General features: G+C 43.7%; 1 protein-coding gene across 1 annotated transcript; it reads left to right on the top strand.

Moving 5' to 3' along the window:
- The first annotated feature begins 30,498 nt into the window (after nt 1-30,498).
- Nucleotides 30,499-62,351, top strand: TMEM30A (transmembrane protein 30A). The gene is made up of 7 exons (XM_063442999.1): nt 30,499-30,840; nt 47,139-47,252; nt 52,990-53,097; nt 57,629-57,716; nt 59,289-59,432; nt 60,883-61,089; nt 61,460-62,351. Exons 1-7 carry the CDS (start codon nt 30,601-30,603, stop codon nt 61,651-61,653), a joined length of 1,095 nt encoding a protein of 364 aa, XP_063299069.1. The 5' UTR covers nt 30,499-30,600; the 3' UTR covers nt 61,654-62,351.
- The last annotated feature ends 9,738 nt before the right edge of the window (nt 62,352-72,089 follow it).

Below are 72,089 nucleotides of genomic sequence, written 5' to 3'. Positions count from 1 at the left end.
TTTTAAAACAGCCTGCTGTCGTTTTCCCCTGGCTGTGCTGAAGTTGGTGGTGAAGGTGTTATGCTGACCGGATGAGGAGGTGCTAGAGGAGGAGGAAGCGGAGTAGAAGGAGGAGGCATCAGGAGGAAAAGAGAAATGCCATGCAATCCTCGGTGGCGGAAGGACATGCGCCAAACTGCTATCCGCCTCAGGCCCAGCCACCACTATATTTGCCCAGTGTGCAGTTAGGGAGATATAGCGTCCCTGCCCGTGCTTACTGGTCCACATATCAGTGGTTATGTGGACTTTGCCACAGATGGCGTTGCAATGTAACAGTAGTATTTAACGAGTTTATTGGACTGCAAGAAATGCACCGCAGGCCGCAAATGTACTATTTAGCACAAAAAACTGTGATTTTGTAAACCAACAATGTAACAGTAGTATTTAAGGGTTTTATTGGACTGCAAGAAATGCACCGCAGGCCGCAAATGTTCTATTTACCTCAAAAAAGTGTGATTTTTTAAAAACAAAAATGTAACAGTAGTATTTAAGGGTTTTATTGGACTGCAAGAAATGCACCGCAGGCCGCAAATGTACTATTTAGCACCCAAAAAAATTGAATTTTTCAAAGTGCGATGTAACCACAGTATTTGACGGTTCTATTTCACTCTCAGAGATGAAGTGCACGCCCCAAATTTACTTTTTAGCAACCAAAGAAATGTGAATTGGTCAAACTGCGATGTAACCACAGTATTTGACGGCTCTATTTGACTCTCAGATATGAAGTGCACACCCCAAATTTACTTTTTAGCACCAAAAAATGTGAATTTGTCAAACTGCAATGTCACAGCAGTATTTAAAAATGCCTAGATGTTGCCCACTAAGCTACCAGAACAGGATTAACGTAATGTGCCCGGCACACATGCAGTTGCAAGTGCACTGCACTTGCAAAAATGGCCACCGGCGCCCACCTAACAAACAGTCTGATTGCTTATTTCTCTGTGGCACTGGGCTCATGGCAGGGTACAAAAATGTAGTATAGCACCCACTAAAATAATCGCTGTAGTTTGCAGATTCAACACCAGAATTCTTTCCTAATCTGTCCCTGACAGCTGCAGCATCCTCTCCCTACACTAATAAGAGCTCATGTGACTCCAGCTTATATAGAGGCTGGGTCACATGCTGCACTGGCCAATCACAGCCATGCCATTAGTAGGCATGGCTGTGATGGCTTCTAAGGGCACACGAGTCAAACACTTGTTGATTGGCTGCCCTGCAGCTTTTCAAAACATGCCATTAAATTGCCGAACACCGAACTTGAACCCGAACTGTTACTGAAATGTCCGGGTTCGGGGTCAAAAAATCTTAATGTTCGGTACGAACCCGAACTTTACAGTTCGGGTTCGCTCAACTCTATTCATGTGTGATTCATGCGAGTAGTTTTTGATGTGTATCAGAAGTATCTATGCATTTATGTCACTAGAGTGAAGTGGTTGATTAAGTGTAATGTTCTTTATTCCAGTGAATTAGTACCACTATAGAGTGCAAGCATGTTATGCAGTGTAAGTGATGGTGGATGATGATGAAGTTTTTTTTTTTTTTTTTAATCAAACATATCAAATCACACTGGAGAGTAGGGAATGGAAAGGAGAGATCGGCACAACGTTTGTTTTCTCCAGTTTTATGAAATCAGGTAAAAAAATATATATTTTTGATTCTATTCGATATGTGCTGAAAGTCCCATAGAGAGGGGTCCATATGTACATCTTTTCAATGAATGAATGGTGCATAAAAATACAACAAATTGGAATATGATATAAGGATTTCTACAAACACATATATACAGGGAGTGCAGAATTATTAGGCAAGTTGTATTTTTGAGGATTAATTTTATTATTGAACAACAACCATGTTCTCAATGAACCCAAAAAACTCATTAATATCAAAGCTGAATATTTTTGGAAGTAGTTTTTAGTTTGTTTTTAGTTTTAGCTATTTTAGGGGGATATCTGTGTGTGCAGGTGACTATTACTGTGCATAATTATTAGGCAACTTAACAAAAAACAAATATATACCCATTTCAATTATTTATTTTTACCAGTGAAACCAATATAACATCTCAACATTCACAAATATACATTTCTGACATTCAAAAACCTGACAAAAACAAATCAGTGACCAATATAGCCACCTTTCTTTGCAAGGACACTCAAAAGCCTGCCATCCATGGATTCTGTCAGTGTTTTGATCTGTTCACCATCAACATTGCGTGCAGAAGCAACCACAGCCTCCCAGACACTGTTCAGAGAGGTGTACTGTTTTCCCTCCTTGTAAATCTCACATTTGATGATGGACCACAGGTTCTCAATGGGGTTCAGATCAGGTGAACAAGGAGGCCATGTCATTAGATTTTCTTCTTTTATACCCTTTCTTGCCAGCCACGCTGTGGAGTACTTGGACGCGTGTGATGGAGCATTGTCCTGCATGAAAATCATGTTTTTCTTGAAGGATGCAGACTTCTTCCTGTACCACTGCTTGAAGAAGGTGTCTTCCAGAAACTGGCAGTAGGACTGGGAGTTGAGCTTGACTCCATCCTCAACCCGAAAAGGCCCCACAAGCTCATCTTTGATGATACCAGCCCAAACCAGTACTCCACCTCCACCTTGCTGGCGTCTGAGTCGGACTGGAGCTCTCTGCCCTTTACCAATCCAGCCACGGGCCCATCCATCTGGCCCATCAAGACTCACTCTCATTTCAGCAGTCCATAAAACCTTAGAAAAATCAGTCTTGAGATATTTCTTGGCCCAGTCTTGATGTTTCAGCTTGTGTGTCTTGTTCAGTGGTGGTCGTCTTTCAGCCTTTCTTACCTTGGCCATGTCTCTGAGTATTGCACACCTTGTGCTTTTGGGCACTCCAGTGATGTTGCAGCTCTGAAATATGGCCAAACTGGTGGCAAGTGGCATCTTGGCAGCTGCCCGCTTGACTTTTCTCAGTTCATGGGCAGTTATTTTGCGCCTTGGTTTTTCCACACGCTTCTTGCGACCCTGTTGACTATTTTGAATGAAACGCTTGATTGTTCGATGATCACGCTTCAGAAGCTTTGCAATTTTAAGAGTGCTGCATCCCTCTGCAAGATATCTCACTATTTTTGACTTTTCTGAGCCTGTCAAGTCCTTCTTTTGACCCATTTTGCCAAAGGAAAGGAAGTTGCCTAATAATTATGCACACCTGATATAGGGTGTTGATGTCATTAGACCACACCCCTTCTCATTACAGAGATGCACATCACCTAATATGCTTAATTGGTAGTAGGCTTTCGAGCCTATACAGCTTGGAGTAAGACAACATGCATAAAGAGGATGATGTGGTCAAAATACTCATTTGCCTAATAATTCTGCACTCCCTGTATGTTGTCACCAAGGCTGTGTTATGTCAGCATACTTTGGGCCAGAGTACTATTAAGATCAAATAAAAGGGAGATATTAACATTGGAACACAATATATATAATTTAGTACTCATGTAATACCTATAGTGTTTAAAATAAATTGTTTAATTGTTATATAAAAATACAAACAAGGAAAAAATCGTTTTTCTTTTTTTTAATTATACCAATTACACTATGGAATTTGGAATATGGAATACACCTTTTTTAATATAATGTTATATTTTGGTTGTGCATGACAAGTAACAGCATATTGGCAGTCTTGACAGCATAACATAACAACTGCACAATTTTTTTTTTAGAATTCAAGTTTGATTGAAAGAGGTATTCAAAGACAGGCTTATAGTTAAGTATAATGCTTAACTATGCTTAAGTCATGCTTAACAGACATCTAAAAGGTAAACAATAGCTTAACTGTGAATGAATTATGCTAGATATGATGCCTGTAGCCAAGTAGACTGACTACACATGAGACTATACATGAGACTATACATAAGAATGCAAGAATTAAACCACCAAGCAGTGTAGAGGTTAGGTTCGAGCTGTTAAATCGGATACACAATTTTAGTGAAAGCGCACAAAACAGGCAAAGTGAAATGAAATGGAACAGGCAAAATAAAACCATGCTGCAACCAGGTTCAATGTTGGGGCATAAGACATGTCCAAGCTCACAGCCACGATCCTCTCCGACCGTATGGCCCCCGGACTGTGGGTTCTTCAACCTATGCCTGTGATGGTCAGGCTGAGTCTGGACAGGCATAGAAGGGGGTTTGCACCTTCCATGGTGCCGTGCTGTGTGGTGGCTTAACAGCCCCGGGGTGTTATACATCGAAAACCAACTCTATATATCAAAAACCAACTCTATATTCCCACCGACCTCTCCACCCTTCTCCAGGTGAGAATCGCGGGATTCTGGGCGATATTGTGATGCTCTGTAATTTTTGCCATGGACAGGTACTCAAGCACCCTTGGTTCTCCGCTTAGGAGGGGGGTGCCAAACAGGAGCTCTAACTGGAGTGGTAGCTGCAGGCATAGGTAGTGTAGATAGTTGTCGTCTTTTCTCCCAGCTTTCCCAAAATCACCGACATGTGGCATCAAATCTTTGTAGAAAGTCCGCTTCCCAGCTACTAAGAGTTGCTCGCTCAGCATGCTTGTTGGTGACGTCGGCCATCTTGGAGAGACCGTGTGTTGGCTGCCTTCAGGAGATTCACCCAGGAGCGATATGCAGGTAAGTGCTCATTTGGTGAGGGGCCGGAGTAAGCCCCGCCGGCCCAGAGGGGGGTGAATGCAGTGCTCTGAGAGACCACACGAGTGAAGACAGAGGCAACCCCGAACGAAGAGACCGGCCACTTCTCTCGCCAGGTAGTCACCAGGCCGCAGCAGACTGTAAGCCACAGTCATTGTATATCAGATGCCGATACTCTCTCCGCAGCTGCTTCCACCGTTTTTAATAAGTCAATTTTCTCTTGCACCCCATATTTAACCCCTTAAGGACCAAACTGCTGGAATAAAAGGGAATCATGACATGTCACACATGTCATGTGTCCTTAAGGGGTTAAAGGGACACTCCAGATCCCTAAAGCATTTAAGTTTGATGCAGTGCTCTGTGTGAAGAACATGTCCTCTTTTTTCATTTTATAAAAAGTAAAGATTTTTTTTTTTAAAAAGGTACTTTTTAAATAAATAAAAAATACGTGACAGAGGAGTGCCTTTTGTGTAAAATAATAAACATAAATTTTTATACCAATAATAATAGTGTGTGTTTACATTTTCTCTCCAAGTATAAATCTAAGAAAAACTAATAAAACCAAAAAATAATGTGAATATACAAATCAGCTATCAGAATAGCAATGTGATTATCAAACTCACATACAGCTGTTCTCAAAAGATTGCATACGCTTGGAGAGGGGCAGAAATGAGTATTACACCTCATGGTCAGCAAACCTCACAGAGTCAACCAAGGTTTTGGTTGAGCATCAGCTACATCCGTCAGACAGGTTATGCATAAGTTTCCCCTTTCACCTGCTATCTTATTACATCCCAAGCACCGGTTGGATTAGTCTTCATGCTTTCTTGGAGGTACTGGTTCCCATGATTTTTCCTGGCTCATACTTTTACGATATAGAGCCATACATATACTGAATTATAAACGCAACACTTTTGTTTTTGCCTTTTATTGTGGCCAGCCTAAGGCACACCTTTGCAATAATCATGCTGTCTAATCAACATCTTGATATGCCACACCTGTGAGTTGGATGGATTATCTCGGCAAAGGAGAAGTGCTCAATAACACAGATTTAGACAGATTTGTGAACAATATTTGAGAGAAATAGGCCTTTTGTGTACATAGAAAAAGTCTTAGTTCTTTGAGTTCAGCTCATGAAAAATGGGGGCAAAAACAAAAGCGTTGCTTTTATAATTTTGTTCAGTGTAATGATAACTTTCTTTTGTAGCCCCAATTTTGAGAAAAATTACAATTGGCTCACCTATGTTTTTTGGAACCCGAATGATGTCAGAGGGAGAAGCCATTTAAAAATATAAGTAATAGATAAGTAAGGAGAATTTAATTTTAAAAAATTTAAAAATATTTAAAATATAAAAATTCAAAGAAGAAGCTTAAAATTATCTTAGGCAGCGAAATATTGCTTGCAGTGCCTTGAAGAACTTTTTAGATTTTATTATTTTTTTATTCTTTATATGAAAGCAGAATTTCTGTATTTTCTCTTTAACGATTTGGGGGAATTCAGGACGCCAAACGTTTGAGCCATAATTGTATTGAATACAATATAAACACCTTAGCCGTTCTCCGACAAACTCCAAAAGACCTGAAAGCCAGGTTGTTCACTTTGTTCGCAGAAGAAAAGCACTTGAATAAATGAACAAAATAGCGAATGACCATAGAATAGAAAGGTAATAATTCCCAAATGGACACAGCAAAACACTGAATGACACGATCTTGAATCAGTGTTCAGTCGGCGATCAGGGAATTGGAGTTAATAACATTAAACTTATAACATGGTCCACACAGTAAAAAAAAAAATCAATGAACAAAAAAAATGATGAAATAAGTGCACATTTATTGGTAAGATAGCAGCGGTCATAGGCAAAAAAAATGTTATGGCAAAGTTCATAAAACTGACTACAAGTTCCGGAGGAGAAGAAATAGAGAATAAGCTAGATAGAGCCTATAGAATTCAGAGAAATGTTAAAAAAAAGGAAGTCTGCTCCCTAAAAAAGGCATCAAAGTGTGTATTAAGGAGGAGGATAATTGGGGATTATTCTAGCTTCAGTGACTAAATAATAAAAATTTTATTAAAAACAGGAGGCGAATATTTGCTTTGCTTTCTTTACTGAATCCTCCCAGCAGCAAAGAAACAGTTAAACAATTGAAAACAAAATCAACCAATCAGAAGACATCCATACAGTAATATGTGGCTATAAGACTCCTCCCAATTCCTCTTTCTTGATGCAGCCATTGAAGTCCACGTGTATACCAGGAAATAGTCAGCAAAACACAAAGCGTAGTAAACCATGTAAATGAGGCATAACGAGTCCAATGAAGAGACGAATCAAGGATGCCGTGAAGGAGAAGAAGAAATTTCACACTAGAACGAAATGAAAATTCGTGAATGTATGGTGTGATTGGTAGACTGGCAGTCATACAGAAACAAACACTAATGTGACAAGTCGTGTCAATAATTATGCAATATACATTATGAAAACTAGAGTAATCTAAACATCTTACAATAAAACCATGATCAAAAAATATACGAGGCAAGTAAAATGCATGTAAGACCTTACCTGAGTATCCACAAGTGAACAAAATAAAGGGGTGGGACATTGAAAGATTTAAAGAAGCCAATGGGTGGGAAAATATTCGCCTCCTGTCTTTAATAAAATTTAGATTATTTAGTCACTGAAGCTAGAATAATCCCTAATTTTATGGCAAGACAGGAGGCTTCGTATTTGCTGCTTTAACACCTGGAGAGTAAATGGAAATAAACGTGAGGATTCTCGTGATCAATCAGCAGAAGATAGAACGTCTGAAAGAGACCTCCTGGGGACCAAGGCAGAGGACACAGTTGCGCCACGCACCGAATGAGCACCAAAAGAAGCTTTAATGCTCGCAAGACGAAGAAGCCATCTAATAAAATTAGTAATCATGTGACAGTACACAGGGTTATGAGGACAAATATCAAATACAAACAGAGGTCCCAATGGAGCCTGAAGAGGGGAGATAAGAGTGACATATCGCTTTAAGCAACGAGCAACACAAAAAGAAGGTCTATCCGGAAAGTAAGGATAAAAAAACAGAGGTGGAAAGAACCTTTGTGCAACCAACAAAGGGAACATTAACACCCTCAGGGTGAATGCAATAGCGTGTAAGTCAAAGGCCATAAGGCTAGTTTGGTTGAGAGTTGGTGCAAGGAAAGTTCTGAGTTAGGAGGCAATGCTTCCTGGAACGACAAAACCTGAGAAACATCCCAGAATTGGGTGTATTGAGGGAGTCGAGGGTCGAGAAAGACAAATACCCTGTAACAACCTGCAAACAGAAGGATGTTTTCCAACCGGAAATGCGTCAATTGGGATATGAGCTGCCAAAAGAGCAGAACGAAGAATGTTTATGGTATGGTAAGACTTTCCTTTGTCAACAGGGGAAGATAGGAAGTTCATAATATTCACCAAAGTAGTTTGGAAATGGATCAATATCCCTTTCCAAACTCCAGCTAACCCAAAAACACCATGTGGAAAGGTATGCTCTACGAGTTCCGGGGGCCCATGAATCCCAGAGGAGTGCTCGAGACCAGTCAGAAAGTCCTGAGACATGCCAGGATCCCCTGAAATCGTCCAGGCCACGAGTCGAAGACGACAATGGATGGCGAGATGATGGAAGTCCCTTTAAGGATCTCGGAGGAGATTGTGAGGTACCAGGAGAAGCAGAAGGTAATCTGCAGACATTTCTAGGAGATTGGGATACAAAGGCTGGGCCCTCCAGAGAGGAGTTATTAAGAGGATCTTGACTCCAAGAACCCTGAGAGGATAAAGAGTTCAAGAGATCATTGAAAAAGGTGGAAAGGCATAAGCCACTGTCAATGTTTTCCACTGTCACTGTAAGAATGCGTTGACGGCTTGAGACATCAGATCTGGTAGCCAATTGAAAAACTGTGTCGGCCTGATGATTCAGTCTGGAAACTGACAAATCCAGAGTGAGAGGCCTGCAAAGTAGATGTAGATTATGGAAAATGCCTGGAACCAGGTGCCAATCGCTGGCATGTGTCCAGTGACGGGAGAACCAGTCTGCCACAAGATTGTCCAGTCCTGGAAGGTATTCTGCTCGAAGAGAGAGGTTTCTGTACAGACAGAACTGATAAAGTTCTCTCGTAAGGTCTGACAGGAGCTTTGATCGAGAAATCCCTAGGCAATTGACTGAAACGTTGTCCATTCTGACAACCAAAGGACAGTTGTAGGCGTCCTTGGTGAAGCTGCGAATCACAAGGGAAGCTGCCATCAGTTTGAGGCAATTGACATGCACCGTGCGTTCCCATTTGTGTCCAGAGTTCACCTGTGGAGAGGTCAGAACAGGCAGCCCCCCAACCCAGGAGGCTGGTGTCTGACTCCAGGATAAAATTGGGTTGCTACGTGCATATAGCTTTCCCGTTCCAAGCTTCCGTCTTGTGGAGCCACCAATCTAACTCTAGTCGGACCTTGTCGGTAAGAAAATTGGTTGGTCGTATGACCTGGATCTGTGAAGATAATATGTCTTGAGACATTGTATTGCCCTGTAGTGTAAAGGGCCTGGAAAAAAGACTGAATGGAGACTAAAAGTAGTCCTATGATTAGCGCTAAATTGCAAAGATAAACTTGTTCAGGGGAGAGCAGCTTCCGAAAAACCTTTTTGATGGATTTTATCTTTGAAGATGGGAGTAGAAGAAACAAAAGGACGGAGTAGATCCGAAGACCCAGGAAAAGAATAGTCTGAGATGGGATCAGAGAAGATTTCTTGAAATCATGACAAATCCGAGGTTCTGAAGGAGAGATTTGGTAATTTCTGTATGTTTTTGAAGGGTAAACAGATTTTGAGCCATGATTAGGATGTCGTCTAGATAGATGATAGATCTGATACCTTGGGACTGAAGAAGAGCCATAACTGGTTTCATCAACTTGGGGAAACAGCAAGGGGTGGAAGAGAAACCAAAAAGGAAGCAATTAAGTTGCCAGAGATCTTGTTGCCAGAGGAATTGTAGAAAGGGGTGGTGGGAGAATGCCACCGGAACTGTTTAAGTTAAATCGTCTCCTAAATCGAAGCGGGAGAAGGTCTCGAAGCATGTGTATGCCTTCCATTTAAAATTTTACATTTTAATATAAGTTTCTTAAATTGATGATAGGTCGAAATTCATTGGATTTCTTCTGGACTGAGAAACCTGGGTGTGAATGGAGAATGCTTGATCGCACCCTTGTCTCTGAGATTGCAGAGTTCTGAGTGTAAAATGGCTGTGATCGATCCTCTGTCTGTGAAGTTGTCTGTGATAGGGGCGGGTATCACCCGAGTTTCAAGGTTCAGTGGGATGACGCCTATAGCTTGTGAAGGCAGTCCTGCCGGTAACTCGGCCTCTATGCCAGAAAAAGGATGAGAGCAGAACACTCTGTTGCAGGGATGTTTGAACTTTATTAAGAGAGGCTGAGATCTCTCATGAATTGATCACCAAACAAATGGCCATTAGCCTCTGGACTGAGTTCTTTGGAACCTAAATTCGCCAATTATGCGTCAATCTTGGCTTTGCATTGTTCAGCTGAATTGGCTACATTAGTGTTGCCAAGTAAACATAAGGCACTCTGTGTCCATTCTCTTACCAAATGTGAATCCAAGGTACCATCTGTTAGAGCTTTATCAGTAAGCATAAAGATTTGTATAATGGGGCCAGCGATGTCAAGCAGATTGCCGTGAACTGCTTTTAGACCCTGTTCAAGGCCTTTGCGGGGTTTTTACCCGACTTTCTTAGGTAATCAGGAGAGGATAAAATTCAGGTGTGAGTGCCACCTCTAGGTATTGTGATGTGGAGATTCTGCTCTCAGCTTATTCCGAATCTTCTTTTCAAGCGACTTGTGGAGCCACATTTTCTTCAGAAATGTATATGGTCAGATGGGACCCACTCAGCCGAGCGGGGATGTTTAATGATACTGGGATCGAATAAGTGTTGGCCACTAGCATATAGTAAGGTACACTGAACCTGGGCCTTGGCGGGATTAATTGTGTTAGAGTCTTGATAAACCAGAGGCTGATTAACAAAATTGTCCTTGACATAAGAAATATTAGCGTGCTGCGCATCAGTGAGGATTTGTCATCAGAATACCCGGCGCAGTACTCATCCACGACTTGTAGGTCATAGTGGGATGTGGAACCCTCTAGGGGATCAATTATCTGTTGGCTAGAGGAGGTGTGTGACAACCTTGAATATTTAGCCTGGTGCCTTGCCTTTACTGGCTGAGGCACTGTTGCCCTTCCAGGGATGTATATGCGGAGCCCGTTCATGGTCAGATCCATTATGTGAATCCTCCATCAGATATGAAAGGGGGTCACCCTTTGTGAATAACTGGGGGTCACCCAAAGTTAAAAGGGGGTCACCTTTTGAAATAAATCTTGGGGGTTACCCAAGTAACAAAGACGCAGTGGGTAGCTAAGTAGTGGAGAAAATTACCACTATAGTAAACAGGGGTCACCTGTTACAATAAACCCTTTAGGCAGATTAATGTTTGGATTTATTTATATGATTTAGACAAAAAAATAAAAAAATAATTCCACTTTAAATTGATGAATAGATCAATAGGTAGAAACTATTTAGAATGTATTTTTAAAAAATATGATTATGGAAGAGTAGTACAAATATATTTCACAAGAAAAACTTACCTTGGAACTTGGTGACTTGATGAAAAACTGACTAAAAAACAAAATGGGTGCCAGCTCTGAAGGAGGCGGCGCCCACCCGTGTCACAGGAAAAAGGAGGGAAAAATGGCCAGATGGGCAGCGCAATACTAGCAGTAGTGAGGCCCGACTAGTAGCGTCGGGAAGATAAGAAAAAAGCCGCGATTAGATTAGATCATTAGGTAAGCAAAAAAAACCTAAACTGAAAGGGAGGGGAATAATTAGAGCTGAGGAAAACAGGATAAAATGACAACCCTCGGTCAGGCGCAATGTGAGTAAGAACAGGATCGGGCGCATTGTGCCTAATAGACCACTTTTACAAAACAAACTTTTTACTCAAATAAAAACATGTTTATTATTCCATTTGCTCAACATTGGCGAAAGCAATTTCCGAGCAGTTATTACAATAAAAAGTAGCATGTTCCATACATAATGCACGTTTACACTTGGTAGGACAAAACAACAAACATTGGCTGTGCCTTTTGGATCAGTTGTGCCTGACCGAGGGTTAAGAGTCAATGGGAGTGAAAGAAAAAAACGTGTAGGCAGACAAGAGGTCGGCCCTGAGGGGAGAATCTATATAATGAAGTATAAATAAACATGTAATAACCATAATTAAGGCCAAAAAATACAATTAAAACAATGGTATGGTAAAAAACTGAGGTAAATATACAACACTAAGGCCAGTGTAATTAGAATAGAATCACCTGTAAGGCAAGCAACAAAGAAAGAGGAATTGGGAGGAGTCTCATAGCCACGTATTACTGTATGGATGTCTTCTGATTGGTTGATTTTGTTTTCAATTGTTTAACTGTTTCTTTGCTGCTGGGAGGATTCAGTAAAGAAAGTAAAGCAAATATGAAGCCTCCTGTCTTGCCATAAAATTTCAGGCTTCTAATGAGCCACTGCCAATCCTCAGCAAATATACGATGTATAATTGTTTTGTATATTAATTCCAGGTTTAAAATATACTGCTTGTGCAGGCTGTTTAATGAGTCTGCCAGGCACAGAGAGGTTGAATTGTGACTGGTAGACCCATGGTACACATGGGAAGGTGGCCAAAAAAAACATTTTTTATGAAAAATATTCCTATCTGTCCAGTTGAGGACAATAAAAAAGACTGTTGTATGAAAGGAGTAGGAATGAGCTTTTAAGCATATAATCACTTTTTTATTGGTCAATTCCTGTCCTGATATGGTTGGAGGGTGGAGCTAGCCATAAGCGATGCTGCCATAATTAGTCAGCAAACCTATCTTGCATTTTTTTTTATTTAAAGGAACAGAAGGCAGTTATGTCCCTTTTGGAAAGAAAGGGAGCTAAGCGCAGGTCACATAAATTACTTTGTGCTCTAGGGGGTCAACGTCTCCGCTTTCTTAGTAAAAGTGCAAATTTCAAGAGAATTCTGCACTTTTATAAAGCTTTTGAGTTGCACCCTCCAGGAGCGTGTTCTTCCTGATTGCCTTGTGCAATAGCATACATTTTAGAAGGTATAAACACAGGAAAGGGTTAGGCAAATTAATGTACCGTATATACTCGAGTATAAGCCGAGTTTTTCAGCACTCGGCTTATACTCGAGTCACTGTCTGTATTATGGCAATTTACATTGCCATAATACAGACAGGGGGCTGTGGGGGCTGCAGAGAGTTTACTTACCTCTCCTGCAGCTCCTGTCAGCTCCCTTCTCCTCCGCGCCGGTCCGTTCAGCACCTCGGTCAGCTCCCAGTGTAAGTCTCGGGAGAGCCGCGGGGTCATAGTGCGGCTCTCGCGAGACTTAGTGTGAGCTGACAGAGGGAGCTGCATGGACCGGCGCGGAGGAGAAGGGAGCTGACAGGAGCTGCAGGAGAGGTAAGTAAACTCTCAGCCAGCCCCCCTCCCTCCCACTGAACTACCAATGCCACTGGACCACCAGGGAAGGAGAGCCCCCCTCCCTGCCATGTATCAAGCAGGGAGGGGGGACGAAAAAAATAAATAAATAATAAAATATTTATAATAATAAAAAAAAAAAATTAACAAAATAAAATTAAAATAATAAAAAAAAAATAATAATAATAAAAATGCCCACCCCCCACCCAGGCTCTGCAACACACACACACACACACACTGGACTCATACACACACACTGCACTCATACACACACACTGCACACATACACATACTGCACTCATATACACACACACTGCACTCATACACACACACTGCACTCATACACACACTGCACTCATACACACACACTGCACTCATACACACACACACTGCACTCATACACACACTGCACTCATACACACACACTGCACTCATACACACACACTGCATTCATTATATACACACACTGTAAATAAATATTCAATTAATATAATTTTTTTAGGATCTAATTTTATTTAGAAATTTACCAGTAGCTGCTGCATTTCCCACCCTAGTCTTATACTCGAGTCAATACGTTTTCCCAGTTTTTTGGGGTAAAATTAGGGGCCTCGGCTTATATTTGGGTCGGCTTATACTCGAGTATATACGGTAATTAATATTATTCTATATTATATAGAACAAATGTTCTGTCACTGAAGGATTTACAGCTGGGTTTTTCTTCACTAAACTCTAACTAAATGTCTTCTCCTAAACTTGTGAATAAAATATTGTGGTGGAATCTCGGTAAAGATAAATTTAGTAGGCCGAGATTACCACGTGGCATGTGTACGTGCATATGCTGACGTATCGATCAGTTGGTTGCACGAGGCAAGATACGATCAGTAGTGTACGGAGCATGTGCAAGAATACAGGATGTAGTATTCCCCTCCTCCATTGTGCTGGACAAGCCATGCGGTCAAGCAGGAAGTTAATTCTTATTTGTATTGATTGGTCAAGAGAATGTGCGGGTGGAGCTTAATATGGGAGGAGTTATGTGCCCATATAAGGAGCCTGCACTATTGTCCGGGGCTCAGAACTTGTTGTATTTTGGTGACATTAGTCCCTCTGAGTCCCGATCGGTGAACCGAATAAAGAATCTCTTCCTTCCTGAAGAAACCTGTGTCCATCTCTCTGTGCTTGGCTTCCGTCAGTTTCTCCGGTATCATTTGGTGCATTGGCCGGGAAGCTCATCGTTCAACGGTAGCTGAGAGGCAGAGGCGTGAGACGGTCTATCTTTGCCCACGTTCTCTACGGCTGCACTCCTGAACTTCTGCGTGGACCTCCCTTCGTCTCGGCGCCACTGGTCTGTTGTCCAGGAGATCATCGGCCTCTACGTAAGAAGTGCTGGGGTGTCCCCGTCGATGAGTGTGAACTCAGGTTCAGGAACGAGGAGGTAAGACGACTGCTGTTTTAGACGGCGGACCCACTAGGGGTATACCGATTGTGCGGTAGGCCCATGAGGGGTTTAAATCTGTGTATGGAATCTGCCCCCTCTGTCGGAGGGAAGGAGCGAAGGCGCACCGCTCAATCGAACGCTCTTTAGTAAGACCGTTTGATTTGGTTTGGAGTCAGGCGGGGTCCTGTGTAAATAGCCCTAGCCGGACACCGGTGTCTTGTCTAGACTAGCATTCTAGGGTGTATATTTTGTTCGCTAGGTCGGAGGGACCGGGAGACTAAGCGGCGCCTGTGTAAATTCGGTCCGCTAGATCTCAACCTATCTTGGCTAAGTGGGAAGGCGTGTAAATTTGGAACCCACTAGACTATTGATAGAGTAGAAAGACTAAAAGGGTTCTGTTGTAAATTCCGCCCTCTAGTTCGCTATATGTGGTGCTTGGGCAGTGTGGCTAACCAAAACGGATGTAGATAGTTTTAGGTAGTCCATTCAAGGTACTGGCCAATAGTTTAGTTGGGATTGTATATGTGTTAAAGATTGTTAGTAAAGTGTATATCTTGTTAGATAGTGCGAGCTCAGCCGTCTAGCGAGAGTGTTAATAGTGTGTTGCTGTATCATAGTGCACGGTACCATAACCCTGTATATTTACTGACACTGTATATAAGTACTAATCATTGTCGTCTATTGCATGTTTAACACCATAACCACTAATAATTGTATTGTGACCTTAAATTGTGCTTTGACCTATGCTAACCGTACTGTAACCGCTGTTTGTAAAAGACGATGTTACTGGGGTGTGTTATAGACGGGTAATTCATATATAGAGAATTATAGCGTGGGTGACTGTATAGTTTCGCCAAAGGGCATAATATTGATTATTTAGTGACTGGTGTAACAGCTGTGTGTGTACGGGAATTCCTTGAGTGTTTATTGTGTTATTGTGTACGTTTCACTTGGTAACCATACCACGTGGTGCTGTTGCCGGAAGAAACGGGTGTGACTGTTGAATAGAACGTGTGCATAGTATTCGTTGTCAACGACGCTCCATTGATAAGTATGGGCTCGTCGGAGTCAACGATTTTGGATCCCTTAGGTTGTATGGTAAAGAATTTCAAAAAGGGATTTAAAACATGTGATTTTGGGGTTAAAATGTCCCCTGTACGTTTGGTCACTTTGTGCACTAGGGAGTGGCCTACTTTGGTTGCGGCATGGCCGCCACGTGGCAGTTTGGATCCAACTCTGGTACAGCGTGTACACGTGGCTGTATCAGGTAGGCCTGAACTTTACGGACAGTTTCCATATATTGATTGTTGGAGACAGGCCGTAAACGACTCGCCAAGATGGATTCGGATATGCCACGAGGAGCAATGTCGCCTCATGGTGGCCAGGACTTGTTTGTCCACTAGGACTATGGTTAGGCCCATTTTGGACACGCCCCCTGAGTCCGAGATCCCTTTTGCCGCCCCCTTACTTCCCTTTAGGAGGAAGTGATACGAGTACAGGAAGCTCTACACCCCTTCCCCCATTGCCCCCATCCACTTCCGCTTCCTCCTCCAGTGCAGAATCCACCCCCCCTCGTATTAAACCTTCCCTTCCGGAACCAACCCCCGTTAGATCCGAATATCCTGATTTGGCGCCACTTCAAACTTCTGGTCAAGCTTCTTCTAGCTCGGCTCGGAATATTCTATTTACCGACCTTTCCCAAAATCAAGCTCCCACATCCTCATGCCTTACCACCCCCCGACTGGAACCTCTAACCGACGCCCCTTCACGTAGCCCTATACTAACCCGACAACTGACCGGTACCCAACGACCTAAACATTACCAGATGCCTCTTCGTCTGAATCCTGGGTCAGCCTATCTCGATGCCGCAGGTCAAATGGTATATGCTGACCCAGTCTTCGTATATGTCCCGTTCACGACTACCGATCTCTTGAATTGGAAGACCCACAATTCCTCGTACACTGAGAAACCACAAGCTATGACCGATCTGTTCACCTCGATAGTTCAGACACATAATCCAACATGGGCTGATTGCCAGCAGTTATTAATGACATTGTTCAATAATGAGGAAAGGACTAGGATTAACCAAGCGGCCATTAAAGCGCTAGAGGATGAAGCCCGTGCTTTAAATCAAGCCAATCCAGCAGCATGGGCCGCAACACATTATCCTAATACCGATCCCGACTGGAATGTTAATGGCGCAGATATGGTTCAACTAAAAGCCTATAGAGACGCTATAATTGCTGGCATGAAAGCCGGAGGGAAGAAAGCCATTAATATGTCGAAGACAGTTGAGGTGATTCAGAAAAGTGATGAAGCGCCCAGTGTCTTTTATGACCGATTATTGGAGGCATACCGCTTGTATACCCCCTTTAATCCGGAAGACGCTGATAATTCCCGAATGGTAAACTCCGCCTTTGTCAGCCAAGCTTACGGAGATATTAAGCGCAAGCTACAAAAGTTAGAAGGGTTTGCAGGTATGTCTATCACCCAATTAATGGAGGTAGCAAATAAGGTGTACATGAATAGGGAGTCAGAAAGTAAGAAAGAGGAAGAGCGCAAGATGCGTAGAAAGGCAGATATGCTAGCGGTAGCAATCGCAGGCGTAGATAGACGGGGAACAGATAGAGGCGATAGTAGGTGGAATAGGGAGCCCCTGAGTAGGAATCAGTGCGCATATTGCAAGGAAGAAGGGCATTGGAGAAGTGAGTGTACGCAAAGAGAGCAGTATGAGAGAGACCAACCCAGGGCAGGTTATGGAAACTTTAGAGGCAGAGCGAGAGGTAGAGGAGGCCCCGGAGGGAGCAATGGTAATAGAGGAAGTAATGGGAACAGAGGAAGTGTAAGGGAAGATAGGTACTATCCAGCAGCGCAAAGGTCCCGCGATAGAGAAGGTAGGGACTTTGTAGGATTGGCTGACACGGTCATGGAGGACTATTGATACCGACCGGGCTCCATCCCCCTTGGTCGAGCGGAGCCTATGGTCGATGTATCAATAGGGGGAAAAAGGAGTGCGTTCATGATCGACACTGGTGCTGAACATTCGGTGGTGACTAATCTAGTTGCTCCTCCATCTGGAAGAACTATTACTGTAATAGGAGCAACTGGAAGAAGTGCTGCAAAACCGGTTCTTAAAAGTCGACTCTGTACATTGGGAGGCCACGTAGTAAAACATCAATTCCTTTACATGCCTGAATGTCCAGTCCAATTGCTGGGACGTGATATGCTATCCAAATTACAAGCGCAGATTACGTTCCTACCAGATGGAACAACATCCTTAAAGTTTAATGGACCTTCAGGTATTATGACATTATCCGTACCAAAGGAAGAAGAGTGGCGACTTTATACAGCGTTGACTAGCCAAAACCCTAGGAGTGATGAATCCTTATTCAACATACCAGGAGTTTGGGCAGAAAACAACCCACCAGGACTGGCCCGCAATATTACACCTATTAAAATCGAACTAAAACTTGGGGTTTATCCAGTGAGCCTACGGCAATATCACATCCCGCAGAAGGCTAAGAAGAACATCCAATCTTATCTGGATAAGTTCATACGGTATAGTATCCTAAAATTCTGTACTTCCCCCTGGAACACCCCATTGCTGCCTGTTCAAAAGCCCGGTACAGATGAGTATCGACCTGTGCAGGACTTGAGAGCAGTCAATGATGCGGTTGTTAGCATACATCCAGTTGTGCCCAATCCATATAACCTGCTTGCTTTAATTCCGGGCGGGGCTACTTATTTTACAGTCTTAGACCTCAAAGATGCTTTCTTTTGCCTCCGAATTGCCGCAGAAAGCCAATGTATCTTCGCTTTCCAATGGGAAAACGCTGTGACGGGCTCAAAACGCCAAATGACTTGGACAAGACTGCCCCAAGGGTTTAAAAATTCACCTACCCTATTTGGTTCAGCTCTAAGTCAAGATCTACTGGATTTCGAGTCCATCCCAGGAGAGTGTGTATTGTTACAATATGTAGATGACTTGTTGATAGCAGCAGTTACAAAGGAAATATGTCAGCAAGCAACGCACGATCTACTACACATTCTCTGGAAGGCAGGATACAAGGTGTCTAGAAAGAAGGCTCAGTTGTGTTTGCCAACTGTCAAATATCTGGGATTCCATATCTCTGAAGGTCAAAGAATTATGGGGCCAGAGAGAAAAGAAGCTGTGTGCCAAATACCGATACCCAAGAATAGAAGACAAGTGCGATAATTCTTGGGGGCAGCAGGCTTCTGTAGGATATGGATCCCCAGTTACGCGATACTGGCAAAACCTCTGTATGCAGCTATCAAAGGTACAGAGCACGACCCCTTCTTATGGACTCAAGAACAGCAAACGGCATTTGAAGATGTGAAGAGGGCTTTGATGAGTGCCCCAGCATTAGGTCTACCTGATCACACACGACCATTCTACCTGTATGTACATGAGCAAAGAAGAATGGCTGTGGGAGTATTGACACAGTACTTGGGATCATGGCAAAGACCTGTTGCCTACATGTCTAAGCAACTGGATGCGGTGGCCAGCGGACTTCCACCTTGTCTAAGAGCAGTAGCTGCAGCCGCCCTGCTAGTAGCTGAAGCCGATAAACTCACTCTGGGTCAAGAACTTTATGTACGAGTCCCACATGCAGTACAGACGTTGTTGGATTACAAAGGAAATCATTGGTTTAGTAACAGCCGTATGACCAAGTATCAAGCAATGTTGTGTGAAAACCCAAGAGTGCATTTAGAGACTGTAAATACCTTAAATCCAGCTACCCTTTTGCCACAACCTACTGAAAGTCAACATGATTGTTTGGAAGTGATGGATGAAGTATTTTCAAGTAGACCAGATCTTCGTGATTTTCCCATCCAGAACCCCGATGTTCAATATTACACCGACGGCAGTAGTTATGTGAAAGAAGGGATCCGCTATGCAGGATATGCAGTAACAACGATAGATAAGGTGATAGAAGCTCGGCCACTGGCAAAAGGAACATCAGCACAAAAGGCAGAATTGATAGCACTGACACGAGCGTTACAATTGGCTGAAGGTTTAAGAGTGAACATCTACACGGACTCCAAGTATGCGTTTTTAACCACCCATGCCCACGCTTTGTATAAAGAAAGAGGACTATTGAATTCAGAAGGCAAAGAAATCAAGTACGCAGCTGAAATCCTACAACTATTGGAAGCAGTGTGGGAGCCGAAAGAAGTCGGTATTATACATTGTCGAGTGCATCTGAGAGGAGATGGTGATGTAACCAAAGGAAATCGGATGGCAGATAGTGCAGCTAAGCATGCCGCTGAATCAGAAAGACAGGAATATGTGGAGCATATAGCTGCTCTGATACCAACTCCACTGTCTCAATGGACTCCAGTTTATACAGCTCAAGAAGAGGAGTGGTTAAAGACTGAACCTGGAAAGTATTTGGAGAACAAATGGTATCAGTTAGAAGATGGAAGAATAGTTATTCCAGCATCACTAGCGGTAGAAATTGTCCAAAACTATCACAACGGGACACACTCTGGGAGAGATAGTACAGAAGAATCTCTCAGAAAAAATTTCTACATACCAACATTGTCCAACTTGACTCAGGCCATTGTACGAAGATGTGTAACGTGTGCTAAAAATAATGCAAGGCAAGGACCAGTAAAGCCACCAGGAGTCCAGTTTATGGGGGGACTCCCCATGTTCGATCTACAAATTGACTATACAGTAATGCCTAAATCTGGTGGATATCGCTACCTACTGGTAGTTGTGTGTACCTATTCAGGCTGGGTAGAACCATGTCCTACTCGTACAGAGAAAGCAGTTGTGAGATTCCTGCTACGAGAAATAATACCCCGATATGGACTACCCTGCTCTATAGGATCGGACAATGGTCCAGCTTTTGTTCATCAGTGCCTACAACAACTGACTCATATGCTTGGTATAAAGTGGAGGCTTCATACGGCATATAGACCCCAGAGTTCTGGTAAGGTAGAGAGAATGAATAGAACTATTAAGAATCAGTTGGCTAAAATGTGTCAGGAAACCCAACTTAAGTGGAACGTTCTCTTGCCCATAGCTCTATTGCGAATCCGCAGTACACCTACCAGAAGGATGGGCCTCTCTCCTTTTGAGATCATGTATGGGCGACCACCTCCCGTACTTGGTAACTTAAGGGGGGATTTGAGTCAGTTGGGAGAAGGAATTACCCGGCAGCAGGTTGTAGAGTTGGGTAAGACTATGGAGGAGGTACAGAAATGGGTACAAGATAGATTACCTGTGAATATTTATCCCCCAGTTCATAGTTACCACCCAGGAGACCAAGTGTGGATTAAAGAGTGGAATAATGTACCGTTAGGGCCCAAGTGGAGAGGTCCTTATGTTGTTCTTTTGTCTACCCCTACAGCGATAAAAGTAGCCGAAGTGACTCCGTGGATACATCACTCCAGGGTTAAACCAGCAGCAGTCGATTCTTGGCAAGCTACAGCAGATCCAGAGAATCCCTGCAAGATCCGGTTAAAGCGCACGATTCAGTCGGAGTGACGAGGAACCTTGTGGATTACAAATTTTATTGTTTCAGAGATTGGTAAGTGAGTGAGAAGGCCATAATAAAGCCTGTCCGCTCACCGACGTGTAGTGTATAAGTCAGGAAAAGTCTCGAAGGGACCCCTGTGAAGAGGAGCAGAACTCCATTCCCTGCAGCCCTTACATCCTGGAAGCTGAGGTGCCTTCGCACGGACGAAGACTGAGGATGACGACGAAAGATGTGTTTCTAATAATGTTTTTATATGTGTATTTTTATATTCAGGAAGGTAGAGGTACCGACACTCCTAGCTGTGAGGTATGCATTAAGACTACAAGAACAGGTAATCATATTTCCCAGACCCTAATTTGGCATTCGCAATACGAGTGTAAAGGAGATGTATCAAGATGTAGATACTTAAATATAGAATATAGTGTGTGCCATTTAGGGGTAGGAGAACCTAAGTGCTTCAGTCCAGAGTATCAACCCCGTACAATTTGGTTGACTCTCAGGAATGGAGATCCTCAGGGGACCCTAATTAACAAAACGGTATTTGAATCCGTATATTCTTCAGGTGTTCTGCTATTTGATGCGTGTAAAGCGATATCAAGTGGTAGAAAGCCGTGGAATGTATGTGGGGATCTTAGATGGGAGAGAACGTATGGGTCTAACGATAAATATATTTGTCCCAGTAGTAAAAATAAGTATGTGAGTCCTAGATGCCCAAATAGAGATTATAACTTTTGCCCATATTGGTCTTGTGTGGGGTGGGCAACTTGGGGACAGACAGCCGACAAGGACATGATTGTGACTAAGTTGCCTACCAATCCATACTGTAAGTCTATGGAATGCAATCCCATCCATATACTTATAAATAACCCTGACAAGTTCTTAGATAAATATGGTAATTTATTTGGGTTCCAAATATATGGGACGGGTTTAGACCCTGGGACAGTATTGTTTATAGGGATAGAGACTGATAAGGTAACCTCCCAGACTCATCAGGTATATCATTCCTTCTCTGAAGAAATGAGTATAGATAATAAGATCCCCCATAACGCTAAAAACCTGTTCATTGATTTAGCTGAAAGTATTGCCGGTAGTCTTAATGTTACCAACTGCTATGTGTGTGGAGGTACTAACATGGGAGACCAATGGCCTTGGGAAGCAAAGGAGGTAATGTCCGGTTCTGAGGCAGTTGAACAATTAATATCTTCACAAGCCGATTATCATATGAGTGTTAGAGGTAAATCTGAGTGGAGATTAAAGACCTCTATCATAGGTTATGTTTGCATAGCGAGGAAAGGAATGATGTATAATACTTCTGTAGGAGAATTAACTTGTCTAGGGCAAAAAGCTTATGATGATGATACAAAGAATACAACTTGGTGGTCGGCTTCAAATGTCTCAGAACCATCTAACCCGTTTGCAAGATATGCCAATTTAAAGGATGTGTGGTTTGATCTATCCATCACATCTAATTGGAGAGCCCCAGCAAATTTGTACTGGATCTGTGGTAAGAAAGCCTATTCGGAGTTGCCACAGGACTGGGAGGGGGCATGTGTGTTGGGCATGCTCAAACCATCCTTCTTCTTGTTACCTATCGAAACAGGTGAGACTTTAGGTGTTAAAGTGTATGATGTGAATCATAGGAAGAAAAGGGGACCCATAGAGATAGGCGCCTGGGAAGATGATGAATGGCCTCCCCAGCGTATTATAGATTACTATGGGCCAGCCACATGGGCAGAGGATGGTACCTTTGGTTATAGAACCCCAATTTATATGCTCAACCGTATTATAAGATTACAGGCAGTGGTTGAGATTATTACTAATGAGACCTCACAAGCGCTCAATCTTCTAGCGAAGCATAATACCAGGATGAGGACAGCAGTATACCAAAATAGATTAGCCTTGGATTACCTATTGGCAGTAGAGGGAGGTGTATGTGGGAAGTTTAACCTGAGCAATTGCTGTCTTCAAATAGATGACGAAGGGCAAGCAATAGCTGAGCTTACTAGCCATATGGTTAAACTAGCGCATGTGCCTACTCAGGTATGGAAAGGGTACAATCCAAGTAGTTGGTTTGGTAGCTGGTATGAGCAATTTGGAGGGCTTAAGGCATTGGTAGGTGGAGTCCTATTGATTTTAATGTTGTGTCTACTCCTGCCATGTCTTATACCCTTAGTAGTTAGGTCTGTGCAAAGCCTGATGGAAAATATAGCAGAGAGGAAGGCTGCTGCACAGATAATGGCAATTTATAAATATAAGGCTCTAGATCAGGGAGAACCAATGCAGGAAGATGAGTGTTGAAGATTCACATCATAGATAAGTCTGGTCTGGTTCATGGTAACTTGCGGTGTATGCAAAGCAAGGTTAAGTGATGCCTCAAGTAATTGTGAAATATCAAGAGGCATCAAAGGGGGGAATGTGGTGGAATCTCGGTAAAGATAAATTTAGTAGGCTGAGATTACCACGTGGCATGTGTACGTGCATATGCTGACGTATCGATCAGTTGGTTGCACGAGGCAAGATACGATCAGTAGTGTACGGAGCATGTGCAAGAATACAGGATGTAGTATTCCCCTCCTCCATTGTGCTGGACAAGCCATGCGGTCAAGCAGGAAGTTAATTTTATGGCAAGACAGGAGGCTTCATATTTGCTTATCTTTCTTTACTGAAACCTCCCAGCAGCAAAGAAATAGTTAACAATAGTATAAAAAATTCAACCAATCAGAGTATATATCAGTATTATATAGCATTATGGAGCTCCTCCCAATTCCTCTTTCTTTGCTGCTTGCCTCCCAGGTGAGTCTATTCCAATTACTGTGTTAGAATTTTATCCTTTAACACTATTTTGAGTTAACTTGTATATTATTTGATTTATTTTCCTTATTACATAGTCTATTGATTTCACATATGTCCTTTGGTGTTCTTTCAATACAGCAGGGACTTTTGTCCTTAGTTTATTTTCATTTATTTCCTAATGTTATTTATCCAGTATCTCTCTTAAAATCGCGGTTTCTTTAAAAAACGCGATTTATTTATCAGGCTATCACTAATTTCTAGTCTGATTTGCTTCCCAGCCGCGGTTTTTTCCCGTTTTTAAACGCCGCGGCTGGTTTCTCTCACTCCGTGCAATAACTGCCGCGGACTCCATTTCCCAGGAGTCCGCGGCTCAACCTTTTCGCGCCTTTTCCCGGCTCCCCCCCTTCCCGCGTCTGTATACTTACCAGACACACTCCTTCCCGCCTTCTGTTACGGCGGCCATCTTCTGCGCGGTCTCTTCGTCTCTGCGGCGCGCTTGCACCCTCTACCGCCGGATCCGGTAAGTACAAGGTTTATTTATTTATTTATTATTTATTTTTTCTAGCACTTTTAAAGTGCCAATACCCTTTACAGTTTTTTCATTTAGGTTAATTTTCTCCTTACAGGTTACGAATTAACAAGATACCAGCAATATTACTATTAATAAAGTGGCCTCTGTGGGTGACCCCCACCTTATAATTTACTCTGTATTTGAGTTTTTTCTTGTGGGTGACCCCACCTCGATAAACATTCAGGTGTCATAATACCGCCATTCAGGGGTGACCCCCCACGTTTAGTACTCAGTATTTAAAAGTACTCAGTATTTAAAGTGATACATCACTTCATATTAAAGACATAACCACCTGTCTAATTACTTTAGTAGTGAAATCCACCTACTATTATTACAGTGGTACAACCCACTTGTGTATGTTAGTGGTAACCCCATTATTTATTATTGTGCCGCCCTTACTCATTTATTGCGCTAATAGCTTGGGTGACCCCCAATCCAAACTTTTTACTTAAAAACTGTTGGGTGACCCCCATTTTACCCGATATTCCCTAATATTTGACTACTGATCATATTTGTACAAGACAACCATGTCTGATACTACCGAACCAGCAATCTCACAAGAGCTTAGAGCTTGGCTGGTCTCTACTATTGCCGAGTCTATCCCCAAGGCGTTAGCAGCCTTCCAAGATAGGACTTCTACCGAAGTCAACCCTACCACTCGCTTGCCCTCTGATTCCGAGGACTCTCAGCCCTCAGACCAAGAAACCACACACAAGCGCCCCTGGAAAGGGGATAGTAGGACTGCTGGCAAGGGCAAGGCTCCTGCCAAATCCCTGAAAATGTCTGTCTCCCACTCCGCCCACGTAACCTCCGATCCCCTAGAGGGCTCTGCATTCCACACGGGCGATAGAGTTGAGGACTATTACCTTGGCTATTCCGATGAGGACCCCTCGGTGAATGCGCTAGGGGATACCCCATCGGAATTTGTCAAGGAGACCTTCCTTATTCCAAAAGACATTGACACTAAAACAACACAGAAAGGAACCGACTCAGACATCCTTCTGGATGCTTCGGGTGCCCCCTTTTTTGATCCCAGAATCATCAGGCATCCACTATCAGCAGAATGGTCCCCACCGGACCACATCGCTAACTTCTGTAAAATGTGGTTACGCAAACCACTTGATAAAGAGATCAGGGCAAAACTCAGAGCCGAGTGCCCTCGACCTACCATCCCAAATAAAGTAGCTCTCACACCAGAGTTCGACCCGTTACTTGTAACCTTCCTCACTAAGACGGGGAAGGACCCCCGTAAAGGAATTGAACAGGGCCTCAAGACAGCCCAAGATAAACTTCTGGACTAATCTGGCCCAATTGTCCAAATATTCATTCTGGCTGACGAAGCCTTAACCAGTGGGGAATTCGACCCCAATACAGTTAGAGAATGGGCCCAGAGAGCCTTATGTCTCCTGGGCAATGCAAATGTGGCTATGTCCACTGAGAGGCGCAGGGCGGCACTATACAAGCTAGATGCTAAACTAGCCGATCTCAGCTCCCGAGAACTGGGACCAGAGGCCAATGGACTATTATTTGGAGACTCATTTATGAAGGATCTCTCCAAACATGTGGCTGTATTTACCACATTAAATAAGGCCCAATCATCCCTACGCAGGGTTTTTCGCTCCCAGTCAACCCGTTTTTCTGGGAGAGCTGGACGTTTTAGAGGCCGAACGAACAGCAGAGCTGCCTTCACAGGCTACAGGCCTCGCCCAACAGAGAGCTATTGGCAATCGGGACAGCCCCGACCATATCACAGGCAGTTATTCAATAACAGAGGAGCCATCCGGGGACGTGGTTCTGCCTCCCTACGCGGACGAACTGCTCAAGGTAATCAACCTTCCTTTTTTAAACACACCTATTGCAGGCAGACTAACCCATTTTTTCCCACAGTGGGAGTTACTGTCACAAGACCTTTGGGTCCTACACACAGTCCAAGGGTTCACTATAGACTTTCTCAACACTCCCTTCCAGGACACACCTCCTACACCTCTACAGATGTCCACATCAGACAATCTGACACTGCAAACAGAATTGCACAAACTCTTACAAAAAGTTGCGATAGAGAAATCCCCCTTTCCTCAAACATTTATCAGCAACATATTTTTAGTCCACAAAAAAACTGGAGACCTGCGCCCAATCATCAATTTGAAGGACCTGAACCGATCCGTCAGGTACCGCCATTTCAAGATGGAAGGCATCCATCTTCTCAGGGACCTCCTTTGCGTGGGAGATTGGTTCTCCAGATTCGATCTCAAAGACGCATATCTCACAGTCCCTATTGCTCGCAATCACCGAGCCTTCCTCCAATTTCTCTGGCAGGACGAAATCTGGCAATTTACATGCCTCCCATTCGGCCTTTGCTCCGCACCATGGTGTTTCACCAAACTGATGAAACCAGTAATGGCGCTACTCCGATCTCAAGGGATTCGGTCCATCATATATTTGGACGACATCCTGATAATGGCTCAGGATCCACACCTCTTACACAAACACACGAACATGACGACAGCCTTGCTCCAAAATCTAGGGTTTGTGATCAATTTCCAAAAATCGTCCCTCGAACCTTCTCAAAAGGTCCAATTCCTCGGATTCCTAATAGATTCCGTACAAGCGATCCTACAACTCCCCTCCACAAAGGTAAAATCTATAAAGAAAGAGATTCGAAAACTACTGTCAGCCCGCCAGATTCGCCTACGCGATCTGGCCCATACCATAGGCCTTTTGTCCGCCTCTATCCAAGCCATTTACCCGGGACCCTTACACTACCGAGCCATGCAACGGCTCAAAACACACTATCTACATCGTTCCACTTCCTACGATCAGTACATCTCCCTGACAGACGAAGTTCGCATAGAACTCCACTGGTGGCTTCTCAACATGGAAGCCTGGAATGGCAAAGCCATTTTCGGATCGCAACCGGATTTCGTGCTGGAATCCGATGCCAGTCTCCTGGGATGGGGCGCCACGTGCGCCGACAAGTCTACCGGGGGTCTATGGTCCCTCTCAGAACGAGATCTACACATCAATTGCCTAGAATTGATTGCAGGATCTTTTGCGATTCGCAGTTTCGCAAAAGATTGTTTCAATTGTTCACTAGTACTGCGCATGGACAACGTCTCTGCAGTGCGTTATGTGAATCGGCTAGGAGGCTCCCGGTCCAAACTACTATCGGACCTTACCAAGGATCTCTATCAGTTCTGCCTAGAACGGAATTTATCCATCAAGGCGGAATACCTGCCAGGCACGGACAACTTAGTCGCAGACTGGTTCTCTCGCCATTGGAGAGATGTGAGCGACTGGCAACTGGATCCCCGCTTGTTCTATCAAATTCTCTGTCTTCGCGGGCCTCTCACTCTGGACTTGTTCGCATCGCGACTGAATCGCCAGACCGAAGCATTTATCAGCTGGCTTCCAGATCCCCAATCCTGGGCAGTCGATGCCTTTCAGCACCCTTGGCCGGAGACAGGAGCCTATGCGTTCCCGCCTTTCTCCATGATCCAACGCACCCTTTACCGGGTCAAAGCCCTAGTAGTGACAATAGTCATTGTCACCCCGTTATGGAGAGCCCAGACTTGGTTCCCAACCCTGTTGGAAATGTCAGCGAATTGTCCGATCCTACTACCCCGGTCTCCCGACATTCTCATGAACCCAGCGGGACATTGTCACCCTCTCGCCCTCCAAGGACGGCTCCAACTTGTAGCCTGGACCGTTTCAGGGGATCCTGGAATGTCTCAGGACTTTCGGAGACAGCTCAGGCGCTCCTATGGGACTCCTGGGCCCCAGGCACTAGACAAGCTTATCTCACTGCATGGCGAGCATGGGCCGGCTGGTGTCTGGAAAGGGACACCGATCCCTTTTCAGCTCCTTTGACAATTATCCTTAATTTCCTGTCTATCTTATTCGATCAAGGCAAGTCCTATAGATCAATTAATGTCTTTAGATCAGCCATATCCGCGGCTCACAATCCTATTGACAACGCATCAATAGGAAAACACCCCTCAGTTTGTAGACTATTACGTGGGATCAGGCTAGCCAGACCCCCTCTCCCCAAATACTCCAATTTCTGGGATGTTGCACAGGTATTTGCCTTCTTAGAATCCTGGCCCTCTAATGAGCACTTGACCTTACGTCAACTCTCTGCCAAACTAGCCTTACTCCTATGTTTAGTATCCCTCCGTAGGGTCTCCGACATTAGAGCTTTCGACTTCCATGCTATAGTTTTCTCGCCGGAAGGCGTTACCTTCCGCATTACTAGGCGAACTAAGACCAACTCTGCCTCTGTATTCTACCCCTACTTTCCCAGTAGACAGTCACTCTGTGTGGCGCTCTGCTTAAAGCACTATATAGCTGCCACAACCACTCTACGCCCCCCTACAGGACCCCTTCTAGTGTCCTATGTCAAGCCACATAAACCAGTATCCAACCCCACAATTGCACGGTGGATCAGATGGATACTAACCCAAGCTAGCATCGACCCCTCCTTTGGGGCGCACTCAGTCAGAGGAGCAGCCGCATCCTCAGCCTTTCTTGCAGGTAGTTCTCTCTCAGACATCTTATCGTCGGCAGACTGGTCCAGAGAATCCACTTTTCGGACATTCTACTTCAAACCTAGGCCACACGCCGCATTGTCCATTATACAAGAGCGTTAAAACAGCAAATATGAAGCCTCCTGTCTTGCCATAAAATTAGGGATTATTCTAGCCCTAGTGACTGAATAATCTAAATTTTATTAACGACAGGAGGCGAATATTTTCCCACCCTTGTCTCCAGCACAAGTTCGACCCACCCTGAGGTAAGTTACTATCTCTTCCTACTCGAGATGTCTCACACACATCCATTCATCATCTGTCAACTGTCAGGTTTACATTTCACCTCTCTAACATTAAATTCATATACTTCACAACATTTCCATGAAATGCATTGAAATTATCTGTCAATCTCTACGATACGTGCTAAATTTGCAATCAACTAGTATGAGAACCTATACTCTCATGATTTTCTTTTTTCCTCCTTTAGTGTGAAGAATCCTACCGCTTACTTGTAACATCTGGATTCACCAACCCATTCAAGGTTTACATGGTTGAATGCATCAGGACCACGATTTAGTCCACAGTTCCAGTTTCAGTTCCAGTTTACATGGTTGATACTCAATACTGTCGGCTACAGCAAGAAAGAGGAATTGGGAGGAGCTCCATAATGCTATATAATACTGATATATACTCTGATTGGTTGAATTTTTTATACTATTGTTAACTATTTCTTTGCTGCTGGGAGGTTTCAGTAAAGAACGATAAGCAAATATTCGCCTCCTGTCGTTAATAAAATTTAGATTATTCAGTCACTAGGGCTAGAATAATCCCTAATTCTTATTTGTATTGATTGGTCAAGAGAATGTGCGGGTGGAGCTTAATATGGGAGGAGTTATGTGCCTATATAAGGAGCCTGCACTATTGTCCGGGGCTCAGAACTTGTTGTATTTTGGTGACATTAGTCCCTCTGAGTCCGGATCGGTGAACCGAATAAAGAATCTCTTCCTTCCTGAAGAAACCTGTGTCCATCTCTCTGTGCTTGGCTTCCGTCAGTTTCTCCGGTATCAATATGATATAAAAGGCAAAATTGTGGCTACTCTAGAAAATTGGTGACTTTAGTGGAGTTTGAGCATTGTTCCAGAACAGCCATGTTGCCTTCTCATTTCAATTTTCAGTAATTCCAAGTTTAGAGAATGCATGTGTGTTGTTATAACGTATGTGTGACTGTACATTTGCTAAGGATATGACTTGTTTTTGCTTATGATGTGTTCTATGTTTTATTTAGGGTAATATAAATTCCTATTATTATCTACAGGACTCTAATTAAATATGAGCCAGCCGATGACGTCACTACAAAGTTGGCCAATAGGAAGCTAACTGCAGCATTGATGTCGTCCTGTCAACTAGTCTGGTGCTATCACTCAGCGCGCATGCGCCTCCGTGACTGTTGCCCCCGCCCCCTCAGTGACGTCAGGCACAGGGCGGATGTGCAGTGTTTGCCAGTCGCTCTCCAGGTTGTGAGCTTGGTTAGTCCGCTTGCGGCTCGCTGAGGGGTCGCCATGGCCATGAATTATAACGCTAAGGAGGAAGATGGCCACCATCACTCAGGGGTGGGCCCCGGGGCCGGGGTGAAGAGCAAGAAGCCGGATAACACGGCCTTTAAGCAGCAGAGGCTTCCGGCTTGGCAGCCCATCCTCACCGCCGGCACCGTGCTGCCAGCCTTCTTCGTCATCGGCATCATCTTCATCCCCATAGGCATCGGGATCTTCGTCACCTCCAACAACATCCAGGAGTTCGAGGTAGGCTGGGGAGCCGATATCGTAATGGAGGATTATGTGATGGGGGAGGGGAGTTACCTGGAGGCATTATCCGGGGTGAGGGCAGGGATTAACTGGATGGCCTCACCCACACAAACTGTCATAGAACTACAACTCCCATGATGCTCTTCGTATATGGAGTTTTAGTTTTATAAAAGGGTATGGGGTGGGGGGCAACCTCGGGTATTGATTTGGGGCAGGCTGCCCCCTGAGGGGTGTCAGGGATCAGGTATGAGATAATTGAGGTGCAGGTCATATCCTCTCAGGGTGGACAGCTCTTCAATGAGTCTCTGCCTCAGGGTCTTGTTAGGTAAATAAGGAGCGTGTTTGTAATCTCTCCTGTTGTCTGTAGAGGAAGGGGAACTATAACTGGACAGTGGAGTCAGTTTAGGTTTACTTGCATGATTAATTTTTTTTGTCTATGTTTATATTGTGCAAATCTGGCCTTTGTTAGTGATATTAAAAACTGTTGATTATATAGCTTTTTTTTTTTTTTTAGAAACTACATGGTTTTAGTTTGTCTTCTTTGAGGAACACAATGGGCACCTAAATAACTTAATCTTATTGAGTGCAGTGCCCCTGTGCCCTTACTTTGCAATCTAAAGTATTGCAGTTTCTTAGAAACTGCATTAATTGGGTTAACGCCACCACTAGTGGCAGTTGATCACGGTGTGTTTTAACTGGTAGTTAACAGTAAATTACAAGACCAATATCGATTTTCAGAAATATGAAAAATGTGCGTCTGTTAGTGTGTGTGTCTCTTCCTGTCAGTGTTTCTATAAATTTATGAAGCTGTGCCCATATTGGTTGTATGTGGGGACAGTCCCACCCCTCCCAACTCCCTCCAGCACGGTTTGGATACCCCAGGGAACATCTGTTGTAGACTAACTGGGGTGAAGTACCACCGAGTCAGGATTTTATACGATAATTAGATGATAATTAGATGCAGTGAATTTCAAGATTGATCTCCACCCCCTCACCTCAAATTTCTTGCTTAGTTCAGTTTCCCATCCCGCTCTAAATGTAGGTTTTAATGTGTAGACTGCTGAGATAAGTCTGATAACAGATCGAGATGGCCTTCCGGCTATGCATGCCATTCAGGAGACCTCAAATTTTCCCACTTCTCCGTATCCATATGCTCCTGCTCCCACACTGTTTTTAAGTTACGTGCCGTGAGTACATATTGGCACTAGAGCCCTTGGCGTGCGCCATTCGAAATAACCCTCACATAACGGGCATTGACATAGACAATATGGAGCCGCAGAAGATCGTCCTGTTTGTGGACGGCATCTTCCTTGCGGTGTCTGACCCTCTCCGGGCTCTCCCATATGTCCAGGCGACATTAGCCGCATACAAAGCAGTATCCTACCACAAAATTAATCTAACTAAATCACAAGCCCTGGCTCTCAACATTCCAGACTCTTACCTATCCTTCCTTAGACTGTCCTATAAATTCGACTGGAGGCTGGAATACATAAAATATTTAGGCATCAATCTCTATGCTGATCTTCAACTACTCATGGAGATAATCATTCTTAAAGATCTCCGCTAAGCCAATGCTTTCTTAAAGGAAAGCATTGGGAGGATATTGTGCATGGGTCTCTATAGGTAACATTCAGCACCTCCATGCAGAGCGTGGAGACTCTGAACAAAGGTGCTGCACACTGTGCAGCACTGACACAGGACTCTCTAGTGGCGTCTGAGTGACTCACTAGAGGTGTTACTAGGCAGCAATGTAATGTTTTCTCGGAAAAGGCAGTGTTTACATTAAAAAGGCTACAGGGACAGGTTTTAGGCACCAGAACAACAACATTAAAAGGACTCTCCAGTGCCAGGAAAAGCAGGTCCCCTCTCTCTCCCACCCCCCATCCTCAGTGACTTACCTGAGACCACTGCGGATGTCCCTCGGCGGTGGTTCTGTGTCCGCACACGCTTCTCCGACATCAGCTGGCGGGGAGACTGACTGCGCATGCGCGGCAGTGCCGCGCACATGCATTAGACCTCCCCGTAGGAAAGCATTGAAAATGCTTTCCTATGGGGATTTTAGCGACGCTGGAGGTTCTCACATAGCGTGAGGATGTCCAGCGACGCTATAGCAAACCTGTACTATGGACCAGGAAGTGCCCTCTATTGGATGTCTAGTAGACAGCCACTAGAGGAGGAGTTAACCCTGCAAGGTAATTATTGCAGTTTATAAAAACTGCAATAATTACACTTGCAGGGTTAAGGGTAGTGGGAGTTGGCACCCAGACCACTCTAATGGGCAAAAGTGGTCTGGGTGCCTGGAGTGTCTCTTTAAGCTGTAGTGGTTCTGGTGACAATAGTGTCCCTTTTAAGAATTGTATATTTCTCATAAATTAAACTTCTCTAGTTCTGAAAAAAACTGGCTCTTAACTTTTTAAGCGTTGTACAACTTAGCGTTGTAGCTGAATTGCTGACAAATGGCTATATTTAAAGGAACACCCCTATGTTATGTTATTTATAATATCGAAGTATTGGAGTGTCTTGACTTAAAGGAGCACTTTAAGGAGCACTATAGAGTCACGAACACAAACGTGTATTCCTGACTGTATAGTGTTAAAATACTATTTAGCCTTCCATTGCTCCCTCTTAAATAAGTAGTAAACGTACCTTTTACCTTTTTTTTTTTTTTTTTGCGCAGTGCGTCTCTAACAGAACTGACACCACCACCAAAACGCCTTCTTGGCTGATATCAGAATTGATAATCTCAGCGGATCCAATGCTTTCCCATTGGAAAGCATTAGGAGGCTAATGCGCAAGTGCGGCCATCAATGTATCTTTATTGGGAAGGTTCAGTACCTCAATGCAGATTGTGGAGACACTGAATTTCTGAATACCTGCAGACGGACTATACTCACCAGAATTACTACATTATGCTGTAGTTGTTCAGGTGACTATAGTGTCCCTTAAAGTGTATTTTAAATGTAAACCAGCAACAAGGTCCCTTAATGCATCTGTGCCGCTTCTGGAAGGTCATCAGAACTTATGATTTACTAGACAGTCTGATGCGTCTCATAGAAGCAGGGCTTATGCTCTACAATTGAATCACTGATTCTACAGTACTTCTCATAGAGAAGCATTGCATTTAAATATTTGAGAACCATAGTCTCCTCTTTTTTTGCTAGGTCACAAAGCGATTAGAAAGATAGCTGGAAGGGTGCAACCATGGCACTTAATGAAAGTTATTTGTTTCTTGAGATCAACTCATTTATAATTTTGAATAATAGTGATAAAGAAGAAGGAGCTTCTAAAACTTAAAGCACTAGCTGTTGCTAAAGAAATGTGGGAAGCAGGTGACAGTAGTGTAGGACCTCCATATGCATTCTTTTTTTTATTTTCAGTGTAAATCGTCCTTGGATTCATCACTGTTGCTTATTAAAAATTCAAGAGCCTAAGATATGAGATACATTGGTCCATTGTAATGAAATGAAAGGTATTGGATTGATGTAATGTGAACTGTGTGTTCCTGAACCTTTTCCTGGAAATTTCATCATTGGCATTGTGCAGTGTTTAAAGGGACACTATAGTTACCAGAGCAACTACAGCTTAAAGGGAAACTCCAGTGCCAGGAAAACAATCCGTTTTCCTGGCACTGGAGGGTCCCTCTCCCTCCCTCCCACCCACCCACCAATCCCCAGTTACTGAAGGGGTGAAAACCCCTTCAGTCACTTACCTGAGGCAGCGGCGATGTCCTTCGCCGCTGTCTCCTCCTCTGTATTGCGTTGGCCGGTGGGCGAGACTGATGCGCATTACTACTCCCCATAGGAAAGCATTGAAAACGAATTTCAATGCTTTCTTATGGGGATTTGAGCGACACTGGAGGTCCTCACACGGCGTGAGGACGTCCAGCGACGCTCTAGCACAGGTTTCCTGTGCTATAGTACAGGAAGTTCCCTCTACTGGCTGTCTAATAGACAGCCACTAGAGGTGAATTAACCCTGCAAGGTAATTATTGCAGTTTATAAAAAACTGCAATAATTACACTTGCAGGGTTAGGAGTAGTGGGAGACTGGGAGTTGGCACCCAGACCACTCCAATGAGCAGAAGTGGTCTGGGTACCTGGAGTGTCCCTTTAATGTAGTTCTAGTGTCTACTCTCTGTCCCTGGAGACATTTTTAAGTAAACTTTTCAGCGAAAAGGCAGTGTTTACATTGCTGCTTAGGAGCACTTTCAGTGGTAGTCACTCAGACAGGTGTTTCATGGGTCAGTGTTGGCCAAAATCCTCACCAGCTGTCGTATAACTACAACTGAAATTAACTTTTTGCAGATGTAGGTACACTATAGAGTTAGGACCCCTTGAGGGTTAGGAAGGTGAGTTGTATTTATATAAAAAAAAAAAAAAACTCAGTGAAGGTTTTAAACTCCTACCTCCTGACCATACTAAATCTCTCCTCTCTACCGCTTTTGTCACTTCACGGGGCTATCCTCACTATGTCCAAATTCATGTTATACATACGCTTAATGTTAACAAGGCTAGGTATGGCTAGGCTAGGTATGAACCCTAGCAACTATATAGGACACTCATTTAGGATAGGGGCCGCCTCTACTGCATCGAGCCAGGACATTCCAGTCCATATCATTAAATCGCTAGGCCGTTGGAAGTCCTCAGCATATACAACATACATACCTCAACCGGTACAGGAAATGCGAAAGGCATTAGAAAAAAAATCTTCTTAATTGTACCTAGGTTGCATTATGTTCTTTCTCAATAAATATATTTTGAGCATGTTATGTTTTCCTTTTTGCCCTCTCTTATTACTGGCCTACAGCATACGTCGGTTTCGGCACACGTCAACCGACTTTTTCCATATCACAGGTTCTGTTGCACCAACCTTGCTTCAATCATAACCGATGTAGCCCTGAACACAAATTGGAAGGCTTGGCCTCAAGTTGTGGGAGGGACTTATGGACCTTTAAAAGGGACTCTCACCCCTTCCCTAGCCTAACGTGATTGCTCCGACTATCTTCTGCCCTAACCTCCACTCCCTTTATTCAACAAACTATACTAGTGTATGCCCACTTTTATTACTGGCCTACAGCATCCGTCTGTTTCGGCACACCTCAGCCGACTTTTTCCGTATCACAGGTTCTGTTACACCAATCTTACTTCAATCATAACCGATGTAGCCCTGAACACAAATAAAGTAAAAATAAACAAATATATATATATATATATATATATATCTATATATCTATATATCTATATATCTATCTATATATATATATATATATATATCTATATATATCTATCTATCTATCTATCTAGATCAAAGTGATGTTCTGCACTCACGGTCTTCTTAAAACAAATGTGATGCCGAATAGCGTCAGCGTTTCAGTCCCAGTTCGGTTCCTCAGGACAGCATGGAAAGTCCCGAACCGGGACTAAAACATTGACTCTATTCGGCATCACATTTGTTTTCTTTTTATGTAAATATTAAAAGCTAAGTTTTAAGAAGACCGTGAGTGCAGGCCATCACTTTGATCTAGCAAAATATATATTCTTTTGTTTATTTTTACTTTATTTGTGTTCAGGGCTACATTGGTTATGCGGACCATTACTTTGATCTTTGTATTCTGATGACCTCGGTCTGGCACCCGGTGTACAAGGCAGCAGTGCAAGGAATCTCTGGATGTATATATTAACATCCGCTGGCGGTTGAGACGTAATGCGCATGCACGGCAATGGCCGCGCGCCTTAGACCTCCCCATAGGAAAGCATTTCCAATGGGGATTCTGGCGATGCTGGAGGTTCTCATGCATAGCGCAAGGACGTTCAGCATCAATTTAGACGACCAAAAGTAGTCTAAGAAGACGGAAGTCCCTCTAGTGGCTGTCTACCAGACAGCCATTAGAGGAGGACTTAACCCTGCAAAAACTTAAATAGGGGGGACATAGTGCGGCGGGTGGGGGACCCTAATTAAATAAATAATGGAGGGGGCCTAATGCCATAATAATTTATATTTAGTTTTAAATGACAGCGAGCAGCAACTTGCTATTCTCTGTTTACATACCGCGAGTAGGGGCATGCGGGAGGATCTATTCTCCCTTTTATTAATATGGGGTTATAGCGATTTTAATGCAGGGGTGGGAGGGTTGTAATGACTGCCGGCTCCCTCCTTTTTTTTTTGCGCGTGCGCAGTGTTATTTTCTCTGTGCTGTGGGGGTTAATTCCCCTGCAGCATGGAGTCTATTAAACAAAACGAAAAGGTGATGCATTTGCCGTTTCGTTTATATTTTTCGTTTGTAGGAAAATTTGTATTCGTTCGAAAACTAATGCACATGTCTGCTATGAAGTATTATGTATCTCTGCAATTTAGAGTTTAATTATTGGGAAACTAGAGAGCTTTAATACGGTTTCTCATTGTTGTACATGCTTTGTGTTTGTTCAGTATATATTACTGAGGTAATCATGTTTTAAAAGGCAGGCTCTTAAACAAAAAAATAACTTGCAGGCTATTTCTTTATTCTTGGGTCACGTAGTGCATTCCAGTTCTTGCTGAAATAGTAAACTGTGTATTACAATCACTTGGTTTGTTGAGCATTTTAAACTACCTTAGCAACCTTTGGAATATGTGAAGTTAGGAATTTTTTAAGTTGGCTCTTACATGTATTTCTGACGCTATAGTGTTAAAACCACCATTTAGGTGGCTTTCCCCACACCTTAGCCACATTAAAAGGTAAAAAAAACTTTATTTCAAGCGCCGTGTGGGTCTGCCGGCGCCCCAGTTCTCTGAAAAGGCAGTAATTGCATTAAAATGCTGAAGGGAATGATTATACTCATCAGAACAACTACATTAAGCTGTAATTGATCTGGTGACTGTAGTGTCCCTTTTAAAATAAAAATTAAAGTCCCATTCATATACAAACCTCTTGCATTAATCATTTTAGATACTGTTATGCAGACTTTATTGGAGCTAGCAGATTTGATTAGAACTTGTATGGGTTTTTGGTCTTACTCTGTTATTTAAGTGTAAATACAATATCATTTATCTTTGATTGTGAGAATGGTTGATTGGTTAAGTAAAGGTGTTATAAAGGTGTTATGTAATGCTCTCTGGGTTGTCAAACTAAAACTCCCAACCAAACGTGCACTAAAACTGCAAACCTCTCTTATGCAAACTTTTACATTGTTAAATAGCTGAAAAGAGACTTGTGTCCATCAAGTTCAGCCTTCCTCACATATGATTTTGCTGTTGATCCAAAAGAAGGCACAAAAACACAGTCTGAAGTGCTTCCAATTTTGCAACAAACTAGGAAGAAATTCCTTTTTGACCCCAAAATTCAGTCAGATGTCTCTTTGGATCAAGCACCTATTACCCCACTAATTAGAAATGATATCTCTGTATGTTATATTTTTGCAGGTATTTATCCAATTGCAGTTTAAACATCTGTATGGACTCTGATAAAACCACTTCTTTAGGCGGAGAATTCCATATCCTTATTACTCTTACTTTTTAAAAAAAATTAAAAAAACCTTTTCTTTGCCTTAAATGAAATCTCCTTTCTTCCAGCCTAAATGTGTGACCTTGTGTCCTATGTATAGCCCTGTTTATGAATAGATTTCCAGATAATGGTTTGTACTGGCCCCAAGTATATTTGTATAATGTTATCATATCCCTACTGAGGTGCAGTTTTTCCAAACTAAAGAGATTCAAATTTTTTAACCTTTCTTCGTAACTAAAATGCTCCGTTCCTTTTATCAATTTTGTAGCTCTAGGCTTGAGACTAGAATTACTATCCTGTACTACTTAATTTATCTTGCAGTGGCTGCTTACCTGTCATGTTTTGAACACTTGAATACAATTTTAAAATTGAGGCTGACACTCCATTGATCTGGCTTGGCTTTTTTGAATAGGGATCCATCGCTCACGAGGACTGGATCACCTCGGAGTGTGCTTGTGTGAGTGAGTGTGGCACTAATTTATTCATTACTTTCGCAACACTGATTAAATGAATTGACTAGCTGATGCCATTAAAGAATAATACATATATTTTATATATATATATATATATATATATAATTATTATTATTTGTTTTGCCTAGGTGCATGTTTCCATATAAATCCAAAAAGGTAATAGGTGCACTCATAGGTCTTGTTCCAATGATTCTTTTATTTAGTTGTACAAAATCAAATAATTCCTAATCCAGGAATTACACACACACTGAACAAAATTTTAAACGCAACACTTTTTTGTTTTTGCCCCTATTTTTGATAAACTAAACTCAAAGGTCACCTGTGAGGTGGATGGATTATCTCAGCAAAGGAGGCGTGCTCACTAACACAGATTTAGACATTTTTGTGAATGATATGAGAGAAATGGGTATTTTGTGTACATAGAAAAAGTCTTAGATCTTTGAGTTCAGCTCAAGAAAAATGGGGGCAAAAACAAGATTTTATAATTTTGTTCAGTGTGTGTGTGTATATAATATACAATATTTATTTTATCGTCTGACTTGTTTTTAAGCTGAAACTCCCATCAAACGTTGCAAGGCTACTGTAGTAGAGATTGGTTGGAGGTAAAGTCAGTTTTCAATGTTCAATATTTAATTACTCTTGGGTTAAAATGTACTGTTATTAGAAATGAAAGAAGAGTTCCGTGTTGTTTGTGTAGGGCAGATTTATTATTCCAAAGTGTTAACATATTTCTGATCACTCTGTTGCTCGTCTTGGAATGCTTCAATGTTGTCCTTGGTGGTTCATCCGGTAACCTTGGCAATGTACACTCTCTTTTTATTTTTAAAGAACAGAACAGTTTCATTCTCTTAGCAGGAAATCCATGTTTATACACATCTCTTGTGATGGGCCTTCAAGGGGTGGGTTAGCATTATGTGACTACTTCCATAAGGTTGTAATATCCAATTTGCTCAACTTACATGTCCTATTTGACATATTTTGAATAAATTATCTGTCTCCCTTGTATTTTTGTTTGGGGGAGGCTGTCCTGTAGCATGCATTTACCGCACACATCTACCTTCTTTATTAAAAAAAAAGACCTGCTCAGCAGACCATTACAGATCTGTGCTCTTCAGCTTTGATTTACTTGCAAACTATTTTTGTTTAAGTGTTTTTATTAAGCTATAAGGTGCAAGACTACATATCCAATTATGTGATTTGCACATCACTCCCACTGGAAAAAAAATGGATAGTTAAAGGACCACTATAGGCACCCAGACCACTTCAGCTCAATTAAGTGGTCTGGGTGCCAGGTCCCCCTAGTTTTAACCCTCCAGCTGAAAACAAAGTTGTTTCAAAGAAACTGCTATGTTTACACTGCAGTGTTAATCTAGCCTCTAGTGGCTGTCTCCCTGACAACCACTAGAGGCTGCTTCCGCGATTTACACTGAGTAAAATTGCACTTATTTGACGCTGGATGCCCTCACGGAGTCCAGCGGCAAATGAGTAATGCTTTCCTATGGGCAGGTTTAAATGTGTGCCTCTGGCCGTGCATTTGGCTCCACTCGGGAGCTGACGTTGGCGGGGAGGAGAGGTCACCAGCGCCGAGGGAGCACGGTGCTGGATTAAAGCAAGTAGCTGAAGGTTTTAACCTTCAGCGCCGAGGGAGGGAGGCACTCCCAAGAGACTAGTGCCAGGAAAACGGGTTTGTTTTCCTGGCACTATAGGATCCCCTTAATATCATACGAACAATTTTAAGTTTGGTTCTTGAGAACTCACAGCTGATGCAGGAAATCCTAGCACTCCAGAGCTACGTGTTTTCCTCTTTTTAATGTATCTATATGACCCATTAAAAGGAGAGGTCTCCTCCTGACTGGATTCTTCCTTTTTACGTCTTGTTTTGGGTGATAAAGAAGCTTGTCTTGGTATTTAAAAGAGCTCCCATGTTTTCACTTGCCAATGGTGAGTGGAAACTTAGCCCTGGTGTGTGGAAGCTTATGACCCCTCTACTGTGTTGTCTGAAAACAGAACTTTTTTTTTGTAACCGCTGTCAAACTTCTTTATAAATAGGGTATCGGGGTGCAGCTTGTTCTTCCAGAATAGGCTGACCACTTTAGACCATGAAGCCCGCTTCCAATTTTTATATTCATCAGACTGTCACTTTGACAGTGTGTGTTGGGAAAAGTTATTACCCTTTCTTTCCTTTTTTTTTTTTTTCCCCTTCCTTTGCTGCGGAGTCATAATAATAGTGATAAATAGTGATGTACCGAACGGTTCGCTGGCGAACATAGCATGTTCGCATTCGCCACGGCGGGCGAACATATGCGCGGTTCGATCCGCCCCCTATTCGTCATCATTGAGTAAACTTTGAACCTGTGCCTCACGGTCAGCAGACACATTCCAGCCAATCGGCAGCAGACCCTCCCTTCCAGACTCTCCCACCTCCTGCAGCATCCATTTTAGATTCATTCTGAAGCTGCATTCTTAGATAGAGGAGGGAAAGTGTAGCTGCTGCTCATTTGATAGGGAAATTGATAGCTAGGCTAGGGTATTCAGTGTCCACTACAGTCCTGCAGGACTCATCTGATCTCTGCTGTAAGGACAGCACCCCAAAAAGCCCTTTTTAGGGCTAGAACATCAGTCTGCTTTTTTTTCCTGTGTAATCTAATCTAATTGCAGTTGCCTGCCTGCCTGCCAGCTTCTGTGTCAGGCTCACAGTGGATACTGTGCCCACTTTCCCAGTACCACCACTCATATCTGGTGTCACAATAGCTTGCATTTAAAAACAAAACAAATTTTTTTTCACTGTAATAGATTGAATAGCAGTTAGTTGTCTGCAAGCGGGTGTCAGGCCTACAGCGTGTACTCTGCCAACCTCTGCCAGTGAACATTGGCACTCATATCTGGTGTCACAAAAGCGTGCATTTAAAACCCAAAAATTGTTTTTACACTGTGATAGATTAAATAGCAGTTAGTTGTCTTCAAGCGTGTGTGTCAGGTCTACAGCGTGTACTCTGCCAACCTCTGCCAGTGCACAGTGCCACTCATATCTGGTGTCACAATAGCGTGCATTTAAAAACCCCAAAACTTTTTTCACTGTTATAGATTGAATAGCAGTTGTCTTCAAGCGGGTGTGTCAGGCCTCAGTAGCTTGCACGCATAGTACCACTAATCAAAAAAAAAAATGACAGGCAGAGGCAGGCCACCCCGCAGGGGCCATCGTGGTCGTGGTGCTTTTGCCCTAAAATAATGCCCAGTTTTCAGAGGCCACGTACCCTGAACTTGAAAAGTTCTGAGGACATAGTTGACTGGCTAACACAGGACACCCAATCTTCTACAGCTTCCGCTCGGAACCTTGACGCACCATCCTCCTCCAGCTTAGCTTCGGGTACCTCTCAAGATACCACTCACCTGCCTGCCGCCACCACCAACACTAGCACCACAGCCGCTTCACTTTATCTGTCAGAGGAGTTATTTACACATCCGTTTGAAGAAATGAGTGATGCGCAACCATTCTTGCCAGAGGATGTAGATAACAGGGATATGTCGCAGGCAGCATTATACACATGGACGTACGGTATGATGATGTTGTACCCGCTGCTGCTTCCTTTGCTGAGTTGTCAGATACAAGTGAAGCAGTTGATGATGACGATGCGTCCATGGATGTCACGTGGGTGCCCGCTTGGCAAGAAGAACAGGGCGAAAGTTCAGATGGGGAGACAGAGAGGAGGAGGAGACGAGTTGGAAGGAGGGGGGAGGTCATCGCAAGGAGCTAGTGGCACAGTCAGACAGCATGCATCGGCACCCGGGGTCAGCCCGACAGCACGCCAATCAAAGCATGCTATGTCCACCACCAGAATGCCGTCATTGCAGAGCTCAGCAGTGTGGAACTTTTTTTTGTGTTTCTGCCTCTGACAACAGCGATGCCATTTGCAAACTGTGCCAAAAGAAACTGAGTCGTGGGAGGTCCAACACCCACCTAGGTACAACTGCTTTGCGTAGGCACATGATCGCACATCACAAACGCCTATGGGATCAGCACATGAGTACAAGCAGCACACAAACTCAAAGCCACCATCCTCCTCCTGGTCCAGCATCTTCAGCCACATCAACCACTGCTATCCTCCTTGCCCCCTCTCAACCATCCGCCACTCCGTCTCTCGCCTTGAGCAGTTCCCGCTCATCTGCCCACAGTCAGGTGTCTGTCAAGGACATGTTTGAGCGTAAGAAGCCAATGTCAGAAAGTCACCCCCTTGCCCAGCGTCTGACAGCTGGCTTGTCTGAACTCTTAGGCCGCCAGCTTTTACCATACAAGCTGGTGGAGTCTGAGGCGTTCAAAAATTTGTAGCTATTGGGACACCGCAGTGGAAGGTACCCGGACGAAATTTCACTTCACAAAAGGCAATCCCCAACCTGTACTCGATTGTGCAAAAGGAAGTAATGGCATGTCTGGCACACAGTGTTGGGGCAAGGGTCCATCTGACCACTGATGCATGGTCAGGGCAGGTATATCACCTACACTGCGCATTGGGTAAACCTGCTGACGGCTGCCAAGCATGGAATGCGTGGCTCTGCAGAGGAGTTGGTGACACCGCCACGACTTGCAGGCAGGCCTGCTGCCACCTCCTCTACTCCTCCTACTCCATCCTCTTCCATAACCTCCTCGGCTGAGTCCTCTTCTGCTGCTGCGTCTTGCTCCACATCAACGGTACCTCCCCAGGTACTATTCCACATCCCGGATACGGCAGTGTTAGCCGTCTTGGGTTTGACTTGCTTGAAAGCAGAGAGTCACACCAGACAAGCACTCCTGTCCGCCCTGAACGCACAAGTGGAAAAGTGGCTGACTAATTGGGGATCGGCAAAGTGACAACGGAACAAATTTGTTGGTGGCATTGAAGTTGGGCAAGTTGACACATGTGCCGTGCATGGCACATGTGTGTAATCTGATCGTACAACGCTTTGTGCATAAGTATACAGGCTTACAGGACGTCCTGAAGCAGGCCAGGAAGGTGTGTGGCCATTTCAGGCGTTCCTACACGGCCATGGCGCACTTTGCAGATATCCAGCGGCGAAACAACATGCCAGTGAGGCGCTTGATTTGCGACAGCCCGACACGTTGGAATTCAACACTCCTAATGTTCGACCGCCTGCTCCAACAAGAAAAAGCTGTTAACGACTATTTGTATGACCGGGGTGCTAGGACAGCCTCTGCGGAGTTGGGAATTTTTTTGCCACGTTACTGGACGCTCATGTGCAATGCCTGTAGGCTCATGCGTCCTTTTGAGGAGGTGACAAACCTAGTCAGTCGCACCGAAGGCACCATCAGCGACATCATACCATTTGTTTTCTTCCTGGAGCGTGCCCTGCGAAGAGTGCTGGATCAGGCCGTAGATGAGCGTGAAGAGGAAGAGGAAGAGTTGTGGTCACCATCACCACCAGAAACAGCCTTATCGGCATCGCTTGCTGGACCTGCGGCAACGCTGGAAGAGGATTGTGAGGAAGAGGAATGTGGCTTTGAGGAGGAGGAGGAAGGCCAACCACAACAGGCATCCCAGGGTGCTCGTTGTCACCTATCTGGTACCCGTGGTGTTGTACGTGGCTGGGGGGAAGAAAATGCCTTCATTGAGATCACTGAGGAGGCGGAACGGGAAATGAGTAGCTCGGCATCCAACCTTGTGCAAATGGGGTCTTTCCTGCTGTCGTGCCTGTTGTGGGACCCTCGTATAAAATGGCTGAAGAACGACCTGTACTGGGTGTCCACGCTACTAGACCCCCGGTATAAGCAGAAAGTGGCTGAAATGTTACCAAATTACAACAAGTCGGAAATGATGCAGCATTTGCAAAATAAATTATAAAGTATGCTTTACACAGTGTATAAGGGTGATGTCACAGCACAACGGGAATCTAACAGGGGAAGAGGTGAAAGTAATCCTCCTCCTCCCACGACCACGCCGGCAAGGACAGGACGCTTTACAGACGTGTTGTTGATGGAGGACATGCGGAGCTTTTTAAGTCCTACGCATCGCCACAGCCCTTCGGGATCCACCCTCAGAGAACGACTCGACCGACAGGTAGCAGACTACCTCGCCTTAACTGCAGATATCGACACTGTGCGGAGCGATGAACCCCTTGACTACTGGGTGTGCAGGCTTGACCTGTGGCCTGAGCTATCCCAATTTGCGATAGAACTTCTGGCCTGCCCCGCTTCAAGTGTCCTGTCAGAAAGGACCTTCAGTGCAGCAGGAGGTATTGTCACTGAGAAGAGAAGTCGCCTAGGTCAAAAAAGTCTAGATTACCTCACCTTTATTAAGATGAATGAGGGATGGATCCCGAAGGGACTGACAATGGGCAATACATTTGACTAAAAAAGGCCTGATGAGATGAGCTGCCTTGGGCTAAAAATGGTCCACACGCTGCTGTATTTTAGCTCTGAATGCCGGTTGACTTGCGTGACTTATCCGCCACCAACTAGGGTTCAAGCCGCAATGTTTTAGGGCACTTTCTGCGGGGGAGCAGAGACAGAAGAGCCTGCTCCCCCTGCGGCCGCCAGCAGACCTCACTCAGCCAGCGGGCAGCAGAAGACCTCCCCCTGCGGCCACTAGCCCACCCAGCCGGTCACCCACAGGTAAAGTGTGTGTGTGTGTCGGTGTCATGGTGTGTGTGTCGGTGTCATGGTGTGTCTGTGTCGGTGTCATGGTGTGTCTGTGTCGGTGTCATGGTGTGTCTGTGTCGGTGTCATGGTGTGTCTGTGTCGGTGTCATGGTGTGTCTGTGTCGGTGTCATGGTGTGTCTGTGTCGGTGTCATGGTGTGTCTGTGTCGGTGTCATGGTGTGTCTGTGTCGGTGTCATGGTGTGTCTGTGTCGGTGTCATGGTGTGTCTGTGTCGGTGTCATGGTGTGTCTGTGTCGGTGTCATGGTGTGTCTGTGTCGGTGTCATGGTGTGTCTGTGTGTATTTAAAAAGTGTTTTTACTCCTTTTTTTTTTTTTTTTTCTCCCCACGCCTTGCCTCTATGGCTGAGATCATCAAGCATGATGATCTGAGCCAATCCGATGCTCTGCCATAGGATTGGCTGCAAAGGCCCTGATAGTAGGTGCTGCACACTGTGCAATCACGCTGTGCAGCACTGACACAGGAAGCACCTCTAGTGACTGTCTGAGTGACTGTCACTAGAGGTGTCACTAGGAAGCAATGTAAACACTGCATGTGAGTATGCTTAATGTATAATTAAATTAAAAGGAACAATATTATATATTAGAAAAAGAGATATATATATATATATATATATAAGACCGTCTTGATAAAGGCCCAGAAGGGTCGAAACGTTGATGTAGAAGTGGTGATTTCTTATTAATACAAATTTGAAAAATCCCAGAGAGTGCTCCTGTCTTCAATTCTTTTACATGTCTGCTGGGATGCACCCGGGTATATGTCTGTGGATTATTACTATTGGAAGTTGAGTGCCAGAGGTTGGATCTTTATTCAACCATCTGAGGTGGCAAGACATTGCCTTACATATTATATATGGCGCAATGACTTATGGGGCTGGCATAGATTTTTTATTTTTTTTTCCAGGGCTGCTTTGTATCCCCAGTCCGGCCCTGTCTTTTTTGTGTCAATACATATCTGCCAAGTGACCCTATGTAGGGGTAACAGTCCCTATTCTGCTCTGTGTCAGTGTGTATCAGGGTCTCTGAGGACCGGTGTCAATCCATATGTCGAGGTGTAAATATGTCAGGTGTCAATCCATATCCATTGTGATTTAGGAATGTTAGGTGATTTATGCCCTTTATGGATTAAAACCAGACTCTGCATCAACTATGTAATTTTCCATGGGAGTTTTGCCATGGATCCCCCTCCGGCATGCCACAGTCCAGGTGTTAGTCCCCTTGAAACAACTTTTCCATCACTATTGTGGCCAGAAAGAGTCCCTGTGGGTTTTAAAATTAGTCTGCCCATTGAAGTCTATGGTGGTTCGCCCGTTCGCGAACATTTGCAGAAGTTCGCCGTTCGCGAACCGAAAATGTTATGTTTGCGACATCACTAGTGATATATACTACAAATATGGAATCCATGGACAGGTAGCATGATGCGTACATGTTTTTGAATTGTCAGATACTGCTTGAGTCATTTGTGGGCAAGTTGGCTGTGTGTACTGAATCCCTATCCATTCCCAGGCAACATTGCAGGAGTAGATTTGCAGTGTGTAGTTCTGTTTAGTAGCTGGGGTGCTTGACATTTTGAGCCCTAAATGCTCCTTTGCAGGGGCAGATTTTCCTTTTGCATGTTAAAATGTCGAATATTTGAGCTTTGCATGTAGGTTCTTTATGATTATTTTAATTTTGTATTTTAATTTTGCTTTGCAGGTTGATTACACCGGAATAGAGCCAGATAATCCATGCTATAAGTGTTCGAACGTCTCATGGAACAGTACACCGTGTGTTTGTTTTATTAATTTCACACTGGACCGGGCATTTGAGGTACTTCATAATGAAATATTTTTGTATAATTGTGACCCTAATTTTTATTGTTAACTTAAGTTGAAAAATAAAAGGCTCAAACACGATGGTGCTTAAGTGCCAAAATTACATCCCAGGTCTGTCAAAGGGAACTTAAACATTGATTTGAATAAAAAAAAAGACCAAAAAAAAAATAGTTTACTCAAATAAAACATTCCTGCCTGGTATTATAATTAACCTTTCAAGAAGTTGGAGAAGTGCTTGAGAAGGTAAAGTGCTATAAAGTACAAAGTAATGTCAGTATGTTAACAGTGTAACCTTTATCCCACCTGCCGATTTAATAAGTAAAATATTGCATTGCTCTGTAGCAAAATGTGGATCACTATCAGACTTTAATATAATAATAATGCACAAGTGATTCCACCTATTTCTTGAGTGTTGTTGAGGGAGCTGGTGTTAAAGGGACTCTATAGTCAACATATAAAAGCAAGAAAGACAGGTCCCCCAGCCTTCCTTCTTGCTTTTATATGAACTTACATTTAATTAAAAAAAAATTCGAGGTGTTTTTATATTAAAAACTTACCTCCGTTCCAGCGCCGAGCTCCCAGCCATGCCGCGCCCCCTTTTTCGTCAAAATGACGAAATCGCGGGGCCCAATAGAACGCTTCTCTGAGAGAAGCGTCATGGCGATGTGGTGCGCATGCGCGGCTTCGCGCTGCACCAATCGCGTTCTTCATAGAGCGGCATTGACAGCCGCCCTATGAAGAACCGGAGCGCTTTACTGCGCATGTGCGCGGAATGCGCGTTCGCGAGCTGAACTGTCTGACTGACGGCTCAGCTCGCTTTCTAAAACTATCAATAAGGGGGGGGACCTACTGTCCCCCCCCGGCCCCCACCCCTGAGCGGCGGTTGGGGGCCCTAAAATTATCAATAAGGCGGCGGGTGGGGGCCCTAAAATTCACAATAGGGGGGGGACCTACTGTGCCCCCACCCCTGAGCGGCGGGTGGGGGCCCTAAAATTATCAATAAGGCGGCGGGTGGGGGCCCTAAAATTCACAATAGGGGGGGGACCTACTGTGCCCCCACCCCTGAGCGGCGGGTGGGGGCCCTAAAATTATCAATAAGGCGGCGGGTGGGGGCCCTAAAATTCACAATAGGGGGGGGACCTACTGTGTCCCCCCCCCCGGCCCCCACCCCTGAGCGGTGGGTGGGGGCCCCTAAATACAAAGGGGGGGACCCTAGTTAACCCTCCCCCCCCCCCCCCCCCCCCAAAAAAAAAAATTATCTCCCTACCTACCCCCCTCACCCTAAAAATAATGAGGGGGGACCCTTTAACTAAAAACCTGTAAAGAAAAAAAATAAGATAAAAACAACTTACCATTCGATGTTTTCTTTCTTCTAAAATCTTCTTTCTTCAGCCCCAAAAAAGGCCAAATAAAAAGCCATAATAACCAACGCAATAAAAAAAAAAAAAAAAAAAACCCGAGCGCAAAAAAAATAATCCATCTTCACCCATGGAGGGCTCCGCGCAGACTGAGCTCCGCAGGGCGGGGGAAGGCTTATAAAGCCTTGCCCCGCCCTGCAATTAGGCTAAGAACACTCTGATTGGTGGGTTTAAGCCAATCAGAGGGTTCTTTGTCATTTTACAAGCGTGGGAAAGTTCTTTGGAACTTTCCCACGCTTGTAAAATGACAAAGAGCACTCTGATTGGCTTAAACCCACCAATCAGAGTGTTCTTAGCCTAATTGCAGGGCGGGGCAAGGCTTTATAAGCCTTCCCCCGCCCTGCGGAGCTCAGTCTGCTCAGTCTGAGCCCTCCATGGGTGAAGATGGATTATTTTTTTTTGCGCTCGGGTTTTTTTTTTTATTATTTATTTCGGCGGTTGTTATGGCTTTTTATTTGGCCTTTTTTGGGGCTGAAGAAAGAAGATTTTAGAAGAAAGAAAACATCGAATGGTAAGTTGTTTTTATCTTATTTTTTTTTCTTTACAGGTTTTTAGTTAAAGGGTCCCCCCTCATTATTTTTAGGGTGAGGGGGGTAGGTAGGGAGAATTTTTTTTGGGGGGGGGGGAGGGTTAACTAGGGTCCCCCCCTTTGTATTTAGGGGCCCCCACCCACCGCTCAGGGGTGGGGGCCGGGGGGGACAATAGGTCCCCCCCCTTATTGATAATTTTAGGGCCCCCACCTGCCGCTCAGGGGTGGGGGCCGGGGGGGGACAGTAGGTCCCCCCCCTTATTTATTATTTTAGGGCCCCCACCCGCCGCACAGGGGTGGGGGCCGGGGGGACAATAGATCCCCCCCTTATTGATAATTTTAGGGCCCCCACCCGCCGCACAGGGGTGGGGGCCGGGGGGGCAGTATGTGCCCCCCTTATTTTTAATTTTAGGGCCCCCACCCGCCGCACAGGGGTGGGGGCCGGGGGGGACAGTAGGTCCCCCCCCTTATTTATTATTTTAGGGCCCCCACCCGCCGCACAGGGGTGGGGGCCGGGGGGGGACAATAGGTCCCCCTTATTGATAATTTTAGGGCCCCCACCCGCCGCTCAGGGGTGGGGGCCGGGGGGGGGGGACAGTAGGTCCCCCGCTTAGTGATAATTTTAGGGCCCCCACCCGCCGCTCAGGGGTGGGGGCCGGGGGGGGGGGGACAGTAGGTCCCCCCCCTATTGTGAATTTTAGGGCCTCCACCCGCCCCCTTATTGATAATTTTAGGGCCCCCACCTGCCGCTCAGGGGTGGGGGCCGGGGGGGGACAGTAGGTCCCCCCCTTATTTATTATTTTAGGGCCCCCACCCGCCGCACAGGGGTGGGGGCCGGGGGGACAATAGATCCCCCCTTATTGATAATTTTAGGGCCCCCACCCGCCGCACAGGGGTGGGGGCCGGGGGGGCAGTATGTGCCCCCCTTATTTTTAATTTTAGGGCCCCCACCCGCCGCACAGGGGTGGGGGCCGGGGGGGACAGTAGGTCCCCCCCCTTATTTATTATTTTAGGGCCCCCACCCGCCGCACAGGGGTGGGGGCCGGGGGGGGACAATAGGTCCCCCCTTATTGATAATTTTAGGGCCCGCACCCGCCGCACAGGATTGGGGGCCGGGGGGGGGGGGGGGGACACAATAGGTCCCCCCTTATTGATAATTTTAGGGCCCCCACCCGCCGCTCAGGGGTGGGGGCCGGGGGGGGGGACAGTAGGTCCCCCCCCTATTGTGAATTTTAGGGCCCCCACCCGCCCCCTTATTGATAATTTTAGGGCCCCCACCTGCCGCTCAGGGGTGGGGGCCGGGGGGGGACAGTAGGTCCCCCCCCTTATTTATTATTTTAGGGCCCCCACCCGCCGCACAGGGGTGGGGGCCGGGGGGACAATAGATCCCCCCCTTATTGATAATTTTAGGGCCCCCACCCGCCGCACAGGGGTGGGGGCCGGGGGGGCAGTATGTGCCCCCCTTATTTTTAATTTTAGGGCCCCCACCCGCCGCACAGGGGTGGGGGCCGGGGGGGACAGTAGGTCCCCCCCCTTATTTATTATTTTAGGGCCCCCACCCGCCGCACAGGGGTGGGGGCCGGGGGGGGACAATAGGTCCCCCTTATTGATAATTTTAGGGCCCCCACCCGCCGCTCAGGGGTGGGGGCCGGGGGGGGGGGGACAGTAGGTCCCCCGCTTAGTGATAATTTTAGGGCCCCCACCCGCCGCTCAGGGGTGGGGGCCGGGGGGGGGGGACAGTAGGTCCCCCCCCTATTGTGAATTTTAGGGCCCCCACCCGCCCCCTTATTGATAATTTTAGGGCCCCCACCTGCCGCTCAGGGGTGGGGGCCGGGGGGGGACAGTAGGTCCCCCCCTTATTTATTATTTTAGGGCCCCCACCCGCCGCACAGGGGTGGGGGCCGGGGGGACAATAGATCCCCCCTTATTGATAATTTTAGGGCCCCCACCCGCCGCACAGGGGTGGGGGCCGGGGGGGCAGTATGTGCCCCCCTTATTTTTAATTTTAGGGCCCCCACCCGCCGCACAGGGGTGGGGGCCGGGGGGGACAGTAGGTCCCCCCCCTTATTTATTATTTTAGGGCCCCCACCCGCCGCACAGGGGTGGGGGCCGGGGGGGGACAATAGGTCCCCCCTAATTGATAATTTTAGGGCCCGCACCCGCCGCACAGGATTGGGGGCCGGGGGGGCAGTATGTGCCCACCTTATTTTTAATTTTAGGGCCCCCACCCGCCGCACAGGGGTGGGGGCCGGGGGGGACAGTAGGTCCCCCCCTTATTTTTAATTTTAGGGCCCCCACCCACCGCCCAGGGGTGGGGGCCGGGGGGGGGGGGAGGAGAGTAGGACCCCCCCCCCCCTTTAAACACTATTGTGGCCAGACAGCATCCCTGTGGGTTCGGGCTTCCGCTGTCAGCTGAAGCCACGCCCACAGCAGTGCTGACAGGCTATCAGCACACAAAGCGCGTTCACAGTGCTTTGTGTGCTGATAGCCCGTCTGATGCATTCACCCAGAATGCATCGGACGAGAGGCCTTTTTAGGGCCTCTGAACTCGGAAGTCCCTCTGGTGGCCGTCTGATTGACTGCAACAAGAGGTGTTCCAAGCTTCCAATGTAAACACTGCATTTTCTCAGAAAATACAGTGCTTACAAGAAAAAGGCTCCGGGTAGCTGTAGCACTCACCTAAACAACCTCATTAAGCTGAAGTTGTTCAGGTGACTATAGTGTCCCTTTAAGATTGCAAGCGAGGGTAAGTACAGTATAATTCAAACATGAGTATGTATTAGAAAATGTTTATCCCAGCCGAAGTCAAAATAAGGTAAAATAAAAATGGAATATTTGATAGTATTTCTAAACTTATATTCCAGCTACAATAATTAGGTTTATTCAGTCTGCAGTCATCAAAAGTTTCACCCTGATTACAAGATTGTAATAAGGAGTGTAAGTTAATCACTTGAAAATATATATCTCCTTAGGTGTCCATATGTCAGACAAGAAGGAAATGGGTACCTTGACTGTATTAAAACGCTAACTGCTTCTTTACCACCCTCTCTCCCTTGCAATCTAGCTAAACAGAACCAGGATACAAATAGTAAAAAAATGTAAATGTACAATACATGAATTGTAAGTGAACATGAGGCCAAGCAGCCCGACACTCTTTTCAGTGCTTCAATGCACCTTCTTCAGCAGCCATCCCGTATCTGGTAGAATGCAGCCTTATAAGACGGTGTTTTCTCCTTCCAACCCTTTTGTTAAAGCCAATGGTAAATGCCTCCGAGACCATTTGATTGCTGGAGCATGGTGTTTTGCCACTTGTGCACTAGCCTCCCATTGCTTTCATATGGGAAAGGATTGTATTGCCAGAGGTGATCAAGATTGATGATCTTGGCTAAATAAGTGGTGGCTGCTGTGTAGTGAGCACTGAGGCAAAGGTGGAAAGGTAAATAAACTTGCCTTACTCCTTAACTCACTGGGTTTGGGGGTTGCAGTACCTTAACTAATTAGCTGCTCACTATAGCATTACCAATACCAGTCCCACACAGGGTTATATGGGGGGGGGGGGGGGGGCTACTTTGGCCTAAAGTTTGAAACTTACTTTAATGAACAACCCAATATAGTGTCCCTTTAACTCTTCAATGCATGCTCCTGGTTTATCCATAACTACTCTTTTTGAATGACATATAAGTACACTTTCTAATCGGTCATATCATGTTACTCTCTGAGTTATGGTAGAAATTGTTTGTATTATCCAACATTGTGTATGTAAACCTCTGCTGTTTCTTTTACAGAGTACAGTGTTTATGTATTATGGGCTTTCCAACTTCTATCAGAACCATCGTCGTTATGTAAAGTCCAGAGATGATAGTCAATTAAATGGAGACAAGAATTCTCTTCTTGTAAGTAATACCGCAAGGTTTGACTTGCGCCATGTGCTCAGGAAGGGAATGAAATGCCTTTTTTGGTTATTTATGTGAATTGTTTTTATTCTTAAGGCTAATAACCTCTTTTAAGTTTGAAAAGGTGTCTGGGACATAGGTTGCTCATTACATTATATCTGATATAAATGTTTTTGTGTCATGAGTGCAAATTAATGGCGTTTTGTGAAGTTTCTAATTTTTAAACCATGTGTAACAGTTTGTTGCACAAATTACTTGCCCTCTCATAAAGTCTCCACTAAGTTTCAGATGTACTGGTAAAATTACCGTGCAAGTTTAACCTGCCAGCTGTGTTGAAACAAATTCCATGTAATTCTGATACTGTTGTGACCAAACTGGTATAAACAAACAATATAACTATAGTCCCATGCAAATTGTTTAGAATTAGTGTTGGCATGAAAGCCTATTTTTCATTATAGAACTGTTGCATTTTTTTTTTTTTTTTTTTTAATTCTTTATTTTTCTCATGCCACACATTACTTGTACACTAGTATAAGCCACAGGTCACAAAAGAGAGATGGAAAGTGGTAAACATAGTATCGTTGACAATATTTTGCTTAATTGATAATGGTAAAGACTGAAAGGTGGGTGAGTTTGTGACATGCGTGGAAGTGTGGGATGAGGGTTTTTTAATATAGAAAGGAAGGTGAACTTCTTAGATGTCGTTTAGTGTTACCCCTTATAGTGAGTTAGTGATAGTCAGGAGGTCTTGGCGAGTGTTCATCACTTACGGGGGCACCGCCTCCCATGTGTAATAGTATAAGGAGAAGTGGATCGTGAACCCGGTAGGGTCTTACTGGAAGGGGTGGGGGGGGTAGGTCGCCTATGGCGATGAGCAGAGTAAAGTGAAGTATGAGGGGACTTTCCGGTCAGGTCTCCAAGCTATTTGCATGCTGTAACGTGGAGGTGTAGGAGTGTCCCCCGGTATGGGACTGTGTGTACAGCAGAGTTTGGCACAACTGTGGTTTATCAGGTCAGAAAAGAGGAAAGAACGGAAATAACAAATAAAAGATAACCAAAAGTAAAAAAAAATTAAACACATTTGAAAAATAAGGAAGCAAAAAACCGAACAATCAAAGGAGAACATCAGTAGCTAATAGGTACAGTTCGGTGGTGTTATTGTATAAGTCCCGGTGTGATGGGAGGCTGTCGCGGCTAGAGTGTCTTCCTGCCAATCGGTCACGGCCTTGGGAGTCAAGTTAAGTCTCTGGATGCCGATGGGACTTGAGCCGAACGGGGTGTGAATTCCAGGATCTTAGCCGGGTCTATGCGTGCTAGTCCTGAGCTATTAGTTGCACTCGAGTTGAGGAGCCCCAGCTTTCTCAGTTGGTCTTCGAGTTCCTGAGGAGTGCTCACACTGTATTCTTCCCCCAGTGCCTGGAACCGGAGGGTTCTTGGGAGCCCCCACCGATAAGGGATGTCGTTCGCTCGCATGAGCTGCAGATGTGGGCGCAGAGAGCGGCGCCAGGCCAGCGTGTTCCTGGTAAGATCCGGAAATATCTGCAGTGTGGCTCCCTCAAACGATATCGGAGTCTTCCCTCTCACTGCTGAGAGGAGTAGGGCCTTGTCCTGCATTGACTGGAATCTGACAATGAGATCCGGTGTTGCGGATGGCGGTGCGCCCGCCGGTTTTCGTATGCGGAACATACCGTCGAGGTTTATTGCCTTTGCCTGTTTGTGAGGCATATACGCTGCTAGAAATCTCCGCAGGAAATGAGGTAAGTCTGATGTCCCCAGTGCCTCAGGTACACCCCTAAGCTTGAGGTTATACCGTCTCCGCTTATCCTCTATGGCATCAAGCCTGCTTGTGGTGTTGAGGTGGAGTTGCTCTAGTTCCGCGACTCTCTTCTCCACCGTGGATAGTCTAGAGTCGTGGGTGTTGTGTGCCACCTCCAGTTGGGCTATTTTCGTTGTTGCGTTTTCAACGGTTTTTTTAAAGTGGGCCATATCTCCTGCAATATTGGTGCGGAGCTCCGCTAGCATTGTTTTTAGCTGAGCGGCGGTGACTGGCTCCCTGTCTTCCAGCTTGCGTGGCCTAGAGCCCGTGGGTAATCTGAGGGCAGCACTCTCCTCTGGCTCGGCGAAAAAATCATCGGAGGAGTATGAAGATCCCTCCTCGAGGGACGCCATCTTGTCCCATGCGGCCTTCTGTGTACTGCGGAGCATCTCACCGATGTCCCGGCTGGGTACGTCTTTGTCAGCCCTGGGTTTCTTATTTTTCCGACCCATATCGGTTAAGGAGTGTTGGGGACGGTTTTTAGTCGTGTTGTGTGCCAGATAGTCCCCCTAAAACAGCCTTTTAGGGCAGCTTATTGCAGAGCTCGGGAAAAGTGTGGCCGTTCTGGTTCACAGCTAGGCTCCGCCTCAGAACTGTTGCATTTTAAAGAACGATTTGGTGAGTAAAATAGGCACTAAAATAGATTTGCTATTTATTTATATTCTCCCTAAATTGATGTCTAAGGTAACCACAAATATAATTGAAAGTGACGCTTCTGTTTATTGGGAATTTAGAACACTTGTTTATAGCAGTGCAATTTAGCTTTCTCTCGGTTAACATTTCAAGGGCCTGTTTAATAATTAATATGCTCTTAATCAATGAAACACTAAAGTGGTTATTTAATGGAAGCTGATGGTGGGGTTTACCTTTATGTTGACCTTGTCCACATTTTTCAAAGTGGTTTTGTTAGAACGGAGATAGGAAAAAGTGTTTTTATCTTTAGTGTCAAAGTGCTGCAGTTCTTCTATTGCACTGCTTGTACATTATATTTGTTCGTCACCCCATAGGTCAGTGGTTTCTGCTCTCTAGTATATACAGTGCAGATAAACAAATACTGACACATATACAAACCAGCAGCAGGGTAGTTGGAGCTATTGGGAGTTAAAGGCTTGCTGCTCTCCTGGCCCCCACCTGCCTCCCTGCACTGCTGGGAGGAAGTAACTGTCTCTCCCATGCTCCATACACTCCCTGTAGAAAAGAAGGGGTTTGCTAGCGCGGTTAAAGGACCACTTTAGGCAACCAGACCACTTCAGCTCACTGAAGTGGTCTGGGTGCCAGGTCCCTCTAGTTTTAACCCTGCATCATAAAACATAGCCGTTTCAGAGAAACGGCTATGTTTCACTGAGGGTTAATCCAGCCTTTAGTGGCGGTCTCACTGACAGCCGCTAGAGGCGCTTCCGCGATTCTCACTGTGAAAATCACAGTGAGTAGACGCTGAACGTCCATAGGAAAGCATTGAGTAATGCTTTGTTTTTATACGGGCTGTTTGAATGCGCGTGCGGCTCTTGACGCGCATTCGGATCTGACGTCGGCAGGGGGTGGAGAGTTCCCCAACACAGAGTGAGCCCGGCGCTGGAGAAAGGTAAGAACCCCTTCAGCCTAGCCAGAGGGGGCCCTGAGGGTGAGGGGGACCTAATGACCCTTTAGTGCCAGGAAAAAGAGTTTGTTTTCCTGGCACTATAGTGCTCCTTTAAAGCTCTGCAGCGCATGACCAGGTCGCGTGTCTGTTTGATGGCCCTACATGGGACACCCAATATTTTCCAACTTGTGCGGTGCAGCTTTTACTGATATGCCACAGATGATGTGCGAATCTGTGACAACTGAAAAGAATACAATGAATCTCAAACCATATAAGTAGGTGCCACACTTGTTGCAATTTATCCTCGAGATAATTTTGTAATTTATAAAGATTTGTTTTTTGTTAAAATGTCATTATATTGTTTAAAAAGGTCTTGCGTGTAGGTAAGAAAATTCCTTTTAAGGAAATACTTTTATATTAAAGAACAGGTTTACAAAAAAATTTAGTGTCAAAGTAATGGAACATCCTTGATTTTATTTGTATTCCTATGGAAAATCTTTTTGTTTTTAAATGTATTTATATATTTAAATGGAACACTTCACACCCTAAACAACTTCATCTCAGTTAGGTTGTTTCGGTGGCTGGCGTCCATAGAAGTCATCTTACCTTGCGTGTTGGGATAATATAAATAGTTTATAAACGTGAGCTGCTAAAACAGTATTAGTTCCCTTCTGTATAATCCGGACATACACTGTATCAAAGTGGGAGACAATGATTATAAACTGCCATATATCTCCATGCCATATTTGTACAATCTTATTGCTCACTTTGGATACTTATCTGGTTCTAAAAGGTAACCAAATGTCACATCATCAACATCTCTCCTGACCAGATTGCTCTTCTCTCCTGGATTCATTAGTGTGTGGGTGTGTATATATACATATGTATGTGTGTGTTTTATATCCACACATAATTATCCTCTTTATGACCTCTCAGGTATGCAACGCATCTATTTTCGCCTCATTCTTTCTCCTTTCTTCATAGTCTTTCTTCTTCACCCTTTTCTTGACATCGAGTGTAAACCTGTCCGGAAGATACATTCTTGCCTTTGTTTTTGCATTGTCTTTCTAGCTGCTTGGTCTCATTTACATGAATTCCATGTTTTTCAGTTCAATGTGTTTTATTTCCATAATTAGAATCCCAGCAAGGAATGTGACCCATACGGAACTAGTAACGGCAAACCAATTGCTCCATGTGGTGCCATTGCCAACAGCATGTTTAATGGTAAGATTTGGTTCCATGTATCAAACTAAATTTATATTTATTAATACATGATTTTAACATTGCACTGTAATTATGATTTTGTGAATTAATTTTTCACTTATTTTGTTTACCTAATTGGTGTATGAGGCATGTATTTTTATGGCTTGAGAAAGGCTCCAAGTGTGTTGAAACTTTGCCTTATTGGTTTTAATGGCTGAATTAGCCACCATTATATGAGGATCTTTCAGCTTTACTTGATGAGAAGATTTGGTTGAACAGGGACCAAAGCATGTTTTTTTTTTTTGTAGTGCAGTGAAATAGACATAAAATGACTGACATATGTAGCATTGCAAAACAGTGGAACGCAGGTTTAGGGTTAGAGCAAAAAATGTTGAGGAACTGCACGGTATTTTTTGTTTTTTAAAGGTTAGTATGTAAAGCAGTGCCAATCATGCTAGGCAGACATGTAATGAAATCAGTAGGTAACAAGCTGGTTTCAAGAAGGAAAAACTCATGCTGACAGCATTACACTTTTAAACCATCCCGATGTATTCATATGCAGGTATACACCAAATTGATTCAACAAAAATAGATGGAGAGAAGTGGTGGTGCTTGGCTTAGTGTTGGGTAAAATGTTGCTAAACGGGGGGGGGGGGTGAAAGTTGTCTGCGAGACCATCCCCTGTTGAGGGTGGCTGGAGGATTAGGGTGACAGGCGCTGCTGAACGCGAACTATCCTCAGTCTTGGTCGACGATGCAGGGCATACAAGCCCCCTGTGGCCTTCGGCTTAGGTGAGTGAAGCACAGGATGCACAGGCTGTCTCCAAAGCTTTTCACCGCAAGTAGGCCCCTGTTCCCTTGGTCGGCTGTGGTGGTTGCCATATGGTGCTAGAGCCTGAGCCAGAAGAGTTGGAAGTAGTGGTAGAGCCGCATTTGGAATTCCGTAACCGCGTCGCTGGGAGTCTTCTGGAGGGGACTCATGCCACATGAGTCTGTGAGAGTACCTTCCACCATGTTGCGGCTTTGATTGCAATGTACAGATGGTTGCATGGTGTGATAGGTATGCACAAGCCAGGTATGTCAGCACTGAGAGGACCGGGATATGTGCAGCGGATCCACGTGAAGGGCTAGGTCGCAAAGAGATCGGCCCCCTCTCCTTAGTCCAGGCCCCAGTAGGCTGAAACCGGACCTTCGGGCACTCGCTGGTGAAAATGTTCAAGCAAGGTAGGAGATTGCTTGCCTGGGCTCCCCTGCTGGAGGATATGTCAATGTCTGAGCAAAAAAGCCCCAGAATCAGGCACAAAAAGGCAATTTGCAACTAGAAACTCAGGAGCTCAGGTTAGACACGTCTGATCAGCTTAGAGGTCCTCTCCTCCCCTTTCCCCCCTCAAATGTATTTGTTTTGAGTGCCTATCACCAATTTTGAATTCATACATTTTATGTATTCTAATTCTTATTTAAAGTACAGTTTAATTTATTTAAACCTGCAGTAAAAATTGTGGTGGTTTTATTTTTTGTTGTTGTTATTCTAGTAACTGTTACATCAGTTGTAGGCTAGTTTGTTTGTGCTGACATGTTCTCTCTACACTTGTAGATTCTTTAAGCTTATATCAGTTTGTAAATGGAGTACAGATGAACATCACATTGAATAATAAGGGAATTGCATGGTGGACAGATAAAAATGTCAAGTTCCGAAATCCTTCTGGAAATGCGAGTGACCTGGCTGAAGTTTTTAAAGGTAAGAATACAACAGGCAAGAAAATATAATATGCGTGTTTACAGCTGTATGCTTAATCGTGTGCATGAGGGCTGTTTTGCTTTAGGAAAAAAATGGAAATTGCTTGCAAATGATGGCTCAAAGAAGAAAAAAAGAAAGGAAATAGAGCAAGGAACTGGTGAGCCATTACAGAGAAAACCTCCTAAATGGGGGATAACCCCTATGGATAAATGCCAAAAAGAAAGGTGGGAAAATAGGAGGATTTCTGTGTATCCAAACAATAATAAACAATAGGTATGTGGACTAATGTAGATAATATCCAAGTGGAACGATATCTAATTTAGTCAGGAATTGGCTGAACAAATGAATAAAACTTAACATTTAATAAGAATAAAGCTTAAAAGGGTAACGTACTCTAAATATAAATCACCAATATAAGGACCTACCAATCAGTCTGCCTGCCTGTCTCCCGCGGCCCTGGAAGCGTGTCAGCGGGACCCACTGGGAATCGCCCTGCGACCCACACTTTGGGAAACTCTGGTCTAGTTCTATCACTCAACTTATTATAGCCTAATAGGTGTTCCTAGCGTCTTTCTGCTCTGCTAGTATTTCACTATAATTTAAGAGGGCTTTTTTGACATATATACCTCTAAACAGCTATTGCATAACATTTAGCTAACCTATTCTATTTTTGCTAATTTCCTGTATTTATGAGGAAGATAGGCTTTGCAATATTTAGCAGACTTTTTTTTTTTCTCGAGATTCCTTTTGATAAATATGCCTCCTACATAGCTATTGTGCTACATTTAGCCAACCCACCCTATTTTTTTTTTTTTTTTTTTGCAAGTTTCCTCTTTTTATGAGGATTGTAGGTCCTTATATTGGTGATTTATATTTAGGGTACGTTACCCTTTTAAGCTTTATTCTTATTAAATGTTACGTTTTATTTATATGTTCAGCGAATTCCTGACTGGATTAGATATCGTTCCACTTAGATATTATCTACATTAGTCCACATACCTATTGTTTATTATTGTTTGGATACACAGAAATCCTCCTATTTTTCTCTTTTAGTTGCTTGCAGATGATCAGCACTACTTCAAGGATTGGCATGCAAGTGAATGGAAACCCTTGTGACTGTACTGTATGTGCACATCTTCCTGTCGTTCCTGTGGGACAGCAAAGTAAAGTCACATGTAACATTGCAGTCCTTGCAATGCTTCTCCTGCTGGTTTCAATGTGAAACCAGGCAATGGATCTCAGCTACACCTTTTGAAATAATTTTATTTGACATAATATAGAGACGATTAATAATCTGGTTTCTCATTCTTTCACTTTCTTGTTACAGGCTTTTATCTATGTTTGCATTATCTGATTTTATATTTCTTCTACCTTTTTTTTATGTATTTATTTTTTTCACATTTGCAGTGTCTTGGTTAACCACTTATCCCATGTTTTGCATTCATAATAGGAACAACAAATCCAATTAACTGGAGAAAACCAGTGTATGAGCTTGACCCAAGTGATCCAGAGAACAATGGGTTTATAAATGAAGATTTTATCGTATGGATGCGTACTGCTGCATTGCCTACATTCCGAAAGCTTTATCGTCTTATTGAGAAAAAAGATGCATACCCAGCCTTGGCACCGGGGAATTATTCTCTAAGAGTTGAATATAGTATCCTTTTGTACAGAGGCTACAAGGGCATTTCCAATGATCTTTTCATAACAAGTAAAAATGTAAATAGTGATATCTGAAATATACATGAAAGATAATCCGTGATATACTGAAACTTATTTATAAAAGGGACATAGCTTGTAAACCTGCTAATGTAATTTGCTAGTGTGGAACCTTGAATGAAATGATATTTACAGATATTACACATATTTTATGATTGCTTCCACTATAGGAAGTTTGTATTTGAAAGGTGTGAAAAATGAAATGTTTAAACTCACATTTTATCCTGCAACTGGATACTTCCGTCTTAGCTCCCTGTGAATGTAGCTCTGTCCTTTGCACTTGGCTGTTTTCCTATAGATATTTTCAGATTATCCTGTACTCCGCTTTGATGGAAGGAAACGGATGATCCTGAGCACCATTTCGTGGATGGGAGGAAAGAACCCGTTTTTGGGAATTGCATACATCACTGTGGGCTCCATCTGCTTTTTCCTTGGCGTTGTCCTGCTCATAATACATCATAAATATGGAAATCGGAACACTAGTGCCGATATTCCAAGCTAAATACGTCAAAAACACATATATACTGTATTGCATGTGCATCTGGGCAGGTCAAAGCAACGCACAGGCTTGTATTCTGGCTTTCCTCTGTAGTATTCTGATTCTTATTTATTGAGTGGAAATCATTTTAAGGCATTTTATATGTTGCATTTTGGAAAAAGAAACAAGTAAATTACCTACCCGATTTAAAGGAAATAAAAACTGTGCAGTGTGTGCTTTTTTAAAAAGCACATTATTTACTCATGTTTCCGCCCTTCATATCAGTCATGCTGTTTAAGAAGTGAGTTATGTATGTATTTTTTTTTTTGTATGTTTCATTCTGGTAAGTTTAGTTGTTCTTGGATATAGTCCAGGTTTAAGATGTTATCTAAGCTGCAAACTTGGATTGTTGGTAGTCTTTAAAGGGGCAGTCGAAGTAGCTTAACTGCTAAAGCATTTCATAGTGTGGTTATGGTGCTTGTAGTCTATGGGTACAACCCGTGTGTCAAACCATTTTGGGAAAAATGGGGACTGCTAAACACGCGTAACTCTGCTTCTTGCTTGCCATATTGCATTGCCAATACAAATTTTACACTTCCCAATTAAAGTGATACTCCAAGCACCATGAGCACTTCAGTGATTTGAAATGGTCGTGGTGCCTGCAGTCTGTATGTGCAGTGTTTCATAGCAAAACGCTGCAAATATTGAGTTTAACCCCTCTGCTGCCGCCATTAACCCAAATTTCCACAGACTGCAAGAGGGAGTGGTGTCAGTGGAGAAGTAGCTGGAAAGGTAAGTTTTAGCAGGAACATTTTATCTTTATCTAATTTACTTTTAGAGAGGGAAACCAGGAAAGGAAGGGTTATTTTAACCAAAAACAGTGGATTACATTGATATGCTGAGAGTGTCGGGGCAAGCGATTTGTTGTTGTACTGTGCTGGACTGATCCTTTAAACAATCGTTAAACTTCTTCACAGATCTGACAAATAATGGCTGGATTTAAATTGTGCAAGGTCTTCATCTGAGTTTGGGGAATTAAGATTTGTTGTTTTCTTCAACTTTGTAAAGGTTTTAATTTTCAACAATTGAAAAATAAGCCATAAAAATAAGGATCTATGGCATGCATGCAACATTTTTATGTAGTTCTTGAGTCATAAGGAACTGCATTGGCAGTTTAAAATTTATTTTTATGTTGCTTGTCCTACTTTTGGATCAACAATCAGACCAACGTTTTTTACCTTATTTTTAAAGACCCCTAAACATTAACTGTTCTGTTCTAAATAAAAATATATATATTTAGTTTGACCTTGCATGCTAGCACAAAACTCAACTTTTGCACTATTTTCGTTTTCATGCAAGACTGCATTACATACCATTTTATTAAATTAAAAATGTCACATGCTTATGTGAAGAGAACATAAAAGCAATTAAATACTTCTTTCAACCCAAGTGTACGAACTCTTGGCACCTTTTATGGTGAAGAATCCAGCACTGAGTGTTCTTTAATAGTCATACCCTGTAGTACACATAAAATGGAATATTCAACCCCTTAAGGACCAAACTTCTGAAATAAAAAGGAATCATGACGTGTCACACACGTCATGTGTCCTTAAGGGGTTAAAAAAATAAGAAATAAAAAAAAAAGTTTGAGCTCCATAAAGTTTACTAGTATTTGTCTCAGAAATGTGATTGTTTTAAAGGTGGCATTTATTAAATTATTTTAATGCCGGTCTTTAGAAATCACCCTTACACCTTTCTCATATCAGATAATAAGCGTTTGCAAATAGCGTGGTTTTACATGAATGCTCATTAGATTTTCCACCGTAAGCTTCCGCACTAAGCTCTTCAGAAGGGAATATCCAGAAAAACCTTCAACTTTTGTCCACTAAAGGTTACTCTTCGTGAAGAAATATAAAAGTAATTCACTAACATAAGGTTGTGCTTTCATTTATACTACTATGCAACTCATCTTTTGCACATAGCTTCTAGAGTATATTCGTGTATAGATTCTTTGATTTTGAGCCCAAATCCAAATTTGTTTATTTCATTGGCTTAAGGAAAATTAACCATAAAGGACCAGTGAACTAAGCAAGATATTGTAAATTTATCTGATAAAGGGTTCATGTATACTGTAATTGTTTTATGTTTAGCATAAAAAGTTTCACTCTTTCCTCTTTTACATATGAAGAACACTTTACACATGCATATCTTTAGAGCATTTGTAAACAGAACATGTATTTTTAGTTTGTGTATATTCTGTATATGGTGAGGTTTCTTGTAATTTCTATAATGGTGTGAATATTCCTTCCTGTTGAATAATTGCAATATTGAAGTTTATTTTACTTTTTATTTTAAATTTCGGCATTCCTTTTACTGTTTTCCGCTGTGCTATAATGGTTAACAAATATCATATTGTTGACAAGAATCCTGCTGAAACATGCATATATAATCTGTCTCCATTGTATGCCAAAATAATGATGTATAGTAATGTCTAAGCTTTGAGTTTTGAATGAAAGCTTTAATGAATCCATTAAAATTTACGATTTCTTAATTCTTTTGTAGTTTTGTATTAAACAATATTTTGTTGTCCTTCCCAGTCTAACCTCCTTAATGTTTAGGTGCAGCAACAGTTGCCTATGCCTCTTCAATCAAGACATCTTCAAATCTTAATTAGACTATCTAAGCACCAAAATTACTAAGGGTTTTGTAGGTGTTATGGTGCAAGTAGTCTTTGTGCAGCCCCTTTTATGTGTTTGTTTTGTGTTTTTGTTTTTTTTAGCAGTTTATTGAGCAATGGCTATCTACTGGCACACAAATACCAGCCCTTCTGCTTCCATCGCGAAAATGCAGATGTTTTATTCTGCATTATCTATACATGTTCATGTTTGGACAGCAGTGATAGGCTGTGGGTAGATTACATGTTAATATTTTACTGTACCTGAAAAATGCTTACACTTGGATTTGTATATTTTTTGGGGGGATGGAGATATATAGATATATATTTAGTATGTGTGAATAAACAACTATTGTGGAGTTGTCCTCAGTGTTTTTATATAATATACATATTATTTTAAATTTGCATTCTAAATGTTTGTTTTCCTGTTTATTTTATTTGTTTAAATTCTTTATTTTTGTTGTGCATGGTAAAACAGTCGGCTCACTCAGCCACAATAGCGGTCGTAAGCTCAGAACAAGCATCATAAACATAACATGGTATAGAATATTCAGCACAAATTTTACATTTTGTTGTAGGGAACAGGCTGCACAATTTTAGATAACATGCATAACATTGTAACTCAGATAAGGTTCATAATGCTTGGGCGGGGATGCTTATGTCTAAATGTCTAGCCGTGACATAGCTAATTGCGTTTGAAAATATAACAGTTTAAGTGTAAGTTAAATGTTAAGGTCACTTTCTACGAAGCTGAGTCACAAAATAATTAAGTATATAATCAGTTATACCCTCACATTCATAGCTCGCTAAAACATTAGAAATATTTCGTTATTATTGAGGACAGAGACAGGGAACAGAAACTTTGCCTTTAAACCACTGGCGTACTTAGTAACGTGGACTAAACATGGATCAAACAAGCCTATGGTAGAGGCTTCAATTTTAATAGTGCTTATAAAGCATACAAACCGGTGGAGGGGGCACAGTGAACAGGCTAGAGCTTGGTCAGTTACTGAGGTCTCATTCTATGCCATATGAAATGTAGTGGGAATGCAAATAACTAGATTTATCAGGCTAAACAACAACGAGTCCTCAGGGTCCCAAGTGGTGCTGCGTCAGCCGATGCCTTGCGGGGCAAAAATAACGTCCCGGTATGGTGCTCTGTGTCTAGCTTTCGGTGATCCGAAAATGCAGGCAGCAGTGTCTTCCGACGAGTGGTGTAGTTCATTCTTTTGGTATGTCATAGTCCCGGTCGTAGGTCGGACATTTAGCAGTGATTGTGAGCCGCTGTGGGTCCGCTGCAAGTGCTCTGGGGTTGCTGTTTTTCCCGGCTTTACCGGTCGCCCATATTGTGCTGTGAGTCTCGCCATTGTTTGTAGGCGGTGTTGGCTTTGCTGTGTGCAAGCTTGCGTTGCCTTCTTTCGGGTCGTCGTTCCCGTACCACTTTTGCCCCTAATGCGTCTCCGAGCCGCAGCCTTTAAATCAGCCTCTTTCCGTTTCCTGGGCGCCTTGGTAGGGTAGTCCGGGAGAGCTTCCATGCCCCTTTCCCTGGCCTCCCGTGCCCGACTCCTTGGTGTGCCGTAGGGTGTTGTTGCCGGTTCCGGGGGTCTCTGAAGTACCTCCAGCTTGGCCCAGAATGCTTCAAAAATTTGGTTAAGTCTGAGCTCGGTTTCGCTGGCAGCGGTGCAGGAGATGGCGGTAAGCGGAGCATCCGCCATGTTTTGGGCCTTAGGTGTGCCGCCTAGACCTTGCGGTCGTTCTGTGCGTGGTCGGTTTGTCCGCGGGCTCTTGTGAGGGTGGCCATGGGGGGGGGGGGGGGGGAAACGAGGGCTCCTGGCCATGTTTCCAGACGCTTTTGGTGGCAGGAGAGCGGCCGTCTCTCCCGCCTTTGCCATGCTTGAGGGCCGTTTCGTTTATCGGGTGCACGTCTCATGGAATGTCGCTTGACAGGTATGTGTCCTCCTCTCGTGGTGCCCCTACACCAGGTAACCTTTAATTTTAATTTAGTTGCTTATTTTCTTTTATTTCATAAAATGTGGTCCCCTGTGCCGGAGTTATGGAGGCACGTGTCCTCTCTGCTCCACGGTCAGGCCCTGCCCCCCTTCCTGTTTATTTTAATGTGTAAAAGAAAAGTTATTTTATTTTTTATTGAATGTATGTTTTGTGTTTTAAAATATAGTAAAATCTTACTTTTTATTACGGTCTGCTAATGCTGGCTCTGTTCCTGATCTGCCTCCTTGGCAGACATAATCAGAAGTGGTGATCTGAGCCAATCCAGAATTTTTTCCCTTAGGAAAGCATTGGATTGGATGACTTGGTCAAGGAGGCCGATTAGGGGCAGAGCCAAACACGTCCTGGCCAATCAGCATTCCCTCACAGATACATTGAGTCAATGCATCTCTATGAGGAAAGTTCAATGTCTCCATGCAAATGTTGTGCGGTATTGCCCCGGGAAGCACCTCTAGTAGCCAAATGAGGAGTGGTCAGTGGAGGTGTTCAAAGGCTGTAATGAAACCATGCCTTTTCTCTGAAAAGACGGTGTTTACTGCAAAAAAACCTGAAGGGACTGATTATACTCACCAGAACAAATACAAGAAGCTGTGTCATTGTTCTGGTAATTATAGTGTCCTTTTTAGAGCTTCAAAAAAAGGGCACTGCTGCTGGTTAATTCAAATATATAGTGGCATTGTCTTAATTTGTATGGATTTATTGAATTACATTCATCTTAAAAGGCAGTGTTTGTGTGGTAACATGGAGTGGCTGTTCTAGTGCAAGTGTATTGGTCTTGACAAATGAAAAATATCAGTGATATTTATGGGATTAGTGCACATTTATGTAACAAATGTAGATCCTAAGGCCAAAGCCTTACATACATTTAGCTAATGAGATTGTAATGCAAAGACGTTCAAATCGAAGTTTCACAAAACACTGGTATTACAAAGCAGAAATGGACAACGGTCATTCTATTTTTACTACTCATTTTTAAAAGTGTGGCTTTTTTTATTTTTTTGCAAATTTTATGAAACGTAAAGGGACACTATAGGTAACATAATAAGTTTAGCTTAATGCAGCAGTTTTAGTGTTGATCATGCCCCTGTAGTCTCACTACTCAATGCTGACATTTATGTGACAGTCCTAATCACACCTCCCTGTGTGTGACCTAGACATACTTTCTGTAGAGACCATATTTAAAGTTCCTTTATTGCACATTCTGTTTAATTTGTCATTTATCTCCTGCTCTGCCTTCTAGACAGTGTGTGTGTCTCTCTAACGTTCAATTTACAAAGCAGGAGATAAAAACATCTAAATGTCTGAAAATGAAACAATTTTTTTTAAATGGCATGCTCCTTTGTAGGTCACAGTCAGGTGAGGTGTATCCTAGGGCTTCATAAATAAAAACGAGATTCAACTTCTTATCCCTTTAACCCAATAACAAAGAAAATAAATATATGAAAATTAAGTGTCAATAAACTTATGAAATTCCATGGTGTATAATAATACTAGATTTGATTTTATGTGGGTATGTATCCACATTTCATATCTATGTGCTCTCGTTGCCACTATTTCCTTTCTCTTCCTTTCTTTGTGTTTTATTTCAACTGTGAGCAAAAATGTGGAATGGTTGTTGAAGATATCGGGCCTGCGTTGCTAAAACAGCAGCCAGAGAATTTTCAGGTAAATGTCCCAGGGAGAAATGTTAAGTTTGCAAAATACATTGCTGATACTCTGCAAAACACGATATGGGTCCCTGGGGCGGAGCATTTGGAGAGCAGGGTGGGCCAGTGCTCTAACAGCACTAGTTGCTCTGTAACAGACCAGAACTTGCATTTAACTTCAGAGTTCCAGAGATGTGAACTAATTGACACTCACCTGTAGCTGGTCAATTTGATGGCAGGCCTTTAAAAGAAGAGATCAGCCTGCTGCAGAATGAGGGAGAAAAAGCCAGCTAGGAGAGAGAACTGTGTTTATTGCAAATCTGTTTCCTTTTTTTTTTTCTTTTTAATTGGTAAGTGGGAAAGCCACCCGATTACAGATAGTTAATTCTGTCTAGTAAGAGCAAGGAGTTTTGTTTTGTTTATTATTTAAAGCACCTGTTTTTCTTATCAAATAAAAAGGAAAACCGAACTGGATGTGTCCTGGACTTTGATTACCCTAGAAGGCTGTGGTTACCGTAAGATCTGTGACAAAATCCTACCTGTAAAGAGGTGGTTTATTACACAACCTATTAATTTATTTCTCAATATATTGTCATGTTTCATACTATGCATATCAAAATTTAAATGGACAATAACCATTAATTATTATAACCATTTATTATTTCATCAAGGAGATGAAAAAAAAAAGTTAAATATCAAGAAGAGCATCATATATCCTATTAGACTAAATATCTTGTTTCTATGATGTTCATTTCTCTTAACCAGACCTTTAATTTTCTGGCGACTGAAATTGTGTCCATTTAGAGTCATGCCAAATCAAGATTTGATCTGGAAGTCTCCACTTATATCTTATGTCCTTTCCTCTAAGTATTGTTGTGTATGTAGAAAAAGAGCGTCTCTTCGTTCTGGTATAATATGACAAATCTGGGTAAAACATAATCTTTTCATAAAGTGGTGATGGTACTTTTTCTTTTCTGGATTTTAAGAGGTTCTCCTTAAGTTTGGAGGATGAGCAGCAAGAACATCCCTTGGAATATTATCTGGCAACTGCGGGGCCTTTAATGTTCTGTGCCATTGATGTGGAATTATTAAAAATCTTTATTGTACTTGTATTGAATTATTGTACTAACTCCATTTTAACTTTATACTGTGACTTCGTCCTCCATTTTGTCCTCCTAACCTGACTTCTTCAAATCCTCCATTTTGTCCTCATGACTTAACTTGTTCATTTTAAAACTACATTACGTGACTGAACTTCTCAACCCAATTAATACAGTAGACAAAGACCGTGTTTCCTTCAAGGACAAGTACCAGGAGGTGCTGGCTACTCCTTAAGACTTGCCGGCTACTCCTTAAGAGCTTGTAAGATAGTACAGTTTGAAGGCCACAGAACACAGTAGTAATGAAATGTTCTATTCATAAGAGACCTTGCACCTGGACATAAAGCCTGATATCATTGACCGTGTAAAATGACGCTTAGGACCCCCTTGTCCCCCACCCGTGTCCAGAATAATCCCACCTCTGATGGGTGGGCACGGGACTAACCTCTTAATTTTACGAACCAATAGGTAAGACACTAACCCCGTCACTTAACAATTAATCCAATTGATGATGTTTATTTGCTGATATTCTAATAATCAATGATGACGCAAAATGCCTCTTAAAAGGGCCTGCGCGCCCGCTTTTTCTTCACTTGCCAATAAACTTTCTCGAAGTTATTTTAACCTGAACCTTGTGTGTCAGACTTAATTACTTCAGCGTATATACGCAATTTAATTTTATTGATTTGGACAGGAACAGATAGACTTTGAACATTTTGGTTTACTTTCAAAAAGTACCATAACAACTTGGCGCCCAACGTGGGGCATCGGGCTATGTCTGGCCGGTGAGCCGTCCTAAGGAAGACAAGGGTGGACGGAGGAATCCAGGGGGAAGGAAGGGAGACTGATCACCTCCAGATACACGGTAGAGACTTCTGCAGAGCCACCGGTACGTTCCAGCCCCTTTGATTGACCCGTCCACGTGTCTGTGACTGCTTCCCGGGAGGACATCAAAGACAGGTAATATCTTGCCCGGTGTCTCGTTACTCACTTGTTTACCTGCATTTTAGTCTATCTGTTGCCTGGGTGTGTTTGAATTGTTTGCCTGTTTCCCCATTTTGAGATAAAGGGGGGGTGGACCTGCAGGGGATTTGCCTGGGGTTCTGTCTTGCTTGTTTTCCCCTTTTTGGGATAAAGGGGGGTGGACCTGAGGGGACTTGCCTGGGTCTTCTGTGTGTCTGTCTATCTGTTTGTATTTTACCCCTTTTGGGATAAAGGGGGGTTGACCCGTGGATGTGTTCCTGGGGGGTCTTCTGTTGCCTGTTTTACCTCTTTTAGGAACCACGGTGCTGTGGTTGTAAGGAAAAAGAGGGGTTGACCCGTGGATGTGTTCCTGGGGGGTCTTCTTTGCCTGTTTACTTCTTTTAGGAGCCTCGTGGCTGTGGCTGTAAGGAAAAAGAAGTTTGTGGAACTGTGGGATCTGTGTAGAATCATAGTTTCCTGTGATCCAAGTTTGTGTCACTTTGATAGCCTAGCTAGCTTCACTGTGCGCGTTCGGACTATCCAGCTCTAGTTGAGTTGGGGACGCCCTGACCCGGACCATCCAGCTCTAGTTGAGTTGGGGACGTCCTGACCCGGACCCGTCGGCTCTAGTTGAGCTGAAGGTCCACTGATTATTTAATCGTGGTAGGAGACTTAGCCTTGTGGCAGGGGACTTTGTTTCCTGGGGGAATTCAGGCAGGTATTGCTTGTTTTTCGCATCACGTGGTAGTGAGACTTATAAGTGGGTTTTATAGGGGCACTACGGGAGTGAGGATAGACGTGGCCACATTCTTGTGGACTGCAGAGTAGAGGGAGGCTGGAAAGGATTTCGGACCGGTGTTAGCTGTTATCCTTGGCCGCTGGTAGTGAGACTTATGAAAGTCGTTCTCCGAGCGGGGACACTACGAGGTTGAGAAAGGTGACTTTGGAGTAAGCACATGTAGAAGGAAAGGGATTATTGTTGATTTTATTTGAACTGTAATGCATGCACTGTATTTCAATTGTATTGTTGTCTTGTCTGTTTTATTAGGAGTCTCATGAACTCCTGTGTCTGTCTCTAAGGATTTTTCCTTGCCTTTCATCTTTTCTAAACTTCCTATATTATTATACTATCCACTCCCATTTCTCTTGAAAGAGAAGTGATTGGTCACACACTTCTCACCTCGCTCCAATCCGTGTCTACCACCCCGGGTAGGCGGATTCAGTGACTAGTCTACGTTTTGGGAAGACGCACCTGAGAAAGTCCCACGATTCTCGGGTGGCAGTCGAGCATTGTAGACGTTCTTGTTCAGTTTTCCTTCTCTCTCCCTATATCTAGGACGCTGGTATAGGGGTAAAGGGATTATGGGACAGGATTTAAGCAAGCCCAGTAAGGGCTGGTTAGCATGTGATTTAGTCGAAGACAGAGAGGGTGAGGAAATGGTTAAAGGTGTTGAAAAGATTGCAAAAGTATGTAGAATTGCTGTACCGACATGTGGAAGATTGCAACCAGAAAGTTGGCGTAGGTTACTGACAGAAAAGAAAGGCAAACTTACAGATAATGGTTTATTAAAGACTGCTGAAGCATGGTATAGAGTAGCGAAGGCTATTCAGCTAGAAGGTTGGGTTGAGGAAGAGATAAATCACAAAGGTGTGAAATTGTTTGTGTATCATAATAATTGTGTTGCTGGGGTCTATCCTCAGCCAGCGCCCAAAACCGGCGCCCAGGGAATGTCTATCCCCAAGGTTCAGTCAGCAATTAGTGATAGCCAGCTGACTATGTTCCCCACTCCCAATACCCATCCCATCACCTCCCCTGTCTGCCCGGTCTTGAATTCTGATGGATCTTTCTTTTCCCCTGCCCCATCTTTAACATTCCCATCATCCTCATCCATCCCTACGCTACCTGCTGTACCTTCCCCTAACATTTCATCTGCCATTCCTGCCCTACACTCTCTCTCTGTTCATGACCCCCTCCTCTCTTCTTCCACCCAACTAACCACCTCCTCCGCCCTTGCCCCGGCTCCTCCCTCTACACCCACCCCTACCAATCCCTCTCCGTTCCCTCCCATC

The sequence above is a fragment of the Pelobates fuscus genome, chromosome 2 (assembly GCF_036172605.1).
Source record: "Pelobates fuscus isolate aPelFus1 chromosome 2, aPelFus1.pri, whole genome shotgun sequence".
In the NCBI taxonomy this organism is placed as follows: domain Eukaryota; kingdom Metazoa; phylum Chordata; class Amphibia; order Anura; family Pelobatidae; genus Pelobates; species Pelobates fuscus.
Note: the sequence above shows the minus strand (reverse complement) of the source record. Positions and strands in the feature narration are given on the sequence as shown.

Excerpts from the sequence above, each read along its gene's own strand:
- TMEM30A (XM_063442999.1), top strand. The coding sequence starts at position 30,601 with ATGGCCATGAATTATAACGCTAAGGAGGAAGATGGCCACCATCACTCA. Across the intron at positions 30,841-47,138 it reads ACAACATCCAGGAGTTCGAG|GTTGATTACACCGGAATAGA; the intron begins GTAGGCTGGGGA and ends TTTGCTTTGCAG. Across the intron at positions 61,090-61,459 it reads TTCTCTAAGAGTTGAATATA|ATTATCCTGTACTCCGCTTT; the intron begins GTATCCTTTTGT and ends AGATATTTTCAG.